Source organism: Sorghum bicolor, chromosome 9 (assembly GCF_000003195.3).
Source record: "Sorghum bicolor cultivar BTx623 chromosome 9, Sorghum_bicolor_NCBIv3, whole genome shotgun sequence".
Classification (NCBI taxonomy): Eukaryota; Viridiplantae; Streptophyta; class Magnoliopsida; order Poales; family Poaceae; genus Sorghum; species Sorghum bicolor.
Window position 1 is genome coordinate 54,560,940 of NC_012878.2, and position 66,059 is coordinate 54,626,998.

Genomic DNA, 66,059 nt, shown 5'->3' on the forward strand with positions numbered 1-66,059 from the left:
CACCGCTCACCGGTGGATGGTCTCAGGTCACACGGAAACGCTCGCAGCCGCAGGCGAAACGGAGCACGGGCAGCACGCCGCACCCAAGGGCCAGGGCCGGCAACCTGCGTGCGCGCAAGCCGCGAGACATGCTGAGCGGAACGGATGCCGATGCCGATGCCGATGCCCTGCCCGGTGGGTCGGTCGCTTCACTAGACTGTGAAGTGAAAGGGAGATCGACGCTGGCTGCCGGAATTGGCCCGGCAGGCGGACGGCCTCCGCCGAAAGGCGGATGGTCCCGTCGTTCCCTCGCCGCCGCCCGCACGCGCCCCACCTGACTCGGTTCTGCTGCCCCGCGCGGTTTCTGACGCAGAAGAACATGGCACGCCACGAGCGCCATCCGCCGGCCATTCCCCTCGGCGTGTCCCCTCGCCTCGCCGCTGCCGGGCCTTTGCACCGACCCCTTCTGTGTTCCGTCCAAGCCGACGGACACTGATTCTGGGATGCTTCGCGCTCGCCGTTGCGTGGTTAACGTGCTGTCAGGGCTCAGGACCATCAAACGTCAGATTCTGAATATGTTTCCATTGGGGAAAAAAAGAGATCGATTGGTCTTGATTGCTTGATGCAGCGCAGAATCAATAGGCCACGATAGCTTTGCCGAACACCGACTGCGAATATCATGAGTAGACACAGTTGCCAATCTTCATCAAGATCAGCTATTCAGATCTCAATTATTTGCTTGCATGAAATGGACCAGCGAGAACGAAGTTCAGATCGACACAGTAGTGGTAGGTTTACACAAGGCCCAGCCGGGAGCGCGCTCTATGTACAAACTACAGGACGGGGCCAATAATACAGATGCAGTACTTGCCATTAGCACTAATAACACGGGCGGCAAGAGACATGCTTATTATGACGATACCGCATCAGGGGGTATCCAAGACCGAGCAACTGCTTGGATTCATTACTTCTGGACTCTAATAATAACAAAGCAATGATCCTTGGATGTGATCTCGGCCCTACTACTCCAATGAAGCCAGCCAGCATGTGGTTGCGCGGAGTGTCGGGGATCATCATGAGTGTGCGCCAGGACCAGACCATGAGCTTACCTTGCCAACTTGGCTATTGCCTATTACCCATCCCTTCTATTCCTATCATCGTCGTCCTCGTCGTCCTCCAGATCACTGAATGATACGTCCTCCTCCCGCCCTAGTGAAGCTCTGTTGCCTGCCTGGCCAACCTCGTCGGTAGGATCGTCGTCAGGCCATTCGTCGACTTCCTCTTCGTCAGCCTCGAACCGAAGCTTGGACTCGATGGGTGAAGCCTTGCTCTCCTTTGTCACAGCCAACTCTTCCTCAACCACTGACTTGTCAACCATTTCCACTTCAGTAGTTGAAATTGGGAATTTTTCGGACATTATTACAGGCGTGATATCAGAAGAAGGTTCTTCAAACGATGATTTCTCTGGAGTGTCAGCTTTATCTCGGATGATTGAAGGTTCAATCACCTTCTCTTCAGCAGGAACAGCGAACGCGTTCGAACTCTCTGATGATTCACCAGGAACAGCGAACACATTTGAACTCTTTGATGATTCACCAGAAACCTTGGATCCCCTCTTATTCTGAGACTGTAAACTTTGCAACAACTGCTCCCTTGCTTCTAGGATCTGTGTAGATAACAAGATCATTAAGGTAACTAGCTGGTAAAACTTATTTATTTACTAACCCTCTCATCCCTTGCAATAGACAGAGCACATAAATCCATAATTATATAAAAAAAATTGGCTCGCAAGAGAGATATATATATACTATATGCATGGTCCAGGATAATACCTGTGGCGTTGAAAGAAGTTCAGCATCCTGCTTATTGAGTTTCGAGTGCAAAAGCACAAAGTAGATCTTCCAGAAACATGCTTCAGTCATATCAGTAGAGCAAATCTGAATCTTTAAATCTGATAAGCCTGGCACAAGGTGTTCTATAGACAGTGCATGCACGTATTGAGCATCTGACAGTTCGAAATCTGAAGAAAGAAAGAAACTGTGTAAGAAACAACGATGGGATAAAGGAAATCAATGAGGTCCATGACACAAACTTCGACTGCATTTTGGGGGAAAAACGATAAAGCCTAAGGTGAACCATTCAAGGATTAAAAATCTGATGAAGATACGAGTAAACAGGCAAACATAGGACATAATCTACTTATTCCAGAAAATATTTACAACTGGAACACAAATCATATAGCAATGGAATTTGTTCTTGTCATCAATAAAACACACAGCACTCACGCGGACAACAAATTTTTTGAAAGGTGCTCCCTGCTCATGGAAATAGTATTACATATTGCATATCATAATGCAGGATGCAGAATCATAATTTGATGATTTGATCCGTAAACATTTTGACTTTCTCATCCATAAATTATATGCATCCATGTTCACTGACCATAAATAAAATAGTACCGGTAACCAAATACAGAATGCATCCATGTTCACTGACCATAAATAAAATTATTAGAAAACCTATGCAGTATAACAAAGCATTCAAAATTCCAACATATAAGAAACTATGGGTACTCAAACATTCATCAAAGATTAATTACAATGTGAAAGTTCCAGAAAATTTTGAGAACTAATTACTAGTACTCTTTGTCAACAAAACTGAAGCATCATTCACTCATACCCTATCTTCCCCCAGTAACATAAAAATCTGGCCATACAGAAGTCAATTGAAGCAAAAGTACTAACTTCAGTGCCTTTCAACAACCTGGAACTTAAAATTTGAGAACTAATTACTAGTACTCTTTGTCAAGCAACATTCACAAATGTAATCACTATGGGATGCCTTGTTTTGTGCAAAAGATATGCAGAAGTAATTTGTACCTCTTAAGGGTTAAATCAATGACATACTATAATCCAATAAATATTTTTTTTCTATTTATTTATGAGTAATGGCAGGAGCAATCCCCTCGTTAAAATTAAGTGAAAGAATTTAACGATCATTAATTATCTTTCAAAAATCAATTGTTAGTTCTGAACCAAGTTTCCCTCCAATCACTTCCCTTCAACGTCACCAAGTGCTTAAGTAGAGCATACATGTACGGAAGGCGCTCTATTTCATCAAAATGCACCGTGATTTTGAAAAATCACACCACTAACGGGCCTCAGTCATACCATCCGCGTAGCGCTCGCTGATGAAGAGGGGGAAATCGAGCCATGTCTCGGGCCGCGTGGAGATGTGCCTGACAAACACCACCACCTCCTCGGTGACGCCCGGCACGGGCTCCCCCTCATCCGCCTCCCCTTGCCCGAACGGCAGGAGCGACGAGGCGATCTTCGAGATCTCGGCGACGGCCAAGTTGTTCTGCAGCATCGAGAAGCCGCTCCGCACCCTTCCGCCAATCTCTGCCAGATCGCTGCGAATCCCCGCAATCCGGGGGGACAGCACCGTGGCTTCCTCCCCATCCTCAATCCCCTCCTCTTCCCCTTGTGCCGGAATCGCGGCACGCGGGGTGGAGGCCTCCGTCGGGCTTGGGGGAGGTGCGAGGAAGGAGGCGACGCCCCAGAGGCGGCGGGTGAGCGTTTCAGTGAGCTCAGAGATGTCATCCTTGACGCCGCGGCTCGGCGTGCCGGGCTGCTCGGGTTCCCCGGACACAGTGCCCAGGTTAGGGCTGCGGTCGCGCGGCGAGGAATCCTCCTCCTCCGGCCCTGCCCCGCTCTGCGCGGAGGCGGGGTCGGAGTCAGCCTCGTCGGCGTCGGAGCCCCGCGGCGAGGAGAGGGTGGCCGCGATGGAGCGCGCGAGCCACGACATGGCGCCGGAGCGTGCGTGCGAGACAGAGAGCCGCGGGTTGGGTCTGACCGGTCAGGTCAGGTCCGGTCAGGTCAGTGGATGAAAACGGGGAAATCTGCTACGGCACAATTTGAAATTTAGAACATAGCAAAATTAATGTATTATAATTTAAAACAGAGAGAGCGTAAATTTTAGTTTAGAGACAATAAATCATATCAGTTGGTAAGATTGTGTGCTCAAATAGCACAGGATGCTATCTTTTCAGCATAATATTTAGGGCTCGTTTGTTATGGATTCTGTGGATTTGGCTCCTCCTGGGGTTTGTTTACTTGCAAATTTTTTTACAAAATATGAATAGTACTAATTTCGTTTGTATTTGACAAATATGGTTCAATTATGGACTAACTAGGCTCAAAAGATTCGTCTCGTCAATTTCGACAAAATTGTGTAATTAGTTTTTATTTTCGTCTATATTTAATACTTCATGCATACGTCTAAAAATTTAATGTGACGAGGAATTTAAAAAAATTTGTAAATTTTTTTGAAACTAAACAAGGCCAAGACACTACTACTATAGATCTACTGTAGACAAAATCTATTTTTCTCTCTCCTCTTCTTGTCTCTCACTGACACGCAAGAGCAGCTTTAGGCCTTGTTTAGTTGCAAAAATTTTGATTTTTAGCTACTGTAGCACTTTCGTTTTTATTTGATAAACATTATCCAATCACAGAGTAACTAGACTCAAAAGATTCATTTCACAAATTACAGGTAAACTGTGCAATTAGTTTTTATTTTCATCTATATTTAATACTCCATGCATGCGACCAAAGATTCGATGTGACGGGGAATCTTAAAAATTTTTGCGAACTAGTCAAAATTTTTAGTGTCACTTGCTCTTATCTGCTCTGGGGTGCTTATATTCAATGATAATTTGATTAATTTCTGTACAGTCTTTCTTTGTAAATATGTGCATATCTGCTTGCTTATGCTAATTGCCAAAAACCTTAGTTTAGTGTACATGTCGAAGGTGGAAGCTGATACCGGCCGTCACTGTCAGCAAGTAAAAACTTTTATATTATCACGTTTGCTTCAAAGAATTCTCGAGTATAAAGTTAAATTCCATCTTGACTATTTCAAGTTATGAGAATGGTGAAACAGTAAAAGGACAGGTGAGAGCCGTGCCAACAACGCAGACAAACTCAATCTCGGACTTGTTTAGTTCACCCCGAAATTCAAAATATTTTCAAGATTCCCCGTTACATCAAATCTTGTGGCACATGCATGAAGCACTAAATATAGAAGAAAACAAAAACTAATTGCACGGTTTGTCTATAATTTATGAGACGAATTTTTTGAACCTAGTTAGTTTATAATTGGACAATATTTGCCATAAACAAACGAAAATGCTACAGTATCAAAATTCGAAATTTTTTGGGAACTAAACAAGGCCTAGATAATATCGCTCGACATGTTCAGAAAAAAGTAAGAGAAAAACGATGTGATCTAGTGATCCATCGCCATTGTGTTCTTCCTCGTCCTGATAAAACTAGGCAGCAAGACAAGCATGTGATTTGCAGCGCATAATAAAATGGTAAAAACCCCTTGAGTTATCAGGTAGCTTCTTCAAGTAGTTGAAATTAAGGGCATAACATAAACCCACGCTAACGCTTGACAAACGTTGTTCACATGCTCAGTTTGATTCCATTTCCAGTTTTCTACGCTCTTTTCCAGCAGCTGCGTGCGCTGCACATCGACCATCTGACCTGCACACCTGCACCGAAGCACATGCGAAACGAATATTGCTGTGAGAGAAAAAATACTGTCCCCGAAACCCTATAACCCATTTATGGCTTGTGGTCTTTCTGCTTGCTAATTAATCCTGTGCATCCGGTGTTTGCCAAATTACTGGCGACTTTGACGAGTTCGGAGTTCCGGTGTGTTTATTCAGTCACTTGCTGTCTTGCTGAACATTTCTTTCCCAAGCGCCTTTGACCACATCGCGGCACTCGTTGTTTGCCTTTACAAAATGTTGGCGCTGCAACTAGTTCAAAGCATGAAGCAAGAGTGTTCTAGCTTCCACGAAGCAAGCGGCAGCCATTAGCCATCCTTCTCTTTATTTTATATATATATATATATATATATATATATATATATATATATATATATATATATATATATATATTATGGGAAAACCGGTAAAAGACAACCATCTCCTGCTCATGCTCATTTGAACATCGATCGCCTCGTCCACTGTCCAACCCCGCGCGCGCGCACCAACCTCGCCATTGACTTGAGCAGCGCCCGCGCGCGTCTGTCTCGGTGTCTCCGTGTCTCCTACAAAAGCAGAAGGCTGAAAGGCTCTCCATACTCCATCCACTCTTCCATATCGCTGGGTTCCCACTGTGATTTCTTGTTGGTTCCCGGCTGGCATTCTTCGTGATCGTGCAGCTGCGGCAGTGCGGCGGCGTGGAGAGATGAGGAGCAAGAAGGCGAAAGGCAGCAGCAGCAGCAGCAAGCTGGGGCGGTGGCTGGGCGCACCGGTGCGGGCGCTGTCGCGGGCGTGCGACTCGTACGTGCGCCAGATGACGGCGTGCGCGGGGCGGATGCCGACGCCCGCGGGCGCGTACGGCGGCCCCGGCGGGTTCGCGCCGATTACCATGGAGGCCGCGACGTTCAGCTCCCGCTCCCCGCGCCGCGGCGGGGACGAGGAGGAGGACCTCAACGAGCTCTTCCGCGCCCTGTCCCTACGCCAAGCCGCAGCTTCGGTGGCGGCGACGACGACGGTCCCGGTCCGCAGCCGGAGCGTGGCGGTGGGGCGGATCGACGAGGACGCGCCGTGCGAGTTCTTCGGCGCCGACGACGACGTCGTCGTGCGCGTCGGCGGCGGCCCCGCCGTGCGCAGGGCCCGCAGCATCGCCGTCGGCAGCGCTCGCCTCACCGCCCGCGCCGGGTACTACGGCGCCGTCTACAAGCCCGGAGCGGGCGTCGTGCGCGGTTGATCCGGCGTCCGCGGTCGATCCGTTCGTCGTCGGCATCGTCGGCGCATGCAGGCATGCAACGGCGGCGCCGGGCGCCGGCTAGGCGGCAACGTCCTATGTTTCTTACGTGTGCATAACTAGCTTGACTTCGTCAGCGTTCGTAGCTCTTAGTACTGTACATCATCTTAGTTGTTCTTTCCAGTTTCCTTCGTGATGTTTGTTTAGTGATCAGGATTTGTCACGACTTTAATTTGGCGGTGGCGGCCATGGGAGCAAAAGGGACACACGCGTATGCGTGTGAAAGATTGGAACGTGTGTGTAGGGATCTGGTGTACAATATACTACAGCTACAATCTACGTACCTACCGGAGTAGCTATTGTTAACTCGTACGAATCGGTCGCCATTGTTTCACCTTCGGAATACGGTAACGGTACTTAGTTAACTCGTCCTCGCTCCTCGGCATGCATTACGTACTCTGCTGGAAAAAAGTTGGCATTTCCAATGTTTTTTTCCTAGTACTATGTGTCGTTGTCCGCCAGTACTATCTTTGCGTACAGTATGCGAGCGTCTGCATCATCAGTGCCTAGGTGTTTGACTGTTTGGATGCAGCTTCTCTAGTTCTCTTGTAGACTAATCTCGCTAGATCAAATTCGTGTGAGTTGACAATGTCGTCGGTTATATTAAGAAGAGAGAAATTCAATAAAATATGAGAGTGGTTGTTTTTTATTCGACCAAAATCTGAAGGGTTACATTTCAAATATGATAACCCTGAGATCCAATGGGATCAATCTAACTACACGTGGAACCCTCTACAAGCTAGAAACAACTCGTCGAAGGCCTCAACTTCTGTAGTCGAGAGGTCGCCCTTAAAGTAGGACTCGTAGGAACGCTTGGCCATAGAGTAAGGCGGTGCCAAAGGTTCCAGGAGCCTCAATTTTCAGAGCAGAACTTCGTTGTGCTTGGACATTGGGATGTGGTCCATCTTCTGAGTAACGATCCATCTGCTTCGAAGGGACAAGGTCCGCTTGGGCGACGTCTTCCGTTTGAGAGGGGAGCTGATGAGCGGTGGCTCCCTCACCACCACCACCTCCTCGGTGAACCTAGCCAACCGCCACGCAGCCTTACCAAGAGAGGGTGAGTCTTCCAACAGCGCTACAGCGCCCGTTGATGTGCCTCGCACGAGAGATGATGAAGGCGACTCATGGTCCGCCGTGCACTAAGGGCCCATCGACATAGGGTCCCACAACGAGGCATGTCCCTCCGACAGGAAGCCAAGAGCCTATGGTGCCCCGGGACGGGTGACGAGCAGAGCAGCAAACTCATCCAGCATCGGGTTGACCGACACTAGCAAAGCGGGAGCACTAGCGCGCTCGTTGACTTCAGATAGAGATTTTTTGATGTGACTGGCTGACTTCAGATAGAGATTGCATATTCATGAGCCTATAGGCAATAGCTAGGCGCTGCTGGCCTACAGCTGCATCACGTCCGGCAGAGCGGATGCCGCCGGTGAGCACGCAGCACCGTCTTGCGTCTTCGAACCACGGCTGGCGCATGGAGCTGGTCGCCGGCACTGGATGAGATGATGCCATGGCACCGGCCGGTCTCGGTGACTGATACGCCGCGCGACCACACCTTGCTTTGCTTCAAATCAAATAGGCGAATGCATGGGATTTGGACAAAGTTGCCGCGGCACAGCGCTGTTGGCCGTTTGCTCCACAGCTTCACGGCGTAGTACTGTCGTGTCAAACTGTTCAGACACAAGGGTTCAAATTTTCTATATGCAACTACCTGCAGAGAACCATCAGAAAAGGTACTAAATCGCCCAAAAAAAAGAGAAAGAAAAAGGAGAAAAAACTTCTGCCTTTGCAGTGCTGATCGGTCGACCGATTTCATATTTCAAACACAAAGGTAGAAACGAGTGAACCAACTTTATATTTCAAAGACAAGGCAGAATTTTGACTTTAAACTTGGGAATTCTTTGATTTGCAACCTGATCCAAATAAAAATTCACTGCTGCAGGCACAGTAAAGTTTCCGGGATTTTGTCACATTGAAGGTTGATGGTTGTTGTGTACTATTGACTTCAGCCTCTCGGGGGGAGCTGTCTATCCAACAACTGACTGTCGAGCATTTGTTTTTTTCAATGTTCTTCTTTCTCCTAGCCCCCGCTGCCTGATGGGTCGAGATGGCGGACTAGAGGGGGGGTGAATAGTCCTTTCTAAAAATTAATACGCCGGCTAACCGAAAACAAATGCGGAATTAAAACTATCGGTCTAGCCAAGACTACACCCCTCTATCTAAGTTCTCTAGCACCTTGAAAAGATCCTAAACAAGCAAGCAAGGTGCTACCTTATCAAGAGCTCACCTAACCAAAACAAGAAGCAAGGTCACACAAACCTATGCAACTAGTACTTTGCAAACCGGGGGAGCTCCTACTCAAACTAGTGAGGCAAAGCGCACAAAGCCTAAGCTCACTAGCAAGCTCAATAACAAGGCAACTAATGCCAAATTAGAGAGCGTAACTTACTTAGCTACACAAACTAAGCAATGTGACTAACAAGGTTACACAAACCAAATTAGTCACGCAAGGGAACTACTTCTAGCTACACAAGCAAGAAGGTAACTAGCAAGCTACACAAGCTAACTAATTACAAGAGCAACTACACAAGCACAAGTATATAAATATAAAAACAAGCTTGTGTTAGGGACTTGCAAACCAATAGGAAGAACAAAGTTGACACAATAATTTTCTCCCGAGATTCACTTGGTTGCCACCAAGCTACGTCCCCGTTGAGACAAGCTCCAAGGTTGCCGCCGGTCCTCTTGCTAGTGGTGACCCGCAAGTCACAGTCTCCCACGTGGAGTGCTTACCACAAGCTCTAGCACTTGACCCGGCCGGATCACTTGTCGCTCTTCACGTCTCGCTCAACTAGAGTTGCTCTTCGCGATCCCCGCAGGGTGAGCACCGTACCCCTCACAATCTCTTCTCCGGAGCACCGCACAATCTCCTTGCGTGCTTCGACGGAGTCACAAGCCACCAAGCCGTCTAGGAGGTGGCAACCTCCAAGAGTAACAAGCACCACCGGCTTGCAACACGAACACCTAGTGCCACTCGATGCAATCTCTCAATGCAACGCACTAGAATCGCTCACTCACACAATCAGATGATCACTATCAAGCATATGTGAGTTAGAGGCTTCACTAGCACTCCCCAAGCATGGACACTAAGTCCCAAGGGTGCTCAGCACCGGCCAAGGCTGGCCACCACTTCTATTTATAGCCCCAAGGGCTAAACTAGTCGTTGCCCTTTCACTCGGCAAAACACGTGGGCACCGGACGCTCAAGGGAGCCACCGGACGCTCAACTCCCAGCGTCCGGTGCTCAGGCGTCAGCCACGTGTCACTAGCCGTTTGAACTCGACCGTTGCTCAGGCGTCAGCCACGTGTCACTAGCCGTTTGAACTCGACCGTTGCCGCCAACGGCTACTGCGCACGCGCGCCTGACACGGCACCACCGGACGCTCAACTAGTCCACACCGGACGCGTCCGGTGCACACCGGACTCATGCGCAGAGAGCTCCGCAAACTCGCACGGTCACCGGACGCTGGGCACCGGACGGTCCGGTGCTCACCGGACTCGTGCGCAGAGAGGGTCGCCAAACTACCCGCACACCAGACGCTGAGCACCGGACTCTCTCCGGTGCGTCCGGTGCACTCTGCTGCACCCGACAGCACACCGGACGCTAAAGGCCAGCGTCCGGTGCCTCCGCACAGAGCGTCCGGTGAGTGTTTCCAACTGAGAAACACTCCCGCGACTTCTCCAAATTTCCCACCGGCGCAATAGAAAATATGCACTTAATTTTCTCAAAAGCGCCGAATCCCGCCTCGCAAGCTCGGTGGGAGGGAGAGAGAAACCCACACCTCTCTCAACCCTAGGAACTCCACCTCCTTTGCAAATGTGCCAACACCACCAAGTGTACACCGCCATGTGCAAGTGTGTTAGCTTTTCACAAACATTTTCCCAAAGGAGTTAGCCTCTCAAACTTGCCACGCCACTCGATCCTGAGACGTATGCAAAGTTAGATCGCTCAAGTGGCACTAGATGACCGATATGCAAACAAGTTTGCCCCTCTTGATAGTACGGCCATCTATCATAAATCCGGTCATAAACTTCTCTACACACCTATGACCGGTGAAATGGAAATGCCCTAGGTTATACCTTTGCCTTGCGCTTTCCATTCCATCCCCTCCAATGTTGATGCAACACATGCACCAACCAATCACCAAATGATATGATCCACTTCATATCATTACGTGACCGTATTGGTTCATCGATCTTGACCTCACTTGCTCTTCACTGTTGCCTCGGTCCATCGGCGCCAAGTCTTGCTCAAGCTTCACCGTCACACGCGGTCCCTTGCTTCAAAGCCTCCGACTTGCCCTTCACTCTTGCAACCGGTCCATCGAGCCAAGCCTCATCTTGATCTTCTCCACCTTGGTCACATGACTCCATGTCATGTCTCATATGCAATGAGCTCCTCCATCATCACATTATCACCTGTGGACTAATCTCCTGTGTATCTCACATAAACACTATTAGTCCACCTAAGTTGTCACTCAATTACCAAAACCAAACAAGGACCTTTCACTGCCCCCACTGCCCCGACGTGGCTGCAGAGCTTTGGCAAAACCCTAGCGGTTGTACTCCTTATTTCCCTCCCCCTCCTTCCGCGGTGAGCTTCGGCCATGGGCACCCCTCGCCCTGCCCTGGCTCGACCGCCTTCATCGCCACTAGGACTAACCGCCGTCCCCACAGTTGCCCCGCCTGCCTCCCTCGATTTTCCCTTCTAAGGCCGTCGGATTTAAAAACGGAGAGGGAGGGAGTTGCCAGATTTAGAGAAGAACGAGAGGGAGAGGAATCAAGTGTTGAGAAGGAGAGAAACAACCAAGTGTTGTTTAGCCTTTCTCTTGAGGAGTGTTCCATTGGCTAGGCCTTCTATTCAGACTTATGCTATATTTATATTCAACTTGTATCGGAGTTATAGTGATTATTTTGCTGTGACTGCTAGTTAAAGAATATTTCATCCCATTCTTACAACACCTTTTATTCCCAATGTGAAACTCCCTTCTATGCGCCCAAACTTTTCCTTATAGCATTCTCAAATTAACTATTCTGATGCACTTCCTCCATTCCAATATAATTTAGTGTAGCTGTCGTTGGCCATGTCAAACTGTTCAAACACAAGGGTTCGAATTCCTGTATGCCCCTAGCTGCAAAGAACCAAAAAAAGAAAAAGATAAAAAATTGCATAAGACAAACAGCACAAAAAATATCCAAAAAAAAGATAAAAAATTGCATAAGACAAACAGCACAAAAAATATCTAGCTTTGCATTTGCACTGCTCGACCGACAATTTTATATTTCAAAAACAAAGTTAGCAACAAATGAACCAATTTTTATAATTCAAAGACAAAGGTAGATCCTTGGATTTAGGTAGATGATGTAAGGATGCATACTCATGCAAAATTGGGGATGAAAAAAAGCTTTTGTGTAATAAGGAGAGAGGAAAAAAAAGGTAAATCAGCACGTAAGTTTGAATTTACATAAACAGTACACCCAACCCAATAAACATGCTAATTTGCTTTTTTTTTGTTTCTCCTTAAACAAAATTTTGTTCGTTTTAAAATTTTGCATGAGCATGCATCCTCGCATCATCTACCCATTTATATTTGTAGTCGATATTTTCATGCATATTTTGATGGTTGGTTTGAAAGTGGGTAACAAAATTTATATTAAGCAAAATCACTCAGTTTAAAATAAAAACCTATCGTGCACCTGTTGCAACGCATCAAGCGTGTGCGTCCGTCCGTGTACGGCCGTCCGACCGGGACGGGCACCACTAAGAACGGAGCTCACAGACTCCAGAACCATCCGTTCCGTTGCGTGCTCGTCTCCCACTCCACTCTCTACGGTCCACGGCGGCCAGCAGCCGCTTGCCGCTTTCCCAGCCACCCGCCGCCTCCGCGTGTCGCCCCATCCAGCCATCGGTTCCACCTGGCCTGCAAATCCGGCGCGCTACTAACCGCCGGGTGGCCCGAAATTTCCCCGCCGCAAGCTTCGAAGCCGGAACAGCAATGGCAGCAGCAGCCGTCGCCTCCAGTTCCACGCCGCGGCCGCTCCGCTTGGCGCAGCGCGGGGCGCTCGCACCCCACCACGTCAGCGCCCCGCCGCCCCGCTCCCGCAGGCCGCGGCTCGCCGTCTGTGCCTCGGCCGGCGTGGAGACGGAGACCACCAGCGGGTCCGGGCGGTTCTACTTCAACTTCACCGGGTTCCCCTTCCCGCTCGGCCCGTTCCTCAACCGCCGCACCATCCGCACCGAGGTAAACCTCTCGCCCACCCGCAGGCTGCCTCTCGCTTTTTGCTCCCCGGCGACGACCGGAAGGGAAATTTCCTCACTGTTTCTCGCGTTGGTCCGCGCCGGCTGTTCGGTGGGGTGAATGATTGGGTCAGGCCGTGAAGGGCAGCATATGGCTGTTCGAGCAGGAGCAGGCGCTGGGATTCAGCAGCGTCTCCACCAACACCCGCATGACCGTCATCAAGCTCAAGTCCGGTGGGCTCTGGGTGCACGCGCCCATCGCGCCCACCAAGGAGTGCATCCAGGCACGCACCCTGTCTGCCCGGTCCCATTCCATCCTCTTGTTTCTTCTCCCAACGAGTTCTGCTCATCCTGATGCAATTGGTTGCAGCTGCTCAAGGAGCTGGACGCGCCGGTGGAGCACATCGTGCTGCCGACCTTCGCGTACGAGCACAAAATCTTCGTCGGGCCCTTCTCCAGGAAGTTCCCCAAGGCTCAGATATGGGTGGCGCCCAGGCAGTGGAGCTGGCCAATCAACCTGCCGCTCGAGTTCTTCGGGATCTTCCGGGCCAAGCCGCTCAAAGATGAGGATGACGCCACGCCCTGGGCCGTCGAAATCGAGCAGAAGGTGCTCAGCTCTCCGGAAGTTGGTATTGTCCCTGCAGATGTTCAGCATTGTTTCGTGCTCGTGCCTTGCCGCATACATTTCTCTCTGGAAGTCTGAATCTAACTTTGCTTTCAGGGATTGGGCCGTATGTGGAGGTGGCGTTCTACCATAAGTCTTCACGGACACTACTGGTGACCGATGCTGTCATCTTTGTTCCTCAACAGCCACCGGAGTGTATCAGCAAAGAATCTCTGTTGGCATCTGCGAAGAATGGACTGGCAGTGAAACTATTAAGCAAAGGGAAGGAGGTTCCTGACGAACCAGTTGTTGACAATAAGCTAAACCGGCAGAAAGGTAACGGCTAACTACAGTCAAACCTTTTTTTTTTGTATGAAGTGGTTATCAGTTTGTCACTACATTGCAGTACAAGAAGACAAAACAGATGAAATTTGATAAATGTAATTCTCACATTTTGAACCATAGTAGTGCAGTACCACAAGAATGGTTTCGTTCATTATCTGCAAAGTTGTCCCTTATAGTCGTCATTGAACTATCATGTGTGGACAGGTCGAATTTGCGATTGCTTTTTTATTATGAGAACGAATAAGAACTTCACTACAAAATGTTTGTCCTAGGTAATTTTCATTCCTGTGTAATCATGTCCCAGATGTTTAGATTATTGATTAGCAATTATGCTATGTTTTCTATGCATTATTCTGAGTTAGTAGACAACGAAAATGAGTATCTTTAGATATTTAATTTTCAGGTCAAAGATTAGTTTTGTGGAAAAATTACAGTATGTTGGTATCTTCAATAGTACAAAGTTATGTACCACATGTCCTCATCAATACTGACTGATTCCTTGGTTATTTTCAACAGGGTGGGAGAGAATGGTGCTTCAAATACTATTTCTTGGTCCGTCAAATCTGCTTGAGCCAAATGCAAGTTTTGCTCAAATGTCGCAAAAATTGATTGTCTCACCAATTGTCAAGACACTCGTTTTCAGCAAAGTTCCAGAGAAGGTAAGTTCTTGTGACAGTTGGAAAATCCAGCGTCACACGTTCTGTTGATGCCTTACTGGAGGTTACTCCTGTCATAATCTCATAGATGCTTTGTCTTGTTGTTTGGAGAGGTAGTGTAAGGGATAATATTTATTTTGAAGAGAAAAAAAAGGATCATAGATGCATTATGATTTCACAGTCTTCAAGTAAGCCTGCATATTATCATTTGGTGTCAAATCTCCATTTTGTTATTATACACGCTACCAACACAAAACGTTGAGCTTAGTAGCATCCATCTTTCAATTCTATGGTGGCTGTAAAATGTTAATCTTTTTCAGTAACAAAAATAATAGTAATGAATATATCTTCCTTATTTTGATTATAGTTAGATATAATATTTCTTTACCATGTGATCTTCTGATTTACAGAACTGAATGTTTCAGATAGCCGTGGAATGACCCCACCTGTAGTCTTTCTGACTTCTCTGAGATTTACATCCAATCCACACTTAAATGTTTACAATATAACTTGTGTATCTGATCTATATTGGACCACTAGTTCTTCATTGCCCTAGATAAGGCAATGCAGTCACTACAAGCTTGTAGTGCATAACAGTGTTTGTTCAAACTAATCAAAATCATCTGCTTTGATCGACAGGTGAGGGACTGGGTTGACAGGATTGCTGCGGACTGGCGATTCCGACGGATAATCCCTTGCCACTTCGCAGCCCCAATCAACGCGAGTCGGTCAGACTTTCTGGCCGCCTTTGCCTTCCTCGACGAGTTCCTCCCCGAGCGCGCTGCCAGGGCGCCCGGTCTCTCACTGCTCTTCGCCTCCTTCATGGGGAAGGCAGCCAGCTACTTCCCTCCGGACGACATGAAGACGCTCTCGTCCCTAGACGAGTTCTTGGTCTCTGTTGGCGCTGTCAAGAAAACCGTCTCTGGACGGAAGAGGTGACCTGGAGAGAAACCGGTGGATGCGAATGGTTTTATATGAAGGGGTAGCTGCTGCAGTGCATGCTTGAAGTTGAAGCATGGTTTACACTGTTAAATTGTTATGTGGTTAGTGGCCAAAAATGGTACATTAGGCTATAATCTAGGAGAGTACAGATGTCTTCTTGCCTAGTTGCCTTCAATAGAAAGCCAGATTTTACAGCATATGGAATTTACCAGCTTGGAGCATAGTACCGCAGTAGGTATGTTTTGCCATGTTTGAACTTAGAACATTGAAGTGTCTGCTTACCCGGATGGTGAATTCAGGCTGCAGAATGCACAAGACTGGGGCGCTCGCTATCTACGCAGGGCCATCGACGGCACGGCAAGCAGTTACTTCTCGGTCCGATCGCTCTGTTTCAGTTTCAGTTATTGCTGCAGGACTGCCTCCACGAGCAGGCGCACGCCAAGGTTTCTTTCACGCGGCAGGGCGTCCAACAGCAAAGCTCATTATGACCACACGCATCGCAGCGCATCACACTTCACAGGTCCAAACGCCTGCTGCGTCGCTTCTTATTATTACCTGACACTGACGGAAGTTTCTATTGCACGGGCACGGACGGACGTCTTGAAACCAGCCGAGAGCGCCTCGCGGGTTTCGTTGCGATGCGAGGTCCGATCTCCGCTCGCGCAGAGCGCCGCCGCACGTCCACCAAATTCACCGCGGCCGTTGCGCGCGGAGTGCGGCGGGGACCGGGGAGATTTCTTATCGGCGACGATGAAGAACGGTGCAGTGGAGTCAGGTGTCAGCCTGTTGCTGCCAGTTGCAACTCTGGACTCATCAGCAGAGTTTACTCCTAGTACTGACGCCATCGTCTCAGGCAATGGCAGTTAAAGTTCGTTATTATGATAGCCCGACCAGAAGTCGCGGAATTAAAAAGTTACCGCGCCATGACCGTGCAACTTCCGGTTCTCCCGCCGCTGCCGCCCGCTGCCTGCGCTGAGGCTGTGCCCTGTACGCCTGTGAGCACGAAGGCGCGTCGTCGTCGATGCGACGATGCCAATTGCCACGGCGGCAGCATCAATGCGGAAGGCGAGACCGTGGAGCGCGCCATTAATTTCGGCATCCTCCTTTTGCAGTCACAGGAAGAACCAGAGCGCATTTATGACCTCAACGCCGACGCCGACCACAGCGAGGAGTAACGCGCGCATGACCTCATCTGCACTGCAGCTCCCCCGAACTCTGCAAAGAATCCAAACGGAACCGCAAAAGATGGCGCGTTTCGCCGGAGGCCCCGGAACCGGCGGCCGGGGCGAGAAGCCGAGAAAGACATGATGAGCGAGCGAAACGACAAGTTCTGCGGGCGTTACCGCGAGAAAAAGGAACTTTCAAGCTGGTTTTCTACTGGTGAACAATGGAAGCCAAGAAGGCTGCAACTACAGGAGACCCCAGCGGCAAGGAACAGAGACAGACAGAGCAATGGGAAAAAGCCAAGAAGTCAAGAATCGGAAGGAAGACGAAGCACGAGCCTATACATGGCACACGTATCTACTCTGCTATTATCTCTGTTATTGTCATGCACGCGGCACGGCCCAGGCGTCGATCGGTCCTCCATTGTAAGTCCTTTCCGGAGGCGCGGCGCGTGCCGGCCGGAAAGCAGGAACAAGAGAGGCCGACGAGCGGTGCTTACATCGCGCGAGGAGCTCGGCGTCCAAGAAACGGTGAACTGACCGCCGCCGCCACGTCGTCGTCGTCGTCCGTCTTCGTCGTGGCGCGCGGCGCGCGTGCGCCTCAGTTGTGCAGCGGGTTCGGCCCCGTCGGGACGAGCCGCTTGGCGACGCCGTAGCGCACGTCGATCTCCTCCCCGCCGCTGCCGTCGCGGCCTGGAGGCGGCAGCGGCATCGGCACGGGCCGGTGGTGGTGGTGCTGGTGGTGGCGGTGCTCCGCGGCCCCGACGGGGCGCCTGAGGTGCAGTGTGTGGCACCAGGAGGGCGGCGCCGGGTGCGCGCCGCGAGGGTCGCACATGCGGGCGAGGAGCGCGTCGGCGGCGGCGGACGGCTCGACCGGAGGAGGCCGGCTCCCCGCGCGTGGCGAGGGCTGCTGCTGCAGCGCCGCGGCAGAGAGGACGAGCAGGGACGCCACGAAGAGGAGGCGAAGGCCCCGGCACCACCATGACAGCCCCATGGCTGCTGCGGCCGCGCGCGCCTGATCGGTCGGGTGGCCCGTCCGTTTCTTGCTCTGGTTCTTGGAGTTGAGGACGAGGACGCGCGAGGGAGGCAGAAGACTGGGATTTGGGAGGGGAGACGGGAGAGGCAGACGACGGAGAGGGACGTGAGAGCGAAATTAGGAGGGCGGTGGGCTTTAAAAGCTGTGGCATGAGGCGCATGAGCAGCTGGGAGAAAAGTGAAAAATAATAATAACGCTAAAATTGAGAAAACGGAAACAAATAAAGAAATGATTTGTTTTTTTGCTTTTGTCGTAACTATGGTTTTGAGTAAAACATACACTTAGGCCTTGTTTAATTCGCAAAAATTTTCAAGATTCTCCGTCACATCGAATCTTTGGTCGCATGCATGGAGCATTAAATAAATATAAAAATAAAAACTAATTACACAGTTTATCTGAAATTTGTGAGATGAATCTTTTGAGCCTAGTTACTCCGTGATTGGACAATGTTTGTCAAATAAAAACGAAAGTGCTACAGTAGCAAAAAAAAAACCAAAATTTTGCGAACTAAATGGATAACGTGTTCTGATAGCTAATAACGTGTTCTGATAGCACAGCTAATAAATGGATAAATGGCGTCATTGAAGCATCTACCTCTTTACAAACAGTTTGTTTGGCTTATGCTGATGTTAAAAGGTATTATTCACTGATGAGAAAAAATAAAATAAAATTAGCTAATAAGTTGTACTGATAGGTTGAAACAATCAGAGCTGAATTTGTTAGAATGACTCATTAGCCTTGCTGATAACTTAGGGAGTGAATTTTGTTCAAATGACTATGTCCTTGTTTACTTACCAAAAAATTTCAAGATTCCTCGTCACATCAAATCTTTGTACATATGCATGGAGCATTAAATATAGACAAAAATAAAAACTAATTGTACAGTTTATCTGTAATTTGTGAGACGAATCTTTGGAGCCTAGTTACTCTATAATTGGATAATAATTGTCACATACAAACGAAAAGTGCTACAGTAGCAAAAACCAAAAAATTTCGCGAACTGAACAAGGCCAGTAAAAGACTTTATTAACATCACTCCCTAAATTATTTTTGAGAGTCATTTGAACAAAAATCATTCTCTATATCTTTCCATCCTCCAACATCTTTTCTATATTTTCCATGCACTTTAAGGAGTCAGTTGCTCTCTTCTTCTTTGATTAGCGAGAAATTCAGAATATAGGATAATATTTGGAGATCTATTTAAACAAGCTATTGGAGAGTATTTTTTTTAAAAAAATCTCTATTTCTATTTCTAGCAATAAAAAATACAATTAATATTCCTTCCCCTCACTTAAATTTTAAGTCACAAGAAATTCTACCTAGAAATTACACCAATATAAAACATTGTAATAGTAGTAAAGTATCCAACATAAGTTGGCGTTAGCTAAAATTAGAGTGTGGGAGAAAATTTTCACTCAAGTTTTAATCGCCTTCCATACATGTTTTTTTACATGTTAGGAAGAAGAGAATGAAAAGAATGAAAATAAAAAAAATCTAGGGAGATCATTTTTCACGTGAGCAATGGCGTAGACAAACCTATTAGAGCAACTTTAGCAATAGTCCCTAAATCATGGTTTCCTCTCAAATTCAATCACAACTCACCTGCCGGTCATTAGGTCCAATATTTTTTCTTGTATTCTCCCTCTATTTCACATCCACGAGCATAATCCTTTTTCTACATCTTGACTTGCACCATACTTTGTGCCTCCATGCATGGTGGCTGAGCAGTGGTGGCTTGTTTCAGAGAGAGAGAGAGAGAGGAGCCAGCGCCGAGGTTAGACACATCGGTAACAAGAGCTAGAAAGATGGAGGTCCCACTAGGGAGAGGAGGCCCCCTAACCGCTTCCCAATGGAAGCCCTAGGAAGGAAGGTCATGTCGGGGAGAAGTTGTCGTGGTGGATGCGCAGAAACAGAGTCGTCAAAGGTGTTAGGTAGCGAAAGCCAACAACAGACTAGCAGCGAAAGCCAACAACAAAGTAGCAGCGCTCAAGTACAAGCAATATAGATGGTCATGTAGAGAACAACCTATAAAATTGATAAGTAGAGAGCGCCTCTAGAGCTCCAATAAGGGTTTGAAAGGAGAAACTACTCCTTAGTAGGAACCCACTAGAGTTTTACCCACGACCAATTAAAAAAATATGTCAAGGACATGAGCTGTACGCCTATGCTAGGGTTGCTTTAAATCCAAATATGTTTGTTTTAGTAGGTGTATTAGAATCTTTAAGAGTCGTCCTCATAAGTTTTGATCTACATAAAAGTTACAGTTAAATACATAAGCAGGCCCTAAACTAATCAATGAGTATGTATATGGACATAGTTTATATCTAAGTACATAGCATAAGCTATACATCAAGAAATGTCAAAACATCTTTAGAACAAAGGGAGTAAGATACATCGGTAATCGGAATTATACCTCTGGTGATTTTTGTTTCAAATCCTAACACCCTACTAGAAATGACAAAAGTACGCAGTATATAGTTTGATATGGTCATACTCTCGTATTTAGGTGAATGCATGAAATGATGACAACAAAAAGGGGAGAAGAATAACTGCTTTATACCAAAATGAACCATTTAGTGGCATGAGAAAAGAATATTCAAACAATTTGGCACACTTGAAGTTGGACATGTTACTTATCAATAAGATGTTTAGGACCAAATAGGTGACATAAGGGGTAAATGGAAGACTCAATTTTTATCCTAGATCAGACAAGTGATATGTTGGCTCTATCTCAAAGATGAACATGAGCTTTTATGGCAACTCTTGCCAAGGTAACGTAGTCACAACATACATACTGACCTGATGCGGAGGCTAGAATAGTGTGGAAGCCAAAACAACGACAAATGGGTGAATATACCAAAACACTTCAAAAATCGGCGTAGCTTGTTTCAAAAACCAACCTGAGTAGATTTTAGAGAGAGAGAGAGAGAGAGAGAGAGAGAGAGAGAGAGAGAGAAGGAAAAAGCTAGTGAAAAAGCATCGAGATTTTAGTGTATTGATGATCATGCAATTAAGGGTCTAGATATCTACAAGATGATGACAGGCTATAAGAGATTGTAGGTGCATGACAACACAAAGAAACCCTCAAATTTCAAAAAAAAGGCAAGAGGATACATGAAAGCTTAAATACACTTTTATATATAATCAAGGAAGGCAGAAAAGAAACCGTGACAACTGAACACTTCAAAAATACTCCCGCCTTTCCAAATTATAAGATGTTATAGTTTTTCTTGCTTTTCTAGATACATTGCTTTTATTATGTATCTTAGACATATTGCATATGTTAGTGCACATTAAAGTTTACGCATCTAGAAAAGTCAAATCGTCTTATAATTTGGAATAGAGAGAGTAGCAAATTAACATGCCTCTACTTCGGAAGAAACAGCTAGAGACTATAGAAATCATATATCATAAGCAATAGTTCATAAATCATAAATCCAACCAAACTATACAGATTTAAATTATTATATCAGCATGAGTTGGCTAAAGAACACGATGGCAACATCAGTTCAGGAGCAATCTTCAACCAGCAAGGAAACAAGTACAATCATAACATGGTGGCCCTGTGAACATGAGTCATCGATCAGCGATCATAATGAGCATGGCTAACAAGAAACATATTATTATCCAAGATCCTAAACATTTCAGTTGAACCAAATGATCCAAGCTACAACTCTCAGTTCTAAAACTGGTACTAGTACAGTAGTACAATCCTGCAACAAAATGCAATTAACAGAGAGGTCCTCTGAGCATACAACTGCCCTAGTTCTAGAATCCACAGTTGTACATACTCTACAATTTGAGAAAAAAATTGTCCCTCATGAAACATCAGTGGAAATGTAGCAGCGAGATGACAAACACAAGATTAAAAACCTGAAATGGCATCACATGATGCTGATGACAAATTATCTCCTTTCACCAGCAACCGGCCTCGACTCCATGTGCACGGGCATTGGTGCAGCAAGCCCAGGCTTACCATAGGCACTTCTCTTGCTAGGCTTCACCTCATCAGACTCAGCAGAGCTGGAGCCTTCAGAGCCCTCACCAACCTCATTTCCATTCTCTGTCTTTTCATTGAGCGTGTGAACCTGACCATTACCGGAGAAACTCACCTTCTTGCTCACAGACGGGCGACGTGCCCCCAATGCAGCATTGCAGCCGTGATGGTACTCGTCGGCCATCACCATCTGCTCGTGTTCTTTGATCAGCACCTTGTCAACGAACTCCAAGATCCGGGTGAGCTCCCGACTCACCGCCCGCTTGCCCTCCCGGATCATCGGGTCCCCTCCCTGAACCAAAACCCAATTCAAAACCCAGCACACCAATGGCATACGGACCAAATCGAACGAATGCATGGCTAGGGTTGCATTCACCTGGATAGCGTCGAGCCGGAGGAGGAGGCCCATGGCCGCCTCGGAGACGGCAGCGGGGTCGGCGCCCCCGTGGCGGCCGGAGAGCGACCCCCGGATCGCCGCGGCCTTGGACCGGAGCACAGCGAGCTCCTTGAGATGGCGCAGCGTCCGGGAGCGCCGCGCCAGGAAGCGGCGGAAGTGGGCCTGGATCGTCCGCGCCGCGCGGTCACTCGCCGCGGAGGGCGGCGGCCCCGTGCGCGCCGGTCGCCGCCGTGGCCGCGACGGCGTAAGCGAGGGCGGTGATTCCGGTTCCGACTCGTCTTCCTCCTCCACCTCTTGCTCCTCCTCCTGGAAGCGGGCCGCGCGGCGCGGGCGAGAGTTCAGGTGGGGCGGTCGGCGCGCGGGAGGAGGGGCGGGGAAGCAGCGGGGCAGGGCGGACTCGATCGCGGCCACCCGACGCAGGAGCGAGTGGAGCAGGAGGTGGCTGTGGTCGCCGGATGGATTGGGCTGCAGCTGCTGCGGCGGCGGCGGCGGTGGATGGGTGTAGGCATGGGGCTTGGCCTCCTGCTGCTGATACTGGTACTGGTACTGCTGGGGGTGCGGATAAGGATAGGGATAGGGATTCGTGGCGTGTTGCGCGACGGGAGGCGGCGGCGGCGGCGGCTGGGGTTGCGGCTGTGGCTGCGGCTGAGCGGGCGCTGGGGAGCTGAGGAGGAGGTGGGCGGCGATGGCGTGGAGGAGTTGGTCGGACGCGGCGGAGCTGGGCGGGGCCGGCGCGGGCGCGGGCGGCGGGTAGTAGTAGCACGGCGCCGCGCCCGCGCATCCGCAGCAGCAGGAGCAGCAGGCGGGCGGGGCCGGGTCGTGGTGGGCGTGACGGGGCATTATTGGCGCGTGATCCGGCGAGGGTTTCTCGGCGGACCGGGGACCGGATCGGCAGCTGCGAGGGCGGCGGCGCGGCGGGTGTCACTGACTCACATTCAGCGCATCGGGAGTGGAGGGAGGCAGGGGGGAAAGGGGATGCGCTTTGGAACGGAGCCCATGTGCCGCCCGCTGCGGCCTGTCTCCAGTGTGTCCAGGCCGGCAAGCAAGCGCCGCCCAACGGCAACGGCAACGGCAACGGGCACGGCGTGCGTGCGTGCGCTCGTGACGCCTCCACGGGTTTGACTGGTGGAGCGTTCTGACGTCCGGCACGGGGTTTATTTGTCTGTCAGATTGCTCCTTCGGCTGCGAGCCCGTGGATTCGCTTGGGAAGTGGGGCCTTGCGAGGAGCCGGCGGCCCGGCCGATGCTGTCTATGGGCCATTTGACCATGGTTGTTTCGGCCTGCTGAGGAGTTTTTTTTTTTTGACAAGTGGCCTGCTGAGGAGTTGGCGTGCCGTGCAGCCGTGCCGCTCTCAAGTCTCAACGGAAACTCACGAAGCTCGGCTGGCTCTTCGGTCAGAACTCGGAAGCCTGAAAGTTCATCGTGCACCAGCAAAACAGACGGCGTACTACTAGTGATGTATCATGTATCGGTGCCATGTTCCCAACCTCCAGAGAGATACGAGTAGTCGAGTACGACAAATGGGACAGGAAGCTGGAAATCTGTGCGGTTCCAAGTGTAATCCTGCAGGAAAGAAAAATAGTCTTCCAAGATCTATTGGCATCTAGCAAGGGATTCAGATTTCAGAGTATCAACTACAATTGTCACATATGCTTTCTTTCATTTGTAAAACAGAAACTGCTTCAGTTTCCTAGCTTAGAGTGCCCTCTATATTTATCAGCTTTAGAGCTAGTGTTAGCCTGTTAGGACACACTTATTATGCCAATTGCCACGTGTAGCAATCCTAGTCAGCTAGATACTAGCTAGCCACTAGAGATGCTCTCAATTTTCTTCCTACCTACATCATATTATTAGAGCAAATTTAATAATACAGCCCACTTGCTGGCTATAAGATTCTTTGCAGCCTTCTTCTAGCTCACCCATACAATAGTTAGTCATTCACCATTAATACATGGCTTACTTATCTCTCTCACAAAGTTTATTGGTTCCTTTTGCCTAAGCTGGTTGTAAGCTTACAATCTGCTTCTCCTCTCTCTCTCTCCTTCCTTCTCTTCTCTACCTCAACATTTAGCCGGCTTACAGCCCACTTTAATACTTGATCTTATACTTACTCTAAGGTCAGTCTCGGTGGGGAGTTTCATGGCATTGCTTCTAAGACTACCATGTCATGTGAAATGAAATAAAACTTGGATGAAACACCCACTCTCAATGAAGAGTTTCATTTCATAGTTTCATAGGCATTTAATTTCAAGACTCATAGAGAGTTGGTAATCATGTCAAGAGAGTTTCATCTGAAACCAATTTCTTCTCTCTCTTCTTAAATACACCGTCATGTCATCAAAAAAGCATATGTGACAACCTATTTAATGCAAATGAAACTCATATAAGGGGGTGTTTGGTTGGGGTTAGTAAAGTTTAACATGTACTATAGCATTTTCGTCTTATTTGAAAGTTATTGCCCAATCATAGACTAATTAGGCTTAAAAGATTCGTCTCGCAAATTACTCTCTAGCTGTGTTTTTAGTTTTGTAAATAGTCTATATTTAGTATTCCATGCATGTGTCTAAACATTCGATGTGACGGACGGTAAAGTTTACCGGAGAAAACCAAACACCCCCTAAAACTCTCATTGAGATTCACCTAATACATTTGCATTATGTAGTACCCTAATCAACTAGCTACTAGGTAGCCACCAAAGTCGTTTTATCAAAGCATCCCCAATGGCTAGCTATTTGGCTAACTATTATGACATGGACAGTGAATAAGTAAAAGAAAGTAATCAGCAACAACGAACAAATAACTAATCTATTTCATGCAGTCCAAAAATCTATCAGATAAACATGCGGGTCCAATAATATATAAAAAATAAGAATATATAAAATAATTTTTGCTTTTATTTCTCACCTCCCTATCAGCTAGCTATGTAGCTAGCACTATTACGAACGCCTTTAAAGTTTGCATTACAAAATGCTCGGTGACACAATAAGTGAAATATTAAGGCGTGACTTGACTGCTAGGCAATATGGGCATGTATTAGTCTAGGACAGCAGTATTTTTGATAGCTTATATTCCTCGCGGATGCTTTATAGGACTGCGCCTATAGTAATGACCAGAGAAGTTTGATAGGTAAAAACAGCAGTAGCTTTGTAATCGCCCTCCTTGTTTTTTATTCACCCTCAGGCAACCGCACAATTCATGGCCTGTTTAGTTTTCTATGGAATGGAAAATACAAAATGCTAACTACTTTAGAATGATGAAATATAAAATATTAAAAATTTTAGGATTATATTTAGTTATATATCCAAAATACCAAAATTTTCAGAGTTAGGTAAGGTAGTGAAGGCTCTGTTGGGTTTTTTGCCCTCTTGATGCCAAAATTTAGAATGCAAAAAAAGCAACCATTTTACCAAAATGGATGCTGTTTAGTTCCATTTTGCAAAATGGTGGGACCAAAACCCAAACTTTTTTTTTTTTTGCCTCAAATGAGGAACTGAACAGGCCCATCGATTACACTAGAAGTGAACAAAAGATGTACAGCCAGTAAACACAACCACAGCTTAGGAAATGTGTTTTTTTACTTCAGTGTTCAGTGTCTCCTCGCAACCGATGTTCTGGACGACAATGCTACTAGAAAAAGTGGGAAACCAGCGTTCTGATCTCTCTTCCAGACGACGCCCAAAGTACCTGCAAGATGCGAGCAGCTTATGATCAGTTTTAATGTCAGAAGACAAAACCGAAAAAAAGAAAAACATAGCTGGCATGATTCCACGATCATGTGCCTACCTCCTATGAAATTACCAAGCTACTACTTGCTATTATTCTTCCTTGTTGAGAAAACTCTCTGGCAAGGAAAATTCTTCCCCCTGACTGAAGTTGTCCTTTTCATCGTCCTCTGGTTTCTTCATTTTATTAATCGTCATAAGATCATCATAAGTAAAACTTGTGAGTCGCGACCCAACTGTAGAATTTCCATACGAATGTGAAACTGTGGTAAATTTATGCAGATATAGATTTAATCTACTCCAATTGTCCACACAAATATAAGAGAAAAACAAACAGGGAATATAACAAAGTAATTCAGATATGGGTTTCCAGATACCAGCATTTCTAGGTTAAAGAAGCGGTCCAAGAGTTGTAAAACTTCATCAGGAGAGAATTGCCGATCAAGGCTGTAACATATAACATATGGTCAGACCAGATTCCATATATTCACTGTAAGTGTTTGGAGTTGAAATTTACATATGCAGCTACCTTTTTCGCAAAAATTCCATGAGGCCATAGAGAACAAAGTGCCGATGAATGCCTAAAACAAGTACACCACAATTACAACATGTGCGAAACAAGGAAACACATTCTTTACAACTTTGTTTAAGTTGCTGGAAAGCAGAAACAGGGTTCACAAAACATTATTTGCTAGAATTCCTAAATCCTAGATGGGAGACATAAACCACTTGATTTTTTGTAGATAATCCATTTTATCTTTTCTTTTAATTTTAGTATTTTTTTCCCTCAGCTTCTTATGCGCATTCAGTCATTCACCATATACAAGTATAACCACTTCCGTTTAATTTAAGTAGAACTACAATGTAATTACTGTTTTTTAATCTATGTGAGACTTTCTCAAAAATAAAAAAGAGTTATATTGCAAAGCACCCGATCAAAACAACTTAGTAAAACAGGTAATCAGACTATCACTGCCAATTCAGCACATGCTATTTTTCTCAACAGACAGACTTAGGTGCTCTTCGAAAATGGGATGCAAATTATTTATACTGGCATACTCCATCATGGAAGTGATGGACGACAACCTCGGATGATTAACTGAAGCATTGAAAGCCAGGTTGGTTTCAGTTATATTCTTCCAAAGAAGAACTGAATGGAAAATGGCATGGTTTCTAGTTTTCCAAAACGGCAGTGTAGTATCGCGACATTGGAGCAATTAGCTTGTAGTTGTAGGGGCACAAATCCACCTTCAATTCTACAATACTGTGATATAACCTTATACATCACTTAACAAGCTTTAGCTGAACCTTAAAAACACAAATTACATCCTTTGCACATCAAAACATTTTGCAAATATACCAATCATTCATTCAACAATGAGGGTGAATGCATTGTTTCTTTCAAAGTGCAAGCACGCAATTTTTTAAAGCATGCATATGGTACTCTGGTAGCTCACTCATTGCTTAGGTATTTTTGCGTTAGTGAATTAGTGTTATTAACATAGCTGTTTACATAAGTGAAGACAAATTTATGCCAAGCCCCAAGGGCCAACAAACAAAGAACTTAACACTGTGGTGAAACCTTTGAGTTTTGATGGAGGGTAGAACTCGAGAGCCTGAAGCAGCCTCAGCTCCAACTCCACCTGCGATTGTTCCTAACATATAGCAACATTATAACAGGGAAGATCAGTCACGATGATATTGATAACAATATAACACGCCCTCCTTCCTTCAGAGATAAAAGAGGAGGGGAAAGTAGAAAGGGACCTTGGGGAGAGAAGAGGCGGATGACGGCGGCGCCTGCGCCGGCGAGTCAGGGGCAGACTCGACGTTGTCCATCAGGAGCGGATCTAGTAAAGGGACATGTGCATAAACATGTAGGCGTCAAGTAGCCAAATAGCTTGAGGTTTGAGTTTGGGAACTCGGTTTCGCACAGCAGGCAGGGAAGAGAAGGGGCGAATACCTAGTGGCCACTCTTTGCCGGCTAAGAGATCGGCGAGGGCCTCGGCACCTGGCGTAAGGCGGCGGTGCGAGCCAGGCGGCAGCGGCGGCGTACGGACGAGAGGAACGCGAGGGAGACGGGTGGGGAACGACGGAGGTGGCCCGTGGACCCGTGGTGGACGATTGGGCTGAGATTTTTTTTATTTGCTTGTTGAGGCCCAACCCGTTAGAGTTTTTTCGTTTATTTTCCCCTTTTATCATCAAATATATATTTTCCAAGACAGATTTTTAAATTCAGACTTATACCGCCAATTAAACGGCAGTATGGCAAAGTTAACTATTTTTAGGTGGTAAAGACCTTGCCGCGTGATATAAGGATCTTACCACCATTTAAGGACGCATTCTGTATCTTTTCTAACCTCACTTCATCCTACTGGCATGAGCATCAAGATGCTCATCCAGCTAGGTGAGTCACGAGTCGTTTTGGTTTCTCTCACAACGTCGAGCCAGATCTTGTTATCATAGGTTTCAAGGCACGCAAACAAGGAATCCAAATGCACTAGCTTGATTGAGGGACATTCAATCAAGGTGGGAAAAATACTAATTTTTGTATGAAGATGGATCAATATTGTGTGATAGAGTGCCAAATGAGGTTTGAGCAAGAGTCTAGTGTTTGAGTTTAACAATTCAACGTATCCATCTGGAAGGGTATGGAAGATGCGCTATGAAGGAGGCGCTAACAGCTAGTGACATTTGAGGCATCCATCAAAAAAAGGACAAACTTCAAGCTAGATAGTCAACAATCAAGGACCAAAATGAGGCTAGATGGAATCGGCTAAGCCATCTTCATGCCACTTCGGGACTCTCAAAAAGTTGGACTTCGACGTTGTCACTTAAGATTTAGTTTGGGTGACATCATATAAGAGCTACATCCTATGGTAAATTTGTGATCCAAATAGCATAAAGGCATGTTTGTTTGAGTTGCATATTTTAGGCTTTTTGGTTTAAAAGCTGAAATTATGCCTTTTTTCTTTTGGCTTTCTGCTATTGACTTCTGTAATATATTTTTAGTTTCTCTAAACCTTGAAAAGCTCCTTGCTTAGTTGGGCTATTTGTTTGAGCTTCTAGTTTTCAATTGGTGTAAGCTAGCAAAAGTTGAATGTCCTAAGTTCTTTTCCAATTTTTACACTTCAACTTTTTAGATGGAGTTTATACAAGTTTTTTTTGCCTATTATAATCTCTAGTTCGTCTAAATGTGTGTAACTTCTCATCTAGATATTACAAATTCGCATGCCACAAACAACTTTTTACAATCTAATGTGGATTCAAAGGTGCTCTTTCTCCTCCGGTGAAGCAACTCTCTAATGTCACTGAAGTATTTTGTAGAAAGTTTTTAATGAGGAGGTCACAAAAGTTTTCAAATACAAACTGATTTTAAAACCATTGATGATATATTATGAGTAACTGATGATCATAATATACTCCTAAAACTTTTTTTTCCAAATCGTAATAAGTATGGATAAAAATAAATGGAGGGGGTAACATGCACTCGATGGCATGTATAAACATTCAACAAACAATCAAGTTACGGTGTCATGTCACCCCTAGCAACGCCAAAGAATAGATAATATACAACCACCTACCACAGTAGATCTTTGCCGTGACAATATAGAACGACAAAAGAAAAATATTTCTACAATAAAAAAGTTTACTACTCATAAAACCCACTTTACTGCAAAAGAGGCAGGTTATGCCCCCAATAAAGAAAACCTCGGAGTACAATCGGCATCCGAACGTTGCGACTCCTGCCTGCGTTGGACGGCTCGGCAATGTCGGTTTTGCCCCCGTCCGTCGCCACTATCTCGATAGCAGGCCCCCAAAACACAGGGCCGCATCGGCTCCCATGCCATGCCAAAGCCGGACAGCGCAGCCCCAGAGCGGCGCAGCGCTCGGCGTGCACCGTGCACGCACCAGCACCTCCGCTTTGGCTGACACACGCACAGCGAAAGAGAACAGACGACGGTGACTCACCGCCCTGGCTTTACCCCACAGCGACGCCAGAGAGCCGTTGGCGTCCGGACACGCCGAGCTCCTCCCCCAAGGGCCAAACGTGCGCCCCCACTCCGTCAGTCACTGTAGTACATGCACGGCCGCACTCCGCCACGCGACGGTGTTCGCTCAAAAGAAAATTGGGGGAAAATCAAGCGCCGCTTCAGCGTGTGGTCGGTGCTTTCGTCCATAAAAGGAGGGAGGACGGCTCGGAGGGCTTGACGACACTGCACACCACACCACACCAGTCCCCACACCGAGCTGTCCCCATCGCCGCGCGCGCACACTCCCTCTCTCTCACCCAGTGTTCACGAGTCCAGAGAGCTCGAGAGCTCTTGCAGCCATGGCGGCGGCTCCCCTGCTTCTCCTGCTGCTTCTGGCCATGTTCACAGCCTCAGGTGAGCTCCTCCGGATCTGCACGCTGCTCCTGCGCTTAGCGTCGCGTGAAATCTATCGCTCTTTTGTTTCTGTCCCTCTTTTGTTCGCCTTTAAGGCTTTAATCCCCTAGTCAGCTGCTTCTTGAAATATATCGCTCTTGTGTCTTGAGCTATGGCCAACCTTCATCCTCCTTGTCGAGTGCGCAGAAAATCTTTTTTTTACCCTCGTTTTCCCAATCTTTGTGCGTAGTTTAGTTATCCAGCTGAAGAACAAGAAACGGTCAGATTTGAACTAAACAGGTCCTCTCTTGTGTGCAGATGCGGCGTTCTGTGTGTGCAAGACGGGCTTGTCCGACCAGGGATATCAGGCGGCGATCGACTACGCCTGCAGCAAGGGGGCGGACTGCGCCTCCACCAAGCAGGGCGGGCCGTGCTACGGCAGCGGCAACAAGGCGGCCGTCTGCTCCTACATCTGCAACAGCTACTACCAGATGCGGAGCGGCATGGGCGCCACCTGCGATTTCAACGGCGTCGCCACACTCACCGGCAGCGACCCCAGCTCCGGAACCTGCAAGTTCGCTTCCGGCCCCAGGTAAACCAACAACCTCGGTGATGTACCTACTAGCTACTAGTGTATTTCCTTCTCCAGATTTGTACGTACAGTATTTGTTCCTGCTGATTAGAGTTTAGAGTAGTGTAGTTGGAATCTGGGAAGTCGAGTATCTTAAGCACGATGCAGTATATTTGGGGTACTTACTGTCCTCAGACCACTGTCACTGTCAGGTCATTTGGCATTGTTAAATCGTATTATAGGGCTTTTTAATGTTAGATTCTGTACATGGGGAACGCTTGGCCGTGCACAGTCACATCGATGACAGTAGTTTTATTCAACAAAGCTTTGAATAAAGTCATAGTCCCGGTACCCAAAGCACTAGTGCTCCTCGTGTACCATGCACCAACTTGCAAGCTTGCAATGCCAAATCCGAAGTTTTTTTTTTTTAAAAAAAAAACTTTAGCTCTAGCTGTAGTGCTAGCGGCATCGGTATATCGTTGCTGGCTGGCGTCCGGCCTACAGTTCCTGGCCATGTGAAAATAAAGGGCGTCTGAAGTGGATCCACTGGTCCGAGCTTAAAGCAATGCCTTTTCAAAGCCAAAGCGGCTGGCCGCGGCGGGGGTCCCTTCCGGGGACGGCGGCCCCGTTAGCCAAAGTACACTGAACCTGCTGGACCAATGGCTGCCGGCGGCCAGCCGCGGTTCATCGACCCCAAAGAGCTTTTTTTTTGCAGCTAAAGCAAATGGATATACCCGGATTTTTCGGTGCAAAGCGTGTTGCCTCCCCTAGATTTTTTTTTCCCCAGCCAAAGCGCGGTTCTTTCGTCGGACTAATGTATCTTTGCTATTGTTGATTCTCCTTGCTGCAGCAGCGCTGGCACCGGCGGCGGTGCTGGCATGGGCACCGGCGGGGCAGGCGCTGGCACCGGCGGTGGCATGGGCGCTGGGACAGGCGCAGGCGCAGGCACAGGCGCTGGCACCGGAGCAGGCACGGGCATGGGCACCGGGACGGGGACTAGCACCGGAGCTGGCACCGGCACCGGCACCGGCGCGGGGATCACGACCCCCGGGGCCCTGAGCCCACCGTTCGGCGGCACGGGCGCCTACGGCCCGTCAGGAGCAGGCAGCACCGACTACAACGACGCCGCCAAGCCGCGCGCCGCCGGGCTGCACGTCGTTGCCGCCCTTGCCCTCGCCACCGCCGCCGCCGCCGCACCTCTCCTCCGCTAGGAGGTGCGCCGCGCGGCACGGTGCCAACTGGGCTGGCGGGCGGGCACGTCACGTCGGCGGTGGCGACGCCTCCCGGCAGCGTGCATGCGTGCCTGCCTTGCTGGGTTTTGATCGATCAGGCGTCGTCAGTGTAGTGGTAGTAGCACGGGGGTTATTGCTATTCAACTGACCTATGTGTCTGTCTCTCTCCTTTGCTCGTGCTAGTGGTGGCCGCCATGTGTGTGTGGTGGTGCTTTGTACTCCGGTAGAGATCTAGGGATTCTTTTGGTAGTTCCGGACATACGTGTCGTCGAACGTGTTCCTTCAGCCCCCTCTTTTGTTTTGTTCCTTCCTATTTGTGTTTTAGGCTGTGTTTACTAGAACTATGCTAGTGTTTGGTGGCGGCCACCTTCCATGCATTCAGATTCTGTGCTCTCTGTGCCTGAGGTATTTGGTGTACCACCCCACTCTCCTGGTGCGTCTCATGTTGCACTGCGCGTTCGGACTTGGGTGCAGTCGGGTCACATGCCCGGCATGATGATATGCTGCGCCGTTCATTCGCCTCGCACGTTGCAAACCCTGGAGAGCGCGTGATGGCGCTGGGTAAAACAGGACGCCGATCTGTATGATTCCCGTTTGATCCGTGGGGCGCCTGCTGGTGCTGTGCTGGGGCCTCTTGCGCGAGAGTTCTGGCTCGTCCCAGTACCATCCGGGATCCGCCGCCGGGCAACGTGTCCGGCGGAACATGCCGACACCGACACATGAGGCTCACGAGGTGATCTCTTCGGAATCCGCGGCGGGGACCACGAGTCCACGACCCCGCAGATGCCTGGGCGCGATTGGATCCGTGGAGGGCTGCAGGCGGTGACCGTTGTCGCGGACTCGCGGCCGGCCAAGGAGTCGGACCACAGCGTGCTCGCGCGCACGCGAGTCGTGGTAACGCGAAACCGACCGACGCGGGCCGAAGTCGCCGCGCCGGGGACCTTCACAATTCGCATCAGCCCAGCCCAGGCTCCTGAAGCAGGGCGTGGGCGTCCAAGTCCAGTCTAGAGTTGGGTCGAGGCCTCGAGGAATTAATTGGGCGGGACGGGAGGAGGGCCTCAGCGTGTGTGCCTGCTCCCGCGCACGAGGCTGGCTTTTGATGTTGGGCCGCGCGCTCTGTTGTCTGGCGGTGGAGGTTGCTTTGTCGAGTTGTCTCAATGACGGCCCACCATAACGCGTCGCCGGTATCGTGCCAAAGATAGCAAAGGAATCGGAACGAACTTGACCCGACCGAGATGGTGGACACACCGGTAACAGTTGCGCGGGTAGCCCACCACGCAGAGCCCGTGAATGAACAAGATAGAAGGCAATATGGTTCCAGCCCGTTGAAGATTATTTTCACGATGCTTTTTGTGGATAACCAGACGCTGAGGTTTGGACAATTGCTGATTTTTATGGCTTATTATGTGCATTGCACACACAGAGAGAGAGAGAGAGAAGACAATGGTAATTCAAAATTGCACATGTGTTAGGGCACTCCTAATGCAAGACTCTATCACAGAGTCCAAGACAATTAATTACATATTATTTATGGTATTTTGCTGATGTGACAGCATATTTATTGAAGAAAGAGGGTGAAAAAATAAGACTCGAAGTCTTATTTAGACTCCAAGTCCACATTGTTCGAGGTAATAAATAACTTTAGACTCTATGATAGAGTCTGCATTGTGAGTGCCCTTATACCATAATACTAAAATTAAGTGTGATCTTTGCAGTATGCCTTTTTTTGGTCAATTATCACTATTGCACGAATGTTATTGTAGAACAAACCATTAGCCCAAAAGCAAGTAGTTAAAGTTTGTCTTGGAAGCCGAGGCAAAAGTTCACACCATCATAATTGTATTCATAGGGAGCTATTCTAATATGTATTTCCTGCTATGCATATCGTTTAAATATCAACAAGACATATACATATTCGTACCATTTTCACCAAAGGCTAATTCTCATATTTAGTGCAGCTAACTTAAGTGATTCTTGGTAGGTACAGTATAAATGGCATGTGCTTCTAAAAATCTTGCAACAGGTCATAGACTCATCTTGCAAAATTGTGGTCTTAAAATTTTCAAGTTCAATTGCCTATTACATGTTTTTCCTTAGATAATTAAAAATATATTAAATTTTAATGCTAAATGAGTAAACGTACTATCAAATTCCATCATGTCGCAAATTTGCAATTGCCGACGTTGCGTCCGCATGCCTGAAGTCGTGAAACACCTACCTAAAAGATAGACGAAGGGACGACAAGTTGACTTGTCGATGTTGATCCGTTGATCCGAATGTGATCAATTACATCTAGGTTGTCTGTTATTGACTTATTGTATTGAGCCTACGGCCTCATACTACTGTGCACTACACTTGTTATATATTTTGGACTACCATAAGATGCAATGTACTGTGGCCACCTAGTAATTAGGTAGCATACTTAGTATATAAGTAATCAACATTTTGGGCCCTTGATTTTTCTGGGCTCTGGATAATTACCCACCTCGGTCCTGTCAGTATATGGGCATGGGTTTCTATGAAAACTTAAGAGAAACTAGAGGACAATGGGTCCATTTAACACTCGAATCTTGATAGTGTAGCGTGTCATCCAACTCCTAACTTTTGCGCTTGTTTGGTAGGGCTCTTGACATCTCTAGCTTCTACCATGTACTAGTACCACATGTCGGTGGGTCCTAGGAGCCAGCGAAGCTAAAATAAGTGGTTTTATCTTCTCAATTCACTCTGGGTTGGTTCTTGCCACTACCTCAAGCTGCAATTCAGAATTAGTAGAAGCCACAATTATTGAGGGATTAGGACTTGGTGTAGTGAGGGGGAAAGGGGAGCTTCTCTCGAAGGTTACATCAATTGTTGCCTTAGGAAAGGGAGTATGAGACAAACATCCTTAGCGGCTACATGATGGGGTATGACTTCGATTTGGGAAATAGGAGAAGGATCAAACTATGGGCATCATATGGCTATGGCCGGTAGACTCGGGTTAGCTTGATATCTATGGTCATGGATTGACAAGACAAACTAGTAGAGACGAGAGACGGTGAATATATCAGGAGCATCTATGCATCACATAGTTTGGTGGCTCACGAAAAAGCAAGAGAAGAAGAGTTCATGAACAACAGGAGGTAACGGAAAGGCATGAACCTCACGAAATGGTGCATATGGATCCTTTTTAAGTATATTTAGGGATGGAGATATCACTCCATTCACTAGGCTTTAGGGGCAGAATAAATAAGAATTTAATCTCTAGAAAAATGACATATTTAAAAGCTTTGCTACTAAGGCTTTGTTTGGTTCCTTGGACTATAGACTAGGGATTACATTCTAGTCCCTAAATTGCCAAACAAAGGGACTAAAGAGAGGGAATAGTAGTATGTACTCCAGTAGTGCCATGAGAGGTGCTATTTGGGACTACTAGCCCAAATGGACAGCCAATGTCCCTTAATTATTGCCCTTCAACCCATTCCAAAAGCATTGAATATGGGTATCTTGGTCATTGTCCAACAGCTTTAATGGTCACTTGAACCAAAGAGGATAGGGAACTATAGTTTAGTCCCTGCTTTATTCTGTAGTCCCTTGAGACCAGTAGATTTAGCCTTCAGCAGGCTCAATAAATGGCCAAAGGCTGACTTGTATGAGGAGCTTAACGTATGATCAACTCTTAACCATACAAACTATAGTTGCCAAGGGTATTTTTATGTAAAACTTTGGGTTCAAAATCCGAACTGGTTGGTTTCAATAGCAGAAGACCAACTACCACACCAACCTTGTGTTTTTCATAGTTAGTAGTGGGTTTTTTCATGAAATACCAAGGGTTCAAAATCCGAACCAGTTAATGTGCGCTAACATGTGAATACATTATATTTAGGGTAAAAAACACTTGACTATCTCACATAGCCCAAGTGTATACGATGGTTTATATGTATACATGCATAGATTTTCTAAAATAACTCAAATTCTAAAATACATAGTGAGGATATTGTTTTTGCAAGATAAGAAGGAGACTAAATATTTTGCAACCTTTAATCCCGACCAACTGGTTCATACATTGGAGAACCAACCACAAACATACTAATGACAAGATTAAAGGTTGGATAAGGGCATCTTGTGATATCAACCATCTAACAGTGTGGGTTTGTCAGCAATTGGAGCTAGCAACTGCTGACTAGTCCAGAGCCCCTCATTTTATAAACTTTGGCCTTTTTTTGAAAAAAATTCTCTTATGGACCCCTGGAAAACTTAATCTCAGTTTTGGACCCAGGAGGTCGAGGCCATGCTTCATGGCGTCGAGGTTACACGCCTCGACGCCATGGACCACGGCGTCGAGGTCCCTGGCTCTGCCCAGCGTGGATTCTGACGTGGCAGAGAGCTCGACGCCGTAGATCATGGCATCGAGCTCGACGCCGTAGATCACGGCGTCGAGCTCTCAACTACAGACCAGCAGACGCCCTTCGCTAACCGTGGACGCATTTCATACTTTCTTCTCCCCTCTCGGCTCTTCCTCTCCAATAACCGAGCACGAATTTGGATTCAATACTTCGACCATCAAAAGTTTGATTTGATCCATAGATCTTGAAGAGCCAGGTATACTCTTTCATCTCTTAGTTTTTGACACATTGATTTGACCTATATTACACGTATTTTGTAGACTTAGATAAACCATTACTAGGTTTTTGACTGGATGATTAATATTTATATTATGTAATCGTAGAATGCCACGTCGTGGAAAAAGTAGCAAACCAAGGTAACCTTTCGACATGTTTCGATAAATTTCATTCAATATTGTTTACCATTTGGTAAATTGTAGTTTTAGGTTAAATCGTTTATTGCTTTGATTTATTAGAATTGAAATGTTTGAACTGTAGCTATGGCCGGACGACCGGGAGTCCGTACATCAACAAGCCGCTTCCTAGTGGTGTTCCAGTACCTATGTGGTTTTGTGGTGATCCTTGCAAGGTAGACATTTCAGAAGACGAGGAAACCTATCGGCAGAGGTATTGGATGTGTTCCAATTATGCCTGGGAGCCTACGCCAAAACAATGCCGCAGTAACTTTATTGTAAGTTAATTTTTCTATTGTGCACTTAGTATATTGTGTCCTATGAAGCATGAATTAATTTTTTTAACAAATATATTTGTTGCAGACCCCTCCACAATTGTGTGATTTTGAGCAGTGGATCGACACTAAGATTAAGGAGTCCGACAAGCGGCTTCTACAAGGCCTAAAGGAGTGGGATGCAGAGCGTGGAGAGATATTAGAGAAGAGACGCGGAGAGGAGGCTCAAAAGAGGGAGCACAAGGAAGAGGAGGTCAGTCTGTCGATGCTTCTGTTGAAGGTCAGTCTGGGCACAAGTGTGTGGACCTACAATTTTTGTGATCTTGAACTTCCCGGTGGCCTTATGTTTACGAGCACAGACCCTCCAGTTGCAATCTAACATCTCACACACAACCGTGTAGCGGCGCTCAACATAGGAGTGCAACACCTTGAAGGGTCTTTTACGTATTACAGAATACTGCTGTAACCACCTTTTTAAGCTGGGCAAGTCATTAAAGATCATGCCCTTCTGAATTTGAACACTGTCACTAGCCTCAGGAGCCTCCAGTAGCTCTTCCCTCTGCATAAGCATTTTGAGAATGACCGAGGTCACTAAACTCGTGAACTAGTGGATCACGATCAGGACAGAAACGTCTAATAAGCTCCATTTCTTGTTCACTTAAAGGTGCAACTGGACGGTCATCATCGGAATCGACAGCTCTAGCTGTGCCATAGGGCTCCTCATCGTCCTCAATATTAACATCCAAACTATTAGATGCTATAAAAGCTGCGTCAACATTAAATGATGGAGGCACAGGATGACAACAATCATTACTTGGATTGTCACCTACAACAAAACCACAAATATGGATACAATTGAGACAACTAAATCGAACGAAGGAAGGCTAACAAAATGAATAATGTAACTACGCCACTTACATTGAATTGTCTGGGTCATAGGGGTCTCTAAGCAGCCAACACCAACACCACCGACAAATGTTCCAGCCTCATTGGGACCGGATTGAGCATCAGGAACCACAACCACATCTTCCACACCCACCTCGTGACCGGGTACTGGGGGAGCTGCGGGTGCCGGATTGTCCGGTTCCGGCGAGAAGCCACCAAGGGGTGGTTGGCAATTAAGAGGAGAATCCACTAGAGGGGCTGGCTCCTTAGACAAGTTGCGCACAACCAAATCCAAACATTGAAACTCACTCTTCATGACAGTTTTGACATATTTGTTCCATTGAACCTCGGATACAATTGGGACCAACCGCCTAAAAATTGTCCCTGACCAGCCATGGTGAAGTACCATCTCGATTAATATGTCATCTTCAATTGAATTGCATTTAAGCTCGTCACGAGCACTACCCATCAACTCAGAAAACAAAAGGTCGCTCATCAAACATCAAAGGCACCCTTTGCATTCCAACAAAACCAACATTGCCAAACTGATCTTCCTCCGCACTTTCTCCATGATATAGAGTAACTACGTTGTTCATCTAATTGATATACAAAACACCGAAGTTACTAGACATATAACTAATACAACTAGAACTATAGTACACATACGAATTATTATGTAAATATGTATCTAATTTAATAATAATCTACCTACCCAACTATATAACTAAATTTGCTAACTACATAACTATCTTAATAAGAACATACGATATGAAAATACATAATATTATTACATTTCTTAACTATTTTTGGTAACTACGTTTATTACAAGTACTACCTATCTAACTTAATTGACCCAAAACTATACTAACTAAAAAATTGCTAGATGAATTACTTAACTAAATTATAACACTAATAAAACTCATAACTAACTAAATTATTATTTACTGATAACTAACTAAAAATAAACTCAAAAACAACCTAAATTATAAAAAAATGCCAACTACAAACTGAAAATTTTTTAAAAAATACCTCGGGTGGGGGGCGGCTGCCCGCCCGCCGGCGGCCGCACCGGACCGCGGCACGAGCCGCCCACGACGCGAATGAGCAGGCGCCCCGCTGCCCTTACCAGGGCGGCCACCAACCGAGGGACGCGGCGCGGGGAGGTGCGCGGGGCGGCGGGGCGGGCTGCCGGGGCACGCGCGGCGCGAGCGGCGCGGCGAGGGAGGAGGAGCAGAGCGCGGCGAGCGGGAGGAGGAGGAGCAGAGCGCAGCGCGTGGAGAGAGGGAGCAGGGAGAGAGGGCTCGGCCGTTTTGGAAAGGAGCTCAACGCCCTGATCTACGGCGTCGAGCTCGACGCCGTGATCTGTGGCGCCGAGTTTTTTTTTTGTGTGCCACGCAAGCCGCCACGAAGAAGCCACGCTGGGCACAGCCAGGGAGCTCGACGCCGTGATCCATGGCGTCGAGCCGTGCAACCTTGACGCCATGAAGCATGATGTCGACCCCCTGGGTCCAAATCTGACATTAAGTTTTTCAAGGGTCCAAAAGTAAATTTTATTAAAAAAAAGTTCAAATTGTAAAAACAAATTATGTCCAGAGCCGAGACATCCATCCTAGATTCCTACTAAGCGTCTAATTTTTGATGACCGGGAGCTGGAATGCATGGCTGGTACGGTAGGGTAGACCGGCCTTGTTTAGTTTCAAAACTTTTTGATTTCCGGGTCGGTAGTATTTTCGTTTTTATTTTATAAACATTGTCTAATTATAGAGTAATTAGGTTTAAAAGATTTATCTCCGATTTACAGGTAAACTGTGTAATTAGTTTTTATTTTTATCTATATTTAATGCTTCATGCATATGTCGTAAGATTCAATGTGACGAGAATCTTGAAAAGTTTTTGGTTTTTTAGGTAAACTAAACAAGGCCTAAAAACAGGCCCATGATGGGATCAACAGCATTAGCTACAGTACTGTCACGGAGTCAGGCACCCCACAGAGGCCCAAGCGAGCACTATTTTGATTCCCTGCAGCAGCAGACCGGTTCGGTAAGGCCTTGTTTAGTTTCTTCCCGAAAATTTTGTTTTGACACTGTAACAATTTCGTTTGTTTGTGATAATTATTTTTCAATCACAGACTAACTAGGCTTAAAAGATTCGTCTCGTAAATTTCGATCAAATTGTATAATTAGTTTTTATTTTCGTTTATATTTAATACTCTATGTAGATGTCTAAAGATTTAATGTGACGGATAATCATTAAAACTTTTTGGATTTTGAGTTGAAGTAAACAAGGCCTAAACCTCTTGTGTCTTGCTGATTAAACCCTGTTGATGTGACTACTCGTTAATCCCGATGATTAGACCTGACTTGAAAAAGGTCCGGGTCGCTTCGGCACCCCGCCTGCCTTTGCAGATTTGCTTCATCGTCCCATGCGCGATCGGTGCAGGCCCGTAGGTTAGGGCCCAGTTTATCAAAAACTTTTCAAAATTTTTTCCATCACACCAAATATTAAGGCATATACATTGAGCATTAAATATAAATAAAAATAAATACTAACTACACAGTTTGTCTATAATTTATAAAATTAAATTTTTAGGCTAATTAGTGTATAGTTTAACAATAATTGTTAAATAAAAACAAAAATACTATGATATCAAAATCAAAAACTTTTGACAAGGCCTAGGTACCCGTAGGCACACAGTCTGCTGGCCTTGGCAGTAGGCATGTGGCATGGTCTTGTCACTGAACGCTTGGTGCTTGCTTGGCATGGCCTCGTAGTTCTCTAAAAATTTTGTAAAATTTTTTAAATTTTATGTCATATTATATAAATAAAAAAATAATTAATTACACAGTTTAACTATAATTTATAAGACAAATATTTTGAGTCTGTTAGTTTATAATTGGACAATATTTATTAGATATACAAACGATCGTACTACCGTGTCTATTTTATAAAAAAAATTAGACCCAAGAGCGGTCCACTGGCCAGGGCCAAGGGCAGGTGGTGGGGCCGTCCTTGTAACGGCTTCGCTGTCACCCTTCGTTCCACGCTCTTGTCCCGTTGCTGCTAGCTACTCCTCGATGTGTCCTTTGCCGCCGCGGGGGGCGGGCGGACGAAGTGGCCGTCCCTGTCGCGCTCCCGCAGCGCTGCCGGCTCTGCGCCCGCTGCCGGCGACGACGTACGCGTGCCCGCGCGGCGGGCCACGTACGGCGAGACGATCCCCCGGCCCGCCGGCCGTTGATTGTTGCTGGGCCCTCATCAGCGCGCGCGCATGCATTGCATACTTGCATGCCTTCGATGGGCGATGGCTACTAGCTGCTTGTGCTGTGTACTGTAGTACTGGCAGCCCGGCCGGCCGGCCGGCCCGTTACGCCGTGGGCCAGCAGGCTCGTCGTCCGGCATGTCATGAGGTGACACATGAATGCGTGTCGAGTCCCGTCGTCTCCCATCCCCGGCCGTAGTACAGTAGGGCTGGCTGAGCTCACACATCTCAGTGCGGCTCTGGGGTTTCTGCTTGCTTGCGCTCCTTTGGTGGTGGGTCGCGGATGCACATCGGAGTAGATAGAAAAGGCCTGGATCGAGGAATCTACGCGTAGATCCTGCTTGCTTGCTTGGCATCTTTTTAATTTGAGCGTGGATCAGGGGGGCTGGGCTCCACGCGTGCACTAGCTAGCTAGCTAGCCATCTCTCCCAACAAGGCAACAATCCAGAGTGTGTCGTCACGGCCAGTCGGCCACCGGGCCATGGCAATATGGCATGCATGCATGCATGCATGCATCTCGCGTGTTGTTGCTTCCAACGCAAGGTGGGTGAAGGTGGTGGTGCTAGTAGCTCCGCTCGTCGTCGCGCCTCGCGCGCGCACGCCACCGCGCGACCGATGCGTCAGCCGCCAGCTTTGGAACAGCGTGCCGTGCGAAAAAAGCGGCGTCGCGACAAGAAGGATGGAACAAGGGCCGTGTGGGCGCAACGCCTCTGATCTGCGCGGCTTTTCCCCGTTGCTCCGGTGCGTGCCAATGCAGCGGGGGGCGCGCGCGCGCGCGGCACGCATGCACGAGCGAGAGTGACGGCACCGATCGAGCAGGTCGGATCGGGGCCGCTCTGGTTGTCCGCCGCCGCCCGTCCGTCGGCCGGAGATCACCGGAGACGGGTGTAGGCATATGGATTCCGTCGTCGGTTCACAGTAGCATGCATGCATTCCGTAGTAGTGGTACTCCTAGGCTTTCGTCTAGGCACACCCCCGGCTACGCCTGGGATTCACTTCGGGAACGGGAAAAGCCTGAGCCTGGCAGTCAGCGACCAAAGAAAGGCTGCTAAAACCTGAACGCCTGAATGCTGAATCGTCGGTCACCGTCGCACCGGCTACTGCGTTCCCAAAAAATTTCGGATTTCGGCTACTGCTGACGAAATTTCTGGTGGCCATACTGCAAAACCGTGGACCGTGGTAGTAAAAACCTGGCGAACCCGGCGTGGCCTCTGGTGAATTTCTGGTGCAGGCGTGCAGAACGCGCAGGAGCTAGCCTCTCTCGGGTTTCCGTGCCCGTAGCTAGCCTGCACACTGCAGTCAGAATACTACTCCCGTATTGTACGTGCACCGGCCTAGCTACCGGCATTGCCACCATTTCACGGTACGGCGCAGCTAGCAGCAGCAGTAATAATAACGGTAGTACATTCTACGTACTCCCTGGGCGATGGAGACGAATCCCAGCGCTCGTTTCACTGTAGCTGCGTGTCATCATCTACTGCCGATGCGTGCGTTGCCGCCGCTTTGGGCGGCACCAGGCGTGCTGGGCCTGGCCTGCTAGCTGCCGCCGCATCCCTCGCTGCTGTAGATGATGACCGCAGCAGAGAGCAGTCCAGTCCAGTCCGCAGCGGCGTTAATTCGCGGCAGCGCGCGCACGGTACGACCCGACCTGTGCGTGGTGGTGGTGGCCGGCACCAGGCAGCAGCAGGGCGCTGCGGCGAGCTGAGCTCGGTGAAAACAGCAGCATCACCGGCCGATCGATCTTTCACCGTGGAATCAAAACGGCCGGGGGAACGTCCAGGTTGCCTGCGCTGTGGCCTGTGGGGATCGTCTTCTAGGGGAACGGGTGGCCGGCCGGCCGGCAGCATGAAGATGGGCCATTTCGCGTGGTCGCGGACGGACGGACGGACGGACGGCCTCGCGCGCGGCCGCCGCGCGCCCGGTGGCGATGGATCGCGCGCTGGCCCCCCGCCCCCGGACCCGGAAGAGGGAGGACAAGGCACTGCATGCGGCTGCTGCGCGTATTAAAGAGGCAGGCAGGCAGGCAGGCCAGCTTTGGTTTTGATTGACGATTCGTTGGCGTCGTAGCTACCGCCCGCCTCGGTTTGCTTCGCTTCGCTTGAGGTTGAGGGCTTCAAGAGCTTCATCATCGGCGCGCTGCTCCCGTCACCCCAGTGGCCCAGTGTGCACAGCGCACAGTACAGGACCACCGCCTGCTTTTGCAGCTATGCCTGCCTCCCTGCCTCTCTCTCACACACACAGTCTCGTGTCTATGGACGAGAGAGACAGCCGGCCTGCCTGTGCCTGCATGTCTTTTAGTGCAGTCGTCACTGGCCGGCTGGCCATGATTCAGCCCTTTACTTGTCAGTGCAGGTACCACCACAGCAGCATAGTTGTAGTAGGTGCTACAGTATCTAGACGTATGCTAGCGGAGTGAAGTCGCCTCGCTCGCTCGCTCCCTCCCTCCGATCCCTCTCGAACTCGATCTCATCATCTGCATTTGGTTATAAGGGGATTGGTCCAAGAATCCTTCGTCAGCAGCAGACAGATACACGAGCGAGACCCGTCAAGTTGAAGCTGCAGCGTACGTACCGCATAGGAGTACCTACCACTTGATGCCATCATCCATGGTCCGGGGCCGATTGATCATGCCTGCCGCGTTCATTCATGCCGGCCGGCCGGCGCGTCGTCTCCTCCGCATCGGGACGACGAGGCTGCTGTCTACAGGAGTTGAGTTGAATTTGATGCCGGCCACCACACACACATGACAGACAATATGCTGACATGACATGCGAGTTTATTTGCATGCACCCGCGGCAGATCCGATCGGATCCATGCATATAATCGAGTAGTACTCCGGACGTACTACTGTGTATATATATGAGTCAGCATACTGCAAAATAACGCAGGCTGTAGATCGAATTCGACGGCCGGCCACACCGCCACAGCTTCCAAAATCACACGAAAACTCACTTTTACCAAGAGCAGATGCCACCTGCACTGCATGCATGCGTCATGCGTCGGCAGAGTGTAGTACCACGTACACACCACCATGCATGCATATATGTGCATGATTACAGGGCTAGCAATGGCATCCGACTGATCATTAGTGTAGTACTTTTACTAGCTAGGACCTTAGCTTGCTTCATCATGCAATAATGCATGCATCTTGGTTCGTTCAATTCGTGGCGTACGCGCCACTGCTCTTCGACGAGAGAGTGAGTGGAGTGCTGCCGGGGTCCGGCCGCCGGGTACTGCCGTGAACTGTCACTTAATTAATTGTCCTGAGAGATGGAAGAAACCGATGTATCATACGTACCACCTGTGGATGGATCGGGCTCGGAGTAGCAGCAGCCTACTAGCACACTAGCATAGCATCAAGGTTTTCGAAGCTTAATAATTAGGAGGTGTTTGGTTTCCTCCGATAAACTTTACCGCTCATCATAACGAATGTTTAAAACATGCATAAAGTACTAAATATAGACTATTTACGAAACTAAAAACATAACTAGAGAGTAATTTACGAGACGAATCTTTTAAGCCTAATTAGTCTATTATTGGATAATAATTTTCAAATAAGACGAAAATGCTATAATACATGTTAAAATTTACCAACCCCAACCAAACACCCCCTTACTAGAGAACCACCGAAAGCAATGCATACATCACAACCAAAATCTTCTATTTTTTCATAATGATGAGTTTCTCATAGAATTTTACTATTTAAAATTTAGTATAAAATTTTCCTACTAAATAGCTCTGAGTGAGGATCTTATGTGCTTATTACTATTTAAAAACACTATGAGAAATTTCACCTTTTTTGGTTGTACATATGCATTGTCGATGACGTTCCACTAAGGCCAGTCTCAACGGTGTTTTATCAGAGTTTTCTGGACATTAAATATGTTGATGTGGCACTGTATTAATGAAGAGAGAAATGTGATGAGAGTTTCATAGGAGTAGAGAAAGTTTTATGGGGGATTAAACTCTTTTACACTGTTTCTAGGCCAGTCTCAATGAGAGTTTCATGTTCATTTGTATTAAATAGGTTGCCACATAGGTTTTTTTGATAATATGACAGTGTATTTAAGAAGAGAGAGAAGAAAATGAGTTTCATCTAGATGAAACTCTCTAACTCTCTATGTGTCTTGGAATTAAATGCCTATGAAACTATGAAATGAAACTCTCCATTGAAAGAGGGTGTTTCATCCAAATTTTATTTTCTTTCACATGATATGATAATTTTGAAAACAACGTCATGAAACTCACCGCTGAGACTGACCCAATATGGTTGTATTCGAAGCTGTGTTATGAAACCAAATGACCAATCACCAATGGGTAAAAGGAAACGTTTCAAACGTGGACGGTAATGGGCATCCCGCTCATCATGTGAATACTCCGTGCATGCATGTCGATCAACAGCGTATAGCATATGGCTGGACGGATACCGAGGTCGGCCGGCCGGGTAGGCAATGAGCCGATGACGACGATGGTGGTTTGGGGTGCGATCGATGCGGCGAAGATATTCTGGGCGCTCGGCGGCGGCCTAGACACGCGCCTAGTGGCCTAGTGGGATATGGGCAGCATTTGTCGCTATGCTGTCAGCTGGTGTGTGCTGGGGGGTCTCTCTCATGCATGCATGGCGGATTGGCAGTGGCAGCAGGGGTGGCTTTAGCTCACGGCCGGGGTCGATCTGTGGGTGTTATGTTGCAGTGAATCAGTAATCGTGCATGCATGCATGCAGCTAGCCGTCCCAATGGAGCAGAGCATGGGCACCAAGAAGGATGTTCCGGCTTGACTTTTCTTCGTGGACAACAACAGACTGCTAAAAGAAGTATCCACCCAGGAAACCCTCTCGGTAATAGTTCAGCCGTTTAACACTGGGGTAATCCCAGGAAACCCTCTCGGTAAAGTAGTTCATCCGTTTAACACTGGGGTAATCCTTTTTCACAGCACGTGCTCTTTCTGTCCCAGAATAAATGATGTTATGAGATAAGTACAGGTCAAACTTTCTTAATTCTGAATCTATAGAAAATATATGAAATACTTATACCACCAAATAAATTTATTATGATAGTAGATTTCATGATAATAATTATGTAATGCTAATATTAATACTGTTTCCATAGTTGGTCAAAATTTAAAAAAAATACTGATTTTTTGGAAAGCGAGAATGACTTCTATTTGGGACAGAGGCAGTACCTTCTCTGTCTCCTTTTAAATGTTCGTGTTATATTTGTCTTTTAAATTTTCTGAAGTTTGGCTAACTTTACAAAAAAAATATTGGCAATATTTATATCTCTAAATAATTTTATTTAAAAAATTTAGTATTCTTCTAATGATACTAATTATGAATTATAAATATTATTATTTTCTTGTAGATATGTATTTAGTTAGAGTTGGCTACAGTTAACTTTTTGGAAAATAAGAGCAACAGTTAACAAGGAACGAACAGAGTACATACAAGGGGTCGACTATCGTCCTCGCAAAAAAAGGAATAATAGAGTATATACAAGGGGGTCAACTCTCTTTTTCTCAATCACACAAAAGTTTTTCACGTTTTTATATTAAGAAAGGGAATTTTGTTTGCTGCGTAGGTAACCTCACCACTTTTCCTATATCTCAAGTTTCTATTTTTTTTGTTTTGTTGTTCAAAAAACATGCAATTTTATTATTGTTTGGCTGTAAAAAATAATGTAAACTGTCTCTTTTGAGTTGTCCTTTTAGTTGTACTAGTTGTTTGTAAGATTGCTGTCTAAAAATTTAGGCACTGAAATATAACAACCCTCTAATTTCACATATGGTCATCCAAACTATTCTTTATTTCTGCTGATTAAACACAGCAAATCATGAGACTAACAGTGGTGGTTGCATACTTTCAAGCGCACGCTGCACTGAAGTCTTGGCAAGTGTTGAAATATGTGTTTTCAGGGAAAAAAAGAATTTTGCTATTTATCTGTTGACATTTTATTTCTATACATTTGGTCGTGCTTCGAATTTGTGATACAACTGTCTATTGTCTACTAGATCTCATTTATAAAAAAAATCTAACAAATTTGACCACATAAAATCTATCGACAAATAACTAAGACTTCCAAAAAAATAATGTCGTTACTCGAAAGTGCAAAAACGCAAGAAGATATTCTTCCATTGAGAACTTGATGAATTTGTAACCTCTGCTTGCTCCCCGGCCCTATTGGAGTCCTAAGTTTTCGCAGAAAGAGAAAAAAAGAAGAAGAGGAAAATGGTGAGGGGATCTACCTAGATTATGGTCATGATGGTTGTTGCGGTCTTCCGCTTTTGGTTCACCCGGATTATGTGTGATCTTACAAAAGGATAAAAAGTCATTCATGGGTGGTCCTGCCGCTGGTAATTGGATGCCCAAAAGAAGCATGGTCCCTGCCCTATATGGAGTAGCCTCCTAGGTTCTGGTGCTCAAGGACATGCAAAGCCTCGTCGTATATATGCCGGGTACAAAAACATTGGGAAAGACATTGTATGTGCCCAGCGCCTGCCGCCCGTTATTATCGAACTTATTGTGTGATGGTAGTATCATGAGATATCATGAAATAATGTGATACATGGGTACGGTGTGCATAATATGGGTTGAGAACTCCATGAGAGCGATATGTGTGTCTTCATGCTCAAATACTCCATCCATTTCGATTTATGGGATGAGAACTCCATGAGAGCGATATATGCACAAACTTTATTTATTATGTATCTAGACATATCGAATATTTGGGGACACTTGAGACATATCGAGGGTGGTAGTATATATGTATATATTGTCATCTGAGACGATTATTTCTTCTAGTTTTTTTTTCTCTTTTTAGAGCTCGCTAGCTCAGGGCCGGTTTGAATTTTGTTTCCTCTGGGAAATTAGATGTGCGGTTCAAACGACGACTGATATATAGGTAGGAGTATTATCAACCATTATTATTCAATTTTTTCAACAGAGTTATTTATGAGCTGACATACATCAAGGTTTTTTTTTTTTTGCACTGGAGTATTTGATTAGTCGTCGTCAGCAATAATGAAGCTACCTCTAGTAATCGCTGCAAAGTAATCGCTGACAAGTTTGAATTGCTTCAGAGGAAGAAAAAAAAAGACCACGTACACGCGTGCGTGCATTTTTGAAGGTGTGGCGCGGCTGTATACGCGCGTGCAGCTCACGACCGCCGACCCGTCCTGCACTTCTCACCGTCCGTGTGCCCAGACAGACGATATGGAGTCACCGCGCGGCGGTCACCATCTGTGGTGTGGACGGTAACACGTACTACGCCGCAGCTTATCACACACGAGGAGCACGACAGGGTGAAAGGACAGGGACCCGAGAAAGCGACGACGCCAGCTGATCATTTAGTTGGTGCAAGCAAGCACCACACAAGTCCATTCCTCACACAACTCACAAGTAGTGCTTGCTCCCATCATCATCATCACTACACAACACACTACAAACACACCACCAGGAAGCAGCAGCTAGAGCTAGAGTAGTAGATAGATAGATAGCCGGCGGCCAAAACCACCTCTCCCTTTCCTCTCCTCTCCTCCCTCTCGATCTCGCCTTCTCCAGCTAACACAGCTTTCTAGGGCTTACACCGGCCGCCGCAGTCCCGAGCCGGCCGGTCGTCGATCCACATCACCATTATTCCATCTCCTGATATCGATCGAGCTCCTCCCTCCCTCCGGGCTGAGGCGCCGGACGAATTCCGGCGCGTCGAGCTCGCTCGCTTATATTAGCGCCGGCGCGGCGGCAGCCGGGGCCATATCTATAGCCGGAGGGGGCCATATGGTGGAAGCTATTTGATCTCTGATCTGAGCTGAGCTGGGGAAGGAAGTGTGTCGTCGCCGGTAATTTGATGATGCTTGTAAGTGGTTCTTAATGGATCTATACATACATGCTCCCCGGATTTTGAGTGCTTCTCTCTCTCATCCCCCAGCTGTTGCTTGTTTTTACATTTCACAATTTTCTCTGAGAAAAAACTTTACATTTCACACTAGTGCATATACGCCACACGCTCCCTTGTTTTTATATGTGGAGTGCTTGTCTTAAGAATTGGGGAACGTAATTGTTTTTTCTTTTTAGTATATACATGCTAAGCTTTGCTTCCCCACCTTCAGAAGAAGGAATTGAAAGACACACTGGAACACAAAGATACAGTTCAATCTGATTTTTCGTGGGCGCCTTCTAATTTTGTTCCCCATCCCCATTCTCCAACCGGTTTCAAATTTCCTCCAGCATTTCTTGTTAATCTTGGATAGGATTTATACTGTATGACAGTTTGATTCTGACACACTGCTCTATCCAAATCCAATGCAAGGAGCTCATAAATTAACTGAATCCTTTTATCACAGTTCTAAAGTTAATCTTTTCTTAACCAATAGCATCATATTAATTCATTTTTTTCCTATTATACATCACCTTGAAATTAATTTACATTGACTGCTGGCGTTTTTTGGAAGAAGATTCAAGTTAACTGCTGCCTGTAGAGTATGCAAAATTAAAGCATAAAGAGAGCTACAGTCCACTATCCACCGAAGTTCATGCATGTTTCAGTGCCATATCTTTCCGTGATTCCTGTCTGTGTACCGAATAAGGCTGCTCGTTTACCAGTGGACAACAGTGGCCAGATCGATCCATCCACATGCTGCTCACCACCACGCACTGTGATCGATGCGCCATCGATCGATCTCATTTCATGCATGCCAAATTAATTTCACCTGCAGTAGTCTGCACTGTCTGGTTCAGTTCTGAATTATTATCTGATATGATGATCTGTGTTATTTTACTAGGTGTGATCATGAGCGGTGGCTAGCTTAATAAAGAGATGATAAGCGGCAATCTCACCAATGAAGAGCTGGGGGCCGGGTGCACCAAGGCCGAGGGGCCGACCGCGGGCTCCGGCGCCGGCGCCGTCGTCGCAAAGAGTCCCGTGCTGTCGAGCTCCCGGCACTGGCCGCCGTCGACGGAGTCGAGGATCGTGCGCGTGTCGCGGGTCTTCGGCGGCAAGGACCGGCACAGCAAGGTGAGGACGGTCAAGGGGCTGCGCGACCGGCGCGTGCGGCTGTCCGTGCCGACGGCGATCCAGCTCTACGACCTCCAGGACCGGCTGGGCCTCAGCCAGCCGAGCAAGGTGGTGGACTGGCTGCTGGACGCCGCGCAGCACGAGATCGACAAGCTGCCTCCGCTCCAGTTCCCGCCGCAAGCGCAGGACCTCGTCGCCCATCTGCCGCCGTCCATGGTGGCGCCCTTCTCCAACGTTGCAGCTGCGGCCGACCGGGCCGCCGCCGCGAACGCGTCCGCGGCGGCGATGGCCGACGGCGACAAACGCCACTGCCACGGCGGCGGCATCAAAGGGCTCATGGGCCTCAACAATTCCATCGGCCTTGTCAACGCCACCATGCCGCTGGCTCACGGCTTGTACTACACGCCCGCGGGTGAGTCTTGGACGACCAATGGCAATAATGCCGCCGTCCATGATCATCAGGTGAGCCACCACGGCACTTCGCCTCAGACGACGGTGGCTCACCACTCGCCGTTCTCATCTCTGCTGTCTCTTGCTGCTCCGGGGCCTCAGCTCGTCTTCTACTCGCCGGAAGGCGGCGGCTTCGCCATGAAAGAAGCCGCCGATCATCAGTTCCCTGTAGATAGCCTCGAACATTCTCAAGGCCAGCTCTCACTGAGCTCAGCAAGAAGCTTCCTTCACCCCGGCAACCAGGGATGATTAGGTCACTGATCTCTACTGCTCCAAGAAGGTACGTAGAACAATAAAGCTTGGTGTAGTGGTAATCAAGTACTCGTTTGAAGGTTCCATAAAGCTCTTGTGTAACTGCAGTTTTGAGATTTTGGTATCATCAATTAGAGGAGGCTCTAGCGTAGAGAGAGCTGCTAGCATGCATAGTAATTCAGGTTATTTTTGCAGGACATGCAAGGCAATTCGTTGCTTCTTTTTTATACAAGGAAGTAACCGGTCATATGGGGTGTGATGTGGTGTGTGTGTGTGTGTGTGTTGGTAATGTAATAACAATTTATAATTCGCTCTTGAATTTCTGCTTACCTAGATTGTGTTCCTTTTGTGGACATTGCCTTCATATATACTCGAGAGCAATCCATACCGATATTTTGAGGTGTTTTTATTGTTGTTGTTTTTTAACTTGTATTTTGGAGAAAGCCTTCATGCTTTCCTTTCTCTAGTTTTGTCAGGGTTAATATCTGTTTTTTTCAAAAAAAAAACTGATTATTGGCATTGCCTTGTAGATTACATTGCCAATAATAATAGGAAAAAGTCCATATTACTCCCTCCAAGTTTGATCTATGTCTAAATAACCCCTTAAACTAACAATTGGTTCAATTTACTCCCTCCAACTATTTGAGTTGGTCCAACTAACATCTTAAAAAGTTTTTTTCTTTTTTGTTTCTCTATGCACAAATTATATTTTAGTATCAAAATTTGTGAGGTGATAGAGGACATTGTATTTTGTGTTAGAAAAATGCACTATGATTTTTCAATATTATTCTTTATATGATATTCTGTCTCTAGTGTTAATTTATTGTTAAATTTCCTAAGCTATAAAAAATTTGGTAAAAAGTTAAGATATATTTTTTCTAAAATAACTTATGATGTTCTCTATAATATCACAAAAGTTGATATTAAAACTCAACTAATACGTGAAAAAACAGAAATAATAAATCATGTTAAGGGGTAAATTAGACCAACTGAAATAGTTGGAGGTAGTAAATTAAACCAAATGTAAGCATAGGAGGTAATCTAGACATATGCCAAACTTGAGATGAGTAATTTGGACTTTTTCCATAATAATATAGCCATAAGTTATCATTGCCTATATATACATATATACACATAGGAATAGTCGCTGCCATAGCATCCATAATTTCCTAAGTGGAGTCACAATACGTAGTTTAGTTAACTAGACAATTTTAAAATTTTCTTGTTATAAGTTGTGTGATTTTATTTAATCCAACACTTTTTTCAACACAATCTTAGAAATATATTGCGTATGATCCCTGTTTTGTACACATTTCTAATTAAGGAGTAAGGACTACTGTTTGAACTGAGGATTAGTTTTGGGGGAATATTCTCTATATTTTTGCAATATTATTTCAATTCATCAAAGTGGCCACTGAGCAAATAAAATCTTAATTTTGGCTATATTTGAGATAGCTCATCCATATCACCTGGCCCTTCCAAAAACTGAAGAAATTGAAAACCATTAACAGCAAATTGAGGGCATGGTTCACATCCGTGAATTTGTTACTAGACTATCTAGGCACCACACTGATTAACACACTTTTGAAACTCTAAGTTTTTTTTAGATTATACAGTACAACACAAACGAAAACTCTGCGTAGTTTAGTTTGTTTTCTTTTATTAATGTGAGAACATATCACTAATTATAATATAGTTTCCTACCTTGTTTGTGAAACTGTTTGAACCAAGGCGCTTCAGTGATAGTCACTGGAAAAACATCGTGGTTGAAAATATGTCACGACTCACTATATCACAGTTAACAATACTAATGCACTTCAAGGTTTGCACAATTTGATTGGAATGGCATCACAAAACAAAATGATTACTCCTCTTGGTATACAAAATCCTAATACAAAAACATGTACTAGATTGAGGTTTTCCAAGGTGACAAGGTATCGAGTTAGCTAATTTATTAATACCTCACAGATGCGGACATTTAGTTTCCTCATATTTATTTGCACACAGTTTTATGGGTGATTCATGTGTTCGAGTTGGTTGTTACCTTCAAACCATACCAAGAAACATATATATATACTCTTTCTATATCAAATCAAATCAACTTATAGAGTTGTACTAAATCAAACTAATTTAAGTTTAACTATAGAAAAAGGTGTACCAATATTTATGACACAAAATTAGTATCATTAGATGCATTGTGAAATATATTTTCTTTGTTTGCATTGTGAAATGATACCAGCGCAGGGCCAACAAATATAATGCCTTCTGCTGTCATGCATTAAGGCCAGAACTGTCAGCACAATGTAAAACAGCTCTCGCTCTCACCGGCTTGCGTGCAGGTGCTGTGCAACCACGTCATTTAGGGGCAAACTTTGACAGCAGAAACATGGCACGATCAGGAACGCGTTCAGTGGCTGCGTGATCGATCTACAGCTAGCTAGAAGTGACACACATGTATATGCGGTAGCTTTTGCAGTCCATATATATACACACAGTAGCATGCATATGTACATGCGCAGTCCATTAAAAGGATCGACAGCATGCATGAGCTGAGCTAAAGCTCAATCACACACACACACACACCTCTATCTGAATTCGGTAGTGGATAGATGAAGATCATGAGTTGCTTTGCAGCATGGACAAACCGTAGTCTGTAGATAGATACCCCAGCAGGCCCCAGGCACCAGGTGCGGTACGGTCGCCGGCAAAAGAGAAAAGACTGTACTCGAATGCAAATAGTAACTGCAAAGTGCTAGTGAGACGATGACGACCACTTAAAGTGAGGTCGCTCTTTTTCACCACTAGCAAGCACTAGCAGAGATCGAGCTGCAAACTAAACTCATTAACCGCGCTTCATTAGTTTATTTACTCCATTACAATCACTCGTGCAGCTAGCAGTCTTGGTAGTAGCACGCTCAAATCATCATCATCAGCCCTGCTGTTGCCACAGCTTTAATTCCTAGCCAGCAGGAAATTGTCGAATTGAGAAGAGAGAGCACTGCAGCAGTCACCTAGCCAGGACAAAATAGACTGAATCGAACGGTTTTATAGCCTGCTGCTATCTGCTCTTGACACACACGACGTCAAGACAGACAGGCGTGTGTCGAGTCGAGTTCGTCGTGGTGCGCTGGAACGGAAAGACATTGACATTGCACGCGTCAGTGTCACCATGACGACCACCGATTGATGATTGATTGATCGATCGATGCACATACTGACAACTGAGGCCTGATGGCCTGCTGGCCGCATGCCGGGCGCTGCCGCGCGGGCCGGGCGGGGGGCGCCTGATGATGATGATGAGCAATGCACACTCACTGCTCCTGGCAAGGGAGTGTCTCGCCATTAGGTCAGTCTCAATGCATAATTTTTTGGCACAGTTATCAAGACTATAAACTAGTTAACCGAGCCATAAGAGTTTTATGGAGATGAAACTCCTCTCATCTGATGAAACTCCTTCATTTAATGATCCTGCCAAGTCAGCAATTTTGCTTATGTGACATTCTATTTAATGTGCATGACACTCTTAGAGCAATGTCAATAATAGAGCCAAGTGCTTGGCTATAAGCCAAATAATTAGAGCCAAGTTATACAATAAGTTGTCTCCTACTTGTCTCTAAAACACATTCTCTTTCTTCTTTCTTCTCACAATATTTGCTTTTTGGGCCCACTACTACCTATGCATCCGTGCCCAGCTTGGTGCTTAACTTTTGGAAACAGTGCATATTAGTTTCATGGGGATGAAACTCTCTCTACTCCCATGAAACTCTTATCATCTCTCTCTTCATTAATATAGCGCCACATCAGCATATTTAATGTGCATGAAACTCTAATGAAACCCCATTGAGACTGGCCTAAGAGCCAAGCTATCATCTCTCTCCTCTGTTCTCTCCTCCACATCAGCATTAGCTTGGCTATAAACCCATTATTATACCTGCTCTTATGAAACATGCATTGAGACGGGTCTAATTACTATCGAGTAGATTAGCGTTAGTGCGCCGGCACCCCTGTTAACAACGACCTACCTTAATTGGCTACCTTGGCCCAGCGCTGATGAGGCGAGGTCGTCCCCCAGTATATATAATGCATGGTGGGCCGGGTGAGCTAAAGCAAGCTAAAACCATAGCATCTCCTCCGCCTGCGCATCATATCTGCGTTGCATGCATAGCCCTGTAGCAGCTACATACTGCCACTAGCTGGATAGCTAGGGTTTGCATGTACGTATGCTGATGCTGTTCATCAGTGCGCGGCTGATGCAGGAGAAGTGCTGTGCTAGCTGTGTGCCGTCGTCGTCAACTTTTGCCCTGGAGCCTGGAGGCCCAGTGCACATACATATGATTATGCACATGCTGGTCCCTGCTGGATGGCTAGCTGCAGTCGTCCTAAGCCATTGGCGATGCTACAGCGCCTCTCCTTCGGTCCTTCCTTCCGTCCTGCGCATATAGTCCACCGTTCCAGCTTGTTTGCTAGCACATTTGTTTATTCGAAGCAGCCATGCATGCAGCAAGCTACAGGATTTGCCTTCTTTGCCGAGAGCCGAGAACCCTCGTCAAAGGGCTCAAAAGCTCTCGGCAAAGAGCTCTCGGCAAAGCAGCTCTCTGCAAAGAATTCTTTGCCGAGGGCCAGAAACGCCCACGGCGCCGTCGATGAACGTCAATGTTGACGTCCAGGGACGAAGCTAGAAAATATTTTAGAAGAGGCTGAACAAAATTGCTACATCAACTTAACTTTACTATTATCTTTCACAATGAAAAAATATATTAACTTAAAGTAGTCTTATATTAATTCACAAAATATATCTAAAAATAAAGATATCAGCCCACCCTACGTTATAAATTTGTGTCTAAAATTAGAAGAAAAACATTAGGAGCTCCATTGAATCAGCAGCGATAGGAGGGGCTAGAGCCCCCCTAGCCCCACTGCTAGCTACGTCCCTGTTGACGTCGTCTTTGCCGAGAGCCTGGCTGGACTTTTTATTTTTTTAGAACCAGTTTTTGCCGAGAGCCTGGCTGGCTCGCTCTCGGCAAAGACATTTTTTTATTTTTTAAAAAAATCTTTGTCGAGAGCCTGGCTGGCTGGCTCTCGGCAAAGGGGATTTTTGCCGAGAGCCAGCCAGCCAGGCTCTCGGCAAAGCTGTAGTTCTTGTGAACAGCAGCTTTCTACCTTTGCCGAGTGCCAGCTATCCAGGCTCTCGGCAAAACTGGGCCCTCGGCAAAGCTCTCGTTTCCTGTAGTATATTGCATGCCGAATGGAAGTCATGTGCTACATATATATACTTCAGCTATATATATCGATTGATTGGTTGTTAACTGAATTCATTAAGGCCTTGTTTAGATCTAAAAAGGTTTTAGATTTTCGTAAAAAAAAAGTTTTTAGATTTTGATACAAGAACTCTTGCGAACTATAAACAAGGTCTCTGGATATCGGATGCGGACACCACATGCGCCCGGCATGCGATGTGCTACTGGTACCTATATGATAGTTTGTTTGAAACTCCATAGTTCCTCCGATCGATCCCTACGATATTTTTGGCACGCTCGCCATCTGAAGCAGCTTTGCTTTGCTTTGCGCGGCGAACGGCGTGGCCGCGTGGCACAGGTGCACGCACAGCTCGATTAGGGTATCTCCAACAGGACCCATTTGGGAACCCAAATTTAAAATGGGTCTCCAACACAATATCTATAGCCTCCAACAGAGTACCCATACAGAAGACCTATTTTGGATATCAGGAAAGGTATAACCCAAATTTGGGTATCCTCTCTTCTCGAGACCCATTTGCAGAGAGTGTTGTCTTTTAGGTCTTGTTGTTAGACTATCTCCAACAATTGTTACCCAAAATACAATACTCATTTGTCCTTTGGGTAGCGCTACAGGTAAAAGGTTTCATACCTATTTTTAGTCTTCTCCAACAACAAGATCTAAAAGACAACACTCTCTGCAAATAGGTCTCAAGGAGAGAGGATACCCAAATTTGGGTTATGCCTCTCCTGATACCCAAAATAGGTTTTCTGTATGGGTACTCTGTTGGAGGCTATAGGTATTGTGTTGGAGACCCATTTTGGGTTTGGGTTCCCAAATGGGTCTCCTATTGGAGACAGCCTTAGAGAAGACTAAAAATAGGTATGGAACCTTTTACCTGTAGCGCTACCCAAAGGACAAATGGGTCTTGTATTTTGGGTGACGATTGTTGGAGATAGTCTCCTGATTGATTATTCCGGCAGTGGTACAAGCCAAATTAAAGCCGGGCAGCTTTAGGGTCCGTTTAGATGCATCCAAAAAAAAACTAAAAGTTTATAATATTTTCTATTACATCAAATTTTATAATAAATATATAAAGTATTAAATATAAATAAAAAATAACTAATTATACAATTACCTGTAAAATTGTGAGATTAAATCTTTTAAGCATAGTTAATTTATGATTAGATAATGTTTGTCAAACAAAAATGTTATAATGTAAAAAAAATACATCTAAACAAGGCCTTATTAGAAAAAAAAAAAGAAAAAAGAAAGTTAGAGGGAGAGAGAGACCGGTGTTGACTGCCTACTTGCCTAGCTACGGGTAGCTGACGACGACGATTGCGAGTTTTTTTTAAAAAAAAAAGAAAAGAAAAGACGAAGTCGACGCATGCATGCGCCGCACCCGCGCACGGCCGCACACGAAAGATCTCTCGCAGAAGCCGCGCGTCGGCGCGCGCTCTGCGGCAGCGGCACCGACGACGACGTGGACACGATCGAAGAAGCTAAGCTTGGATTGGCCGATTCCCGATTGCATTGGTCGCTCATATATTGGATGCGTCATCAAGGCGCCAATGAATATGCATGCATCTGCCCCCAGCAAGCACAAGTAGCTATAGAGAATTAATGAAGAGAACTCATGCCGGTAAAGTTTGAGGGCACGAATTAGCAAACCACGGTCTTTAAAAAAAAACGCAATATCGCTATCCCGTGTGAAAGACACTTGTGTCAGGGATATTTCCACACGAACAGGAACATGACCCCCTTGTTCCGGTGATTTCAATTTCAAGTCGTTAATTGTTTCATTTTTTTTACTATATGAACTTAGAGCATCTCCAACGGTTTGCCATTCTAGTTTGGCATTTGTGTTATTTGGTAAAAAAGTAAAAATTACTCCTCCAACGGTTTTGCAAATGGGTTTGCCATTTTAGTAAACTTGGCATTTGAGAGGCTCCCCTTGGCATATTTGGGAGTTGGCTTTTGGATTGGCAAATGCTTGCGGCCGGTTTTCCTACGTCAATTCCATGCGCGGCCTGGTCTGTTTGGCGTCGTTTCCTTTGTCGGAGGGAGTCCTCGCGCCAAATAGAGTCCGCGTCGCCATTTGTTTGCCGCGACTCAAAGACGCAGATCGAGTCTGCTACGTCGTCCCTCCCTGAACGTGATTGAAATACGCCGATCGAGTCTGCTACTTCCACCAGGAACGTTATGCATCATAAGGAAGATGAAGGCGACGACGAACACGAACCTACGACTGCGAGCGGCGACGCCTCCGTTCGCTCGAAGGGAAACATGCACGAGGAAACACGCGCGTGTGACAGAAAGACACGCGCAAAGATTTGGCTGGGTCCACTAGGTAATTGCCAAGTCTAAAATGCCAAACCATTGGGATGACCATATTTTTTCCTTTGCATTTGCAATTAGGAGTTGGCAAACAATAACAAATGCCAAACCGAAATTGCCAAACCATTGGAGGTGCTCTAGATAGAGAAAAAACTTCGCCTACAATATGTTTTGACGAGACACACAACATTCGAGTAGAAAATTTTGAGTTCCACAACTTTCTACTCCCTCCGTTCGTTAGAGGCCATGTTTGCCATGGCCTTTGAGGGTGCTTCGGCTTCACCTAAAATGGACTACAAAATGGAGAAATCGAAGGAGTTACATTTTGGAGCATCTTCGAGCTCCATCAACATTAATTGGGGCTCCATAGCCATCTTCTCTATTTGTAGTTATTAGGCCAGGGTCGAATGCCACGTCATAAAAAAATGTGTTAACCAAAACTCTGGCCAACGTTGGTTTGTTGCCCAAATTGCGTTTTGTGAATCTTGGCACAAACCAGACTATCTGGTTCATTCGGTGTGGCTAGGAAAGTAAAGCAATTGCTTACCTCTGTCACTATCGTGGATCACTTCTTATTGGCCCAAAAATTCTCTGCCGATCCCTGTTGCCCAGGCTAGCCAGTAGCAATTTTCCAAGTAGGCTTTGTAGCTCGCCCCGCCAAGCCATCCGCGGTACATACCAATTGGGCTAGCAGAGCACACTAATCGATGACATTGATAATCTGAAAAAGTCTATTTATGTCTTGTTTGTTTGGCTAATTTGCTATGAGAGAATAACATTGCTGAATGATTGACAAATTCGACTGATAAGTTTTATCTATTCAAACACTCTTCAAATATCAGAAATCTTACCTTAAGAACTCTTAAACAAAACCATTTAAATTGCCTCTTTGTCCAAATTTGAACTAGTTTTGTAGGGGTTTTATCCATTTTAGTGGAAAAATGGTAAATACCCAATAGGGTTTTTGAACCATAGAAAATGTATTAAGTTTCTAACAATCCTAAGAAAATTCTAGAGATAGATTAAAATACTTAGAGCTTGTGAAATATATCTATAAGCTTCCAAACTAGGTTGAGCTATGGTCAATTGAGAAAATACCAAAAATTATAGAAAATTCTCAAAACATTTCAATTGATGTGTAAACTCGTTTTGAAAACTTCCATGACAGAAAACATAAGATGCAACTAGCATGAATGCATAGCGTGAAAGAATTTAACATTAACACATGTTGCATCCATGCATCTCAATTTTTTCATAAGATTCTTAAAACACGTTTGGACACAGATTAGAATAGTCTGGTATTTTACATATTTTTATATTTTATAAGATCAAAATATATTTTGACGTATTTCAGAATATATAAAATATTTTATTTGGATTCTTCGTATTCCAATACATTTCTAGGATTTTTGTTGGAATTTTTAGAAGCTTAGAGATATTTAATCTGTTGTTTAAAAACATTATAAAAATATCCATAGAATTTTTTAACTAGAAAAATTACAGAGCCGCTTCATGAAGGCTTTGTTTAGTTCCAAAATTTTTTGGGAAATCGACACTGTAGTATTTTCGTTTGTATTTAATAAATATTGTCCAATTATGGACTAACTAGGCTTAAAAGATTCGTATCGTCAATTCCGACCAAACTGTGCAATTAGTTTTTGTTTTCATCTATACTAGTAAAACATGCCCGTGCGTTGCAACGGGAGAGAAAAAATTATAAAAAAATTATAAAAAATAGAGACCAGAATAATAGTTACTTTATCCTTTCTATTAATTTTAAAAGTTATAGTTTATTGTAAGATGACTATAACATTCAAAATATATAAATTAATGTTGGTAATAATATGACAATATCTTTATTATACTATTACACGTTGTTACAATTAAATATCAAATTCTTCCCCTGCTGTCTGCTGCAGTCTTCCTCGCTAGTCACAACGCATCCCGGCCATCCCTTGCCGCTTGCGGCCTCCTTTGGTTCTCCCCATACCTAGATTGTTGTCCTCTGCTCCGTTCACCTAGATTCTTGCAGGCTTGTAGGCAGCAGTCACACGAGCTTGGCTCTTCGAGGAGATGGCGCGGCCCTACGGCGGCGTGAATGCATCTTAGCATGCGCGCATAGGGGAGGCGATGGCGCGAGTACCCTAGGCAGCGAGTGCAGAGGCGGCGGCGCGTGCGCCTTCTGCATGTTAAATCTTCTCGGTATTTTCTTCATCCATACTCTAAATTGGACTTTGGACATTCTATATATGCTTTTTCAATCATCTTGCGATAAATATCATACTTCAATTTAGAGAAGTTTACAAAACTGGCTTAGTTGGGAGGTGACTCTACGCCGCATGTGAGAGCCGAAGTGAGCCGGGTCGTCAAAAAAATGAAGTTGAGTTTCGTTTTGAGTTTAATACATCAGAGCCGCCGCACTGGGGTGGCATCCACATCACCTACCCGCTGTCATCCTCCTTTCACCTTTCCATCGCTGATTCCTCGCCTCCTTCCGTTGGCTCCGATTCGCCTTCCATGGAGATCTCCTTCGAGGCGTAGGAGGGCGTGCACCGCCACGGCCATGACCTCGCGGACTGCCTCGCATAGGGCTTCACGAGCCTGCTCCAGGCGCCGCCGCAGTTTCCATGGCCCCCCGCGCCGCACAAGCGGATGCCCATGCCCTTCGATATCGACCTCCTCCTCGTCCCCTTCGGCGGCGCCCGCGGCCGCGGTGTCCCGGGGAAGGACTTCCACTTCCCCTTCCCCACCGCCGCCGTCTCCTCCATTATCGACATCAGCGGTAGGCTGGGCCAAGCTGAGGTCGACGTAGAATCAATTTTTGTTGATTGTTGTGGAGGTCTGAAGATTATTAATTTGACTTTATAAGTTGTCTTTCTAGCTAGATTTAGTCTGATTTGGATTGGATTTGGATTTGGATCGATGTGGTGGATTTGATTCAGTCTCGATTTGGTCCCTTGCACTTTGCTTGGAGATTTGAAAAATCTTGAGCACATAGATTTGTGAGAAATCTAGTTGATTTCGGAGTGTGCATGGTTAGACGAATACAGAAAATTGATTTCTATATTTCTATTATATTTCTATTTGGGTTCGATCTCGGCGGTACAGTTGGGTAATGATTTTTATATTTCTATTGTATTTTTATTTGGGTTCAATCGCGGATGTATAGTTGGGCAAATAAATAGGCCAGACCAAAAAAAATCCAGACAAAAAAAGAGGTTGAAATTTTGCCTATGTAATACTATATTTACTATTTCTTTTATCTCTGTAAGAAAAAGGTAGAGTACCATAAAAATAAAAATAAAACACAAAAAGAGAGGCACGTGACACCACAATCTAGCGACAAAGACTATGAAGCATCTCAGATGCCAACATGAAAAAAACGGGAGACGAAAAAGAGACACAAACGCTTTGTTTGGTTTGCCCTGTTAAAGTTTATCGCCGGTCATATTGTTTGGACACATACATGGAATACTAAATACAGACTATTTGCGAAACTAAAAACACAATTGGAGAATAATTTGAGAGACGAATATTTTAAGTTTAATTAGACCATGATTAGATAATAATTGTCAAATAAGACGAAACTGCTACCGTACCTATTAAACTTTAACACCCCAAACCAAACACCCTTAAAAAAGAACGTGGATGGTTTATTTGGTCTTTAGATCCGCTGAATGTCTAGGCTAACTTAACTTTTTTGGCTATGTGAGGCCTTGTTTAGTTCGCAAAAATTTTCAAGATTTCCCGTCACATCGAATCTTTGGTGGTATGCATGGAGCACTAAATATAGACGAAACTAAAAACTAACTGCACAGTTTACCTGTAATTTGTGAGATGAATCTTTTGAGCCTAGTTACTCCATGATTAGACAATGTTTATCAAATAAAAATGAAATGCTACAGTAGGCCTAAGTCTGGGCCGCTCAAGCGCATTGGTGCACACTGCCCCACAGGCCCACTGAGGTGTCGGTATGATCTGAACCGTTGATGCCAATTTAATGGCTGACGATACTCCTGCCGGAAACAAAATTAGTCAGACGTTACTATCAAAGAACGCGCGGAGCGAGTGTCGTCCCGGGGCACGCGTGGCCAGCTGACCTGGTCCGCCGCCAGGCATCCCGCATGGTCACGAGCGGTGAGCTCGGACGACCCAGCAGCCACATGGGGGCCTACGGGAGTGTGAGCGAGTTGCCGAGATAGGGCCTTATTTACTTCCCTAAATATTTTGCAAAATGCAATGTTTCAGATTCTTCATTACATCGAATCTTGTGATTTGCGAGACGAATATTTTGAGCCTAGTTAGTCTATAATTGCATAATATTTATCACATACAAACGAAAGTGTTACTATTCACATTTTGTAATTTTTTTTGCAAGTACCATAGTGTGGGGCCTATGGTAGATATAGATATCTCCTTCACTATTCAGAGCATGGAAAAAGACCATAGTGCCCCCCGATGTGGAAAAGAAGACTCCTAGGGCTTCGCTTGGTTCACTCACGACACGAACAACAGTCGTGGCTCACAGAGGATGCACCGCTCCATCCGCCGACCGGTCCTGGCTACTCCTACTCCGGCGCCAGCGGCCAGTCCATCGTCCGCAGCCAACCCCACCCGGCACTCGAGCAGCCAGCCGCTGATACGGTCGCGACGACGCCTGTGCCGGGCTGCAGTTCGCTGCCGCTTGCCCAGTGACCTAGGCACCGGCCGCTTTGCTCGCCTCCGGCCATGAGACAACCGGCAGTCATTGGCCAAGCGGAAGATAGGCAGCGTTCGCAGAGTCGCAGCAGTAAGAATGGGTCCGGATTAGAGCCGGAGGAAAACGAGGGGCCTCAGAAATTTTGGCATCCGCAAGTCTCCGGATTCAGGGTGGAGTTCGAGTCCGATGGCCGGTAACAGGCCGGCCAGACCAAAAATTTCCAGACCAAAAATATGGCTGAAATATATATATATATATATATATATATATATATAATACTCTATGCATGCGTCTATAGATTCGGTGTGACGGGGAATCTGAAAAATTTTGTAAAATTTTTTGAGAACTAAAAAAGGCCCAAACCAAAGTAAGAATTCTTTTTAAATTTGGAGAAGAAAATTTTGAGTTCAGTGAAATGGACTTCGTCTGATGAAAACGCGGCCCAATCAATCCCCAGTGCCGCTGCCGCAGCCCGCGGGCCATCATCAGCCCAGATCCGCAAGGAACCGACGTGCGGCGCCGCCGCAACGCAGAGTCCTCGACTAGCCTCCTCCTCTCTGGCTCTCTGGCGGCCCACCAGCCAGGGGGCAGGCGGCCTTTTGCCCGATCACTCCAGACTCCCACCCCTTTTCGCCTCCTCGCGGCGCCTCGCTCGCTCTCCAGACCCCACCCTCTCGCGAATCGCGATCGCCGTCTTCTCCGCGTCCGCTCGCCTAAACCCTGCGCTGAAAACCAAAACCTAACTAAAACCCCGCACCTTTCTTCTTCTTCTTCTTCTTCTTCTTCTTCTTGTCCTCCCTTCTTCTCCCGCAAGGCACGCGCCCGCAGCCGCGCCGATCGCCATGTCGCGTCTCCTCCTCCGCCACCTTCTCCCAGGGGTGCAGAGCGGCGCCAGCCACCCCTTCGCCGCCGCCGCCTCTTCCCGTTCTGCGTCGTCCCGGGCCGCCTCCTCCCGCTCCTCATACACTTCCCGGTTCGCCCCTCCCGCCTACCACGCCTCCGCCACGGCCGCGGCAGCCCAATCGGAGGGTTCGGCGGCGGCGGCCGCCGAGTCCACACCCGCAGCGGGCGCCCAGCCCTCACCGACGCCGCCCCCCGCGGCGCGCGGGCGGTGGGGCCTGCTCAAGTTCGGCGCCTTGGCGGCAGTCGCCGGGGCCATCGGCGGCGTCGGATACGCCAGCTGCGGTGCGATCCCTTTGTTCCTCACCGCGATCCGGCCTGCTAGGGCGATTTGGCTTTAGTGCAGATTTGGTCTGGGGTTTGGCTTGGGATTTTGCGCGAGCCTGACTTTTTTTTTTGTTCGTATGCTTTCGTGTCAGCCTATTCGCTGAATGAAGTGGCGGAGAAGACGAGAGAGTTCAGGAAGAACCCAGCACCGCTCATCCCTGAGGATGCCTCCACGCTCGAGGTAAGTTATACCATGCGATCCTCTGTTACTTATTGTTGCTTGTTTGTATTCGTGTGAGCTATCGAATGTTGCTTATTGTTGCTTCCTAGTATTCGTGTGAGCTGCAAAGCCAATTAGTCATAGCACCCACCCTTTTCTAACCTAGGAGGGAGGGATCGTACTCTGATGATTGGTCTTGTTGACAGCTCAGATTCTTGTAGGATGACTAGGAATCCCATGAATTAGACTGACTATGCCAAACGGTTGCCAGAGATGCAAAATTTCTGTCACTACTCACTAGAATTTAATATTCTGTAAAATTTCAGCCCACCCTATTTGTTGTTTGTTATGGAGTGCCATTCTGTTGATTGGATTTGTGGGAGGATCTTTGACTAAAGTTGACTGTTAATTTATTTTTTATGCCACCATTCAAGCATATCATAAATGAATGACGCAATTTGTGCTGATGTTGAAGTATGACATAACTTATACCACCATGAGAATTTTGCACAAATGGGGGAGTTGCATTAGTTGAAATAGAGAGTGAATCCTTCTCCCATTGAGTGTGAAATTATGTTTTGACTGTAAATTATTGTTGTTTTTCTTGCATGCAGAAGTATAAGGCTATGGTGTACTCGACGGCTATGAAAGGTGCAAACTACATGCGCTCCTCTTTTTACTGTTCTTCTCTTTGTTTTCTTGGAATTCAAGGGTTATTGTTGAAAAGTCTTTCTTCTCTGGAGATCAATTGCTGTGCACTTCTGAACGCGTGTCCAAATGGCAATGTGGTGATGCTTGATGAAGTAGGCTCATTTTTTTTTTTCACCACGGAGGCATGGATGAACCGAATTTCATTACTCAAAAGCAACAAAATTACAAGAGTTTGGTAAACCACAGTACGTACTTAGCTCGAACTAAACAAGCTGCCAGTTGCACTGAACACACAGGGTTCAGACAAAAAGGCATCCAAAACCACCATCCCCAGCACGGTAGATGAGTGATGATAAGAGTTCTCACCTCCAAGGCTACGAAGAATATGATTTATTACAAGCCCAGATTGGATGGAGTAGTCTCATAGAATGATAGAACTACTTGTTGCTCGACAGTTGAAAATTTTGCCTTCGATTGCTATTAAATGTTTCAATTTGCATAATCAATAATTCATGCAATTTTGCAGATTACTTTAGGATTAGTTACAGAATTACTCTCAGTTGTTCAGTGGAAGCACAGATTCTGATGTTATTGAATTATGAACTGGGTCAATGCATGTATGTTGGAAATTAATATAAATGAACCCTTGTAAAGCATTCATGGATTTTCATTAGTTAAAATAGATGCATATGCTGAT

General features: G+C 46.3%; 10 protein-coding genes across 15 annotated transcripts in view; 6 read left to right on the top strand and 4 right to left on the bottom strand.

The window, feature by feature from the left end:
- On the bottom strand, positions 676–3,845 carry LOC8080104. The gene is made up of 3 exons (XM_021446834.1): positions 3,150–3,845; positions 1,812–1,999; positions 676–1,645 (listed from the first exon to the last, which is right to left on the bottom strand). Exons 1-3 carry the CDS (start codon positions 3,784–3,786, stop codon positions 1,112–1,114), a joined length of 1,359 nt encoding a protein of 452 aa, XP_021302509.1. The 5' UTR covers positions 3,787–3,845; the 3' UTR covers positions 676–1,111.
- Positions 6,082–7,164, top strand: LOC8067498. The gene has a single exon (XM_002440015.2). The coding sequence runs from the start codon at positions 6,240–6,242 to the stop codon at positions 6,762–6,764; it is 525 nt and encodes a 174-aa protein (XP_002440060.1). The 5' UTR covers positions 6,082–6,239; the 3' UTR covers positions 6,765–7,164.
- On the top strand, positions 12,677–15,925 carry LOC8080105. The gene is made up of 6 exons (XM_002440016.2): positions 12,677–13,122; positions 13,253–13,402; positions 13,489–13,747; positions 13,840–14,058; positions 14,584–14,726; positions 15,363–15,925. Exons 1-6 carry the CDS (start codon positions 12,877–12,879, stop codon positions 15,660–15,662), a joined length of 1,317 nt encoding a protein of 438 aa, XP_002440061.1. The 5' UTR covers positions 12,677–12,876; the 3' UTR covers positions 15,663–15,925.
- On the bottom strand, positions 16,974–18,144 carry LOC8080106. Its single transcript, XM_021448312.1, has one exon. It carries the CDS (start codon positions 17,820–17,822, stop codon positions 17,430–17,432), a length of 393 nt encoding a protein of 130 aa, XP_021303987.1. The 5' UTR covers positions 17,823–18,144; the 3' UTR covers positions 16,974–17,429.
- LOC8067499 (atherin) lies at positions 21,451–23,351 on the bottom strand. Its single transcript, XM_021446916.1, has 2 exons — positions 22,238–23,351; positions 21,451–22,153 (listed from the first exon to the last, which is right to left on the bottom strand). The coding sequence occupies exons 1-2, from the start codon at positions 23,096–23,098 to the stop codon at positions 21,770–21,772; spliced, it is 1,245 nt and encodes a 414-aa protein (XP_021302591.1). The 5' UTR covers positions 23,099–23,351; the 3' UTR covers positions 21,451–21,769.
- Positions 25,707–28,119, bottom strand: LOC8067500. 3 transcript variants are annotated; one of them, XR_002447360.1, is made up of 7 exons: positions 27,944–28,119; positions 27,748–27,830; positions 27,563–27,635; positions 26,510–26,561; positions 26,358–26,427; positions 26,042–26,243; positions 25,707–25,942 (listed from the first exon to the last, which is right to left on the bottom strand). XR_002447360.1 is itself a non-coding variant. In XM_002441322.2 (7 exons), the coding sequence occupies exons 2-6, from the start codon at positions 27,817–27,819 to the stop codon at positions 26,074–26,076; spliced, it is 351 nt and encodes a 116-aa protein (XP_002441367.1). In that variant the 5' UTR covers positions 27,820–27,830; positions 27,944–28,110; the 3' UTR covers positions 25,707–25,942; positions 26,042–26,073. The 3 variants fall into 3 exon arrangements, 1 of the variants encoding a protein (XP_002441367.1); XR_002447361.1 differs by having other exon boundaries at positions 26,042–26,216; positions 27,944–28,117; XM_002441322.2 differs by having other exon boundaries at positions 26,042–26,157; positions 27,944–28,110.
- Positions 30,169–32,567, top strand: LOC8067501 (PLASMODESMATA CALLOSE-BINDING PROTEIN 1). 2 transcript variants are annotated; one of them, XM_002440017.2, is made up of 3 exons: positions 30,169–30,368; positions 30,666–30,939; positions 31,769–32,567. In XM_002440017.2, the coding sequence occupies exons 1-3, from the start codon at positions 30,314–30,316 to the stop codon at positions 32,127–32,129; spliced, it is 690 nt and encodes a 229-aa protein (XP_002440062.1). In that variant the 5' UTR covers positions 30,169–30,313; the 3' UTR covers positions 32,130–32,567. The 2 variants fall into 2 exon arrangements, with proteins under 2 accessions (XP_002440062.1, XP_021302450.1); XM_021446775.1 differs by having other exon boundaries at positions 31,772–32,567.
- Positions 36,682–37,763, top strand: LOC110430046. The gene is made up of 4 exons (XM_021446903.1): positions 36,682–36,728; positions 36,856–36,888; positions 37,010–37,202; positions 37,288–37,763. The coding sequence occupies exons 2-4, from the start codon at positions 36,857–36,859 to the stop codon at positions 37,576–37,578; spliced, it is 516 nt and encodes a 171-aa protein (XP_021302578.1). The 5' UTR covers positions 36,682–36,728; position 36,856; the 3' UTR covers positions 37,579–37,763.
- LOC8080107 (transcription factor PCF8) lies at positions 48,698–51,459 on the top strand. Of its 3 annotated transcripts, none has more exons than XM_021448429.1 (3): positions 48,698–49,190; positions 50,116–50,810; positions 50,901–51,459. In XM_021448429.1, the coding sequence occupies exons 2-3, from the start codon at positions 50,151–50,153 to the stop codon at positions 51,045–51,047; spliced, it is 807 nt and encodes a 268-aa protein (XP_021304104.1). In that variant the 5' UTR covers positions 48,698–49,190; positions 50,116–50,150; the 3' UTR covers positions 51,048–51,459. The 3 variants fall into 3 exon arrangements, with proteins under 3 accessions (XP_021304104.1, XP_021304103.1, XP_002440063.1); XM_002440018.2 differs by having other exon boundaries at positions 48,700–49,190; positions 50,116–51,078; positions 51,246–51,459; XM_021448428.1 differs by having other exon boundaries at positions 48,699–49,190; positions 50,116–51,459.
- LOC8080494 (mitochondrial import inner membrane translocase subunit TIM50) overlaps positions 64,005–66,059 on the top strand; it is a 5,442-nt gene continuing 3,387 nt past the window's right edge. Inside the window, exons 1-3 of the mRNA XM_021446986.1 lie at positions 64,005–64,509; positions 64,644–64,732; positions 65,326–65,362. Coding sequence (XP_021302661.1) covers positions 64,167–64,509; positions 64,644–64,732; positions 65,326–65,362 — 469 coding nt within the window. The 5' untranslated portion in view covers positions 64,005–64,166. The remainder of the gene's footprint in view (positions 64,510–64,643; positions 64,733–65,325; positions 65,363–66,059) is intronic.

Bases quoted from the DNA above. Each gene is read 5' to 3' on its own strand.
- LOC110430046 (XM_021446903.1), top strand. From the start codon at position 36,857: ATGCCACGTCGTGGAAAAAGTAGCAAACCAAG. The intron at 36,889-37,009 runs GTAACCTTTCGA...TTTGAACTGTAG, and splicing joins GGAAAAAGTAGCAAACCAAG to CTATGGCCGGACGACCGGGA. The intron at 37,203-37,287 runs GTAAGTTAATTT...TATTTGTTGCAG, and splicing joins AATGCCGCAGTAACTTTATT to ACCCCTCCACAATTGTGTGA.
- LOC8067499 (XM_021446916.1), bottom strand. From the start codon at position 23,098: ATGCCCCGTCACGCCCACCACGACCCGGCCCCGCCCGCCTGCTGCTCC. The intron at 22,154-22,237 runs GTGAATGCAACC...GTTTTGGTTCAG, and splicing joins TCCGGCTCGACGCTATCCAG to GGAGGGGACCCGATGATCCG.
- LOC8067500 (XM_002441322.2), bottom strand. From the start codon at position 27,819: ATGGACAACGTCGAGTCTGCCCCTGACTCGCCGGCGCAGGCGCCGCCG. The intron at 26,562-27,562 runs GTTTCACCACAG...TACTTGTTTTAG, and splicing joins CCCTCCATCAAAACTCAAAG to GCATTCATCGGCACTTTGTT. The intron at 26,158-26,357 runs GTATCTGGAAAC...AATAAAATGAAG, and splicing joins TCTTTAACCTAGAAATGCTG to AAACCAGAGGACGATGAAAA.
- LOC8080105 (XM_002440016.2), top strand. From the start codon at position 12,877: ATGGCAGCAGCAGCCGTCGCCTCCAGTTCCACGCCGCGGCCGCTCCGC. The intron at 13,123-13,252 runs GTAAACCTCTCG...TGATTGGGTCAG, and splicing joins GCCGCACCATCCGCACCGAG to GCCGTGAAGGGCAGCATATG. The intron at 14,059-14,583 runs GTAACGGCTAAC...TATTTTCAACAG, and splicing joins TAAGCTAAACCGGCAGAAAG to GGTGGGAGAGAATGGTGCTT.
- LOC8080107 (XM_021448428.1), top strand. From the start codon at position 50,151: ATGATAAGCGGCAATCTCACCAATGAAGAGCTGGGGGCCGGGTGCACC.
- LOC8080106 (XM_021448312.1), bottom strand. From the start codon at position 17,822: ATGGGGCTGTCATGGTGGTGCCGGGGCCTTCGCCTCCTCTTCGTGGCG.
- LOC8067498 (XM_002440015.2), top strand. From the start codon at position 6,240: ATGAGGAGCAAGAAGGCGAAAGGCAGCAGCAGCAGCAGCAAGCTGGGG.
- LOC8067501 (XM_002440017.2), top strand. From the start codon at position 30,314: ATGGCGGCGGCTCCCCTGCTTCTCCTGCTGCTTCTGGCCATGTTCACA. The intron at 30,369-30,665 runs GTGAGCTCCTCC...TCTTGTGTGCAG, and splicing joins GGCCATGTTCACAGCCTCAG to ATGCGGCGTTCTGTGTGTGC. The intron at 30,940-31,768 runs GTAAACCAACAA...TCCTTGCTGCAG, and splicing joins AAGTTCGCTTCCGGCCCCAG to CAGCGCTGGCACCGGCGGCG.
- LOC8080104 (XM_021446834.1), bottom strand. From the start codon at position 3,786: ATGTCGTGGCTCGCGCGCTCCATCGCGGCCACCCTCTCCTCGCCGCGG. The intron at 2,000-3,149 runs GTATGACTGAGG...TTCTTTCTTCAG, and splicing joins CAGCGAGCGCTACGCGGATG to ATTTCGAACTGTCAGATGCT. The intron at 1,646-1,811 runs GTATTATCCTGG...TTATCTACACAG, and splicing joins AACTTCTTTCAACGCCACAG to ATCCTAGAAGCAAGGGAGCA.